The sequence below is a fragment of the Pecten maximus genome, chromosome 13, assembly GCF_902652985.1.
Source record: "Pecten maximus chromosome 13, xPecMax1.1, whole genome shotgun sequence".
Lineage (NCBI taxonomy): Eukaryota > Metazoa > Mollusca > Bivalvia > Pectinida > Pectinidae > Pecten > Pecten maximus.
Window position 1 is genome coordinate 32,025,222 of NC_047027.1, and position 72,089 is coordinate 32,097,310.

General features: G+C 37.0%; 2 protein-coding genes and 1 long non-coding RNA gene across 3 annotated transcripts; all 3 read left to right on the forward strand.

Moving 5' to 3' along the window:
- The first annotated feature begins 8,110 nt into the window (after positions 1-8,110).
- On the forward strand, positions 8,111-25,399 carry LOC117340246. Its single transcript, XM_033902008.1, has 16 exons — positions 8,111-8,203; positions 12,345-12,435; positions 12,931-13,049; positions 14,336-14,503; positions 17,158-17,290; positions 17,972-18,090; positions 18,678-18,830; positions 19,247-19,573; positions 20,145-20,224; positions 20,571-20,787; positions 20,922-21,353; positions 21,680-21,946; positions 22,046-22,372; positions 23,275-23,646; positions 23,840-24,163; positions 24,552-25,399. The coding sequence occupies exons 1-16, from the start codon at positions 8,125-8,127 to the stop codon at positions 24,560-24,562; spliced, it is 3,219 nt and encodes a 1,072-aa protein (XP_033757899.1). The 5' UTR covers positions 8,111-8,124; the 3' UTR covers positions 24,563-25,399.
- Positions 25,400-28,076: 2,677 nt separating this feature from the next.
- Positions 28,077-39,945, forward strand: LOC117340667 (cell adhesion molecule 3-like). Its single transcript, XM_033902431.1, has 9 exons — positions 28,077-28,169; positions 29,215-29,634; positions 32,273-32,620; positions 35,392-35,739; positions 37,662-37,700; positions 38,109-38,195; positions 38,443-38,464; positions 39,591-39,643; positions 39,893-39,945. Exons 1-9 carry the CDS (start codon positions 28,121-28,123, stop codon positions 39,943-39,945), a joined length of 1,419 nt encoding a protein of 472 aa, XP_033758322.1. The 5' UTR covers positions 28,077-28,120.
- An 876-nt stretch (positions 39,946-40,821) lies between these two features.
- Positions 40,822-43,732, forward strand: LOC117340247. The gene is made up of 3 exons (XR_004535413.1): positions 40,822-40,852; positions 42,800-42,867; positions 43,305-43,732. It is a non-coding gene; the product is annotated as an uncharacterized LOC117340247 (long non-coding RNA).
- Positions 43,733-72,089: the final 28,357 nt, after the last annotated feature.

The following is a 72,089-nucleotide window of genomic DNA, read 5'->3' on the forward strand; positions in this document are numbered from 1 at the left end:
TACACTTGATTTCATATCGTAGTATACTTGATTTCATATCGTAGTACACTGGATTTTATATCGTATTACACTGGATTTTATATCGTAGTACACTGGATTTCATATCGTAGTACACTGGATTTTATATCGTAGTACACTGGATTTTATATCGAAGTACACTGGATTTTATATCGTAGTACACTTGATTTTATATCGAAGTACACTGGATTTTATATCGTAGTACACTAGATTTCATATCGTAGTATACTGGATTTTATATCGAAGTACACTGGATTGTATATCGTATTACACTGGATTTTATATCGTAGTATACTTGATTTCATATCGTAGTACACTGGATTTTATATCGTAGTACACTGGATTTTATATCGTAGTACACTGGATTTTATATCGTAGTACACTTGATTTTATATCGAAGTACACTTGATTTTATATCGAAGTACACTTGATTTTATATCGAAGAATACTTGATTTCATATCGTAGTACACTCGATTTTATATCGTAGTACACTTGATTTTATATCGAAGTACACTTGATTTTATATCGAAGTACACTTGATTTTATATCGTAGTACACTTGATTTTATATCGTAGTACACTAGATTTTATATCGTAGTTCACTTGATTTTATATCGTAGTACACTTGATTTTATATCGTAGTATACTTGATTTCATATCGTAGTGCACTGGATTTCATATCGTAGTACACTTGATTACATATCGTAGTACAATGGATTTTATATCGAAGAACACTTGATTGTATATCGTAGTACACTGGATTTTATATCGTAGTACACTTGATTTTATATCGAAGTACACTTGATTTCATATCGTAGTTCACTGGATTTTATATCGAAGAACACTTGATTGTATATCGTAGTACACTTGATTTCATATCGTAGTACACTGGATTTTATATCGAAGAACACTTGATTGTATATCGTAGTACACTGGATTTTATATCGTAGTACACTTGATTTCATATCGTAGTACACTTTATTTTATATCGTAGTACACTTGATTTCATATCGTAGTACACTTGATTACATATCGTAATACACTTGATTTCATATCGTAGTACACTTGATTTCATATCGTAGTACACTGGATTTCATATCGTAGTACACTTGGTTTCATATCGTAGTACACTTGGTTTCATATCGTAGTACACTTGGTTTCATATCGTAGTACACTGGATTTCATATCGTAGTACACTTGATTTTATATCGAAGTACACTTGATTTTATATCGAAGTACACTTGATTTCATATCGAAGAACACTTGATTTCACATCGTAGTACACTTGATTTTATATCGAAGTACACTTGATTTCATATCGTAGTACACTTGATTTCATATCGTAGTATACTTGATTTTATATCGAAGTTCACTTGATTTTATATCGAAGTACACTTGATTTCATATCGTAGTACACTTGATTTCACATCGTAGTACACTTGATTGTATATCGTAGTACACTGGATTTCACATCGTAGTACACTTGATTTCACATCGTAGTACACTTGATTTTATATCGTAGTACACTTGATTTCATATCGTAGTACACTTGATTGTATATCGTAGTACACTGGATTTCACATCGTAGTACACTGGATTTCACATCGTAGTACACTGGATTTCACATCGTAGTACACTGGATTTCACATCGTAGTACACTGGATTTCACATCGTAGTACACTGGATTTCACATCGTAGTACACTTGATTTCATATCGTAGTACACTTGATTTTATATCGTAGTACACTTGATTTTATATCGTAGTACACTTGATTGTATATCGTAGTACACTTGATTTTATATCGAAGTACACTTGATTTCATATCGTAGTACACTTGATTTCATATCGTAGTACACTTGATTTCATATCGTAGTACACTTGATTTCATATCGAAGTACACTTGATTTTATATCGAAGAATACTTGATTTTATATCGTAGTACACTTGATTTCATATCGAAGTACACTTGATTTTATATCGTAGTACACTGGATTTCACATCGTAGTACACTTGATTTTATATCGTAGTACACTTGATTTCATATCGTAGTACACTTGATTGTATATCGTAGTACACTGGATTTCACATCGTAGTACACTGGATTTCACATCGTAGTACACTGGATTTCACATCGTAGTACACTGGATTTCACATCGTAGTACACTGGATTTCACATCGTAGTACACTTGATTTTATATCGTAGTACACTTGATTTTATATCGAAGAATACTTGATTTTATATCGTAGTACACTGGAGTCCATACCGTAGTACACTGGAGTTTACATCGTAGTACACTGGAGTCCATACCGTAGTACACTGGAGTCCATACCGTAGTACACTGGAGTTTACATCGTAGTACACTGGAGTTTACACTGTAGTGTACTGGAGTAACATAGTATAACGCGCAGCACGTGTACGTAAGGGGCGCCACGTGTTTCGGTCTGCTGTGTTTACCAAGGGTTCCACTGCCGCTTTCGCTTACATATTCCAAATACAAATGATTTATGAAGCAATTTAATAAACTGGGGTGAATGAAAAAAGACTCACCATAAAAAGTTAACAATTTATCAACATGTGTTAAAACAACAAAGTACCAACACCCACGGGTATTAATGTATATTAATGAACGACTTCGTCTGTTATTCCCCTATTTAAATATAGGAATTAGCGGGAGATTGAAGATCTCTGTTACTTTAATAGATACAGTAGATCTAGTTTTTGCCCGAAATAAAGTCCACTGATTCACAGCAGGGACACCACTTATATGGCCTCTCAGGAAAACGACGTGGATACCAGCAAGACAATCGCACCCCCATTCCCTGACCTGCAGCGTTGATCTTTACATGTGATATTTTAAAATGACATTCGTATTAGTTCCGTTATACTTGCTCCTTGACACGAACACTGTAATATGAAGTACCGTGCAACAACTGGAGTATCATAATCTCTAACATAACATGTCTGTATATACAGAAATATATGTATAAATCTAATTCAACGTAAAACACGGGAAGACACTAAAGAGGATTTAGAGTTCAAAAAGCTTATGACATCAGATCGTACCATGTGAAATATATTTTCGGTGACAAACAGTGTTGGCCTAGATTACAGTTTTCAGAAAGTCAGCCCAGGTTCTATCTATAGATTGTCTGTTTTGTGTAAGGCCCGAGAAAGGGGATAAAGTTAATTGTAATAATTGAGTGGCGTGACAAGATTGTTTAAGATATATATAAAATTGATCTAAGAGAAGATGTCATCAACAGAATTTAGTTTTTTCACAAATCATAAATATGTACTTCGGACGTAATGACAAGTACTTATTGTTTTAAACATGCTACTGTTCGAGATTCTTCTTCCAATATGATTGGTTTTACCTTATTTTTGCATTGAAGTTGCAGCCAGAGATGAAAAGATTATCACGAAAAACAGTTTTCGATTCACTATGGAAACTCAGTCACGTGCAATATGCTATTTGCGACTACTACGTTCTTCCACGTCTTAAACTCTTTAAAAAGCATGTTCTAGAAAATATCTTTCCGCTAAGTTTTTGACAATTATTGATCAGAAAATAAACATAATATACAATCTAAAACCGAACATGAAAGTGTAACATTACTTTAATTCCTGAAAAAAACTTTTGTTCATCATTACTACAAATTAATGTTAAGCATTGATGTCTTTTTTTAAGTTTCAATGGGTTAAGACATTGGCAAACAGTATAAATCCGCGCAGCGGATGTTACAAAAATTGCAAACAAAACTTTTTTCAAAACCCTATGTCACTAAAAAAATAATTGACATCAACGCTTATAACTATTTTTTTATTTGATTTTCAAAATACGCAACGTCATTATCGTGATGTCACATTTTTTCGCACATTTTTTGGATTTTTATTATAGATGAACGAAAAATAAATTTCAGCTAATCAGAAAGCCGCATTCTGCATAAAAACAATAGAAAGTTAATTACTGCTGAATGAAGAGATATATATCTTGTATGAAGTAATGAAATGTATCCTGTCCGCACTGGACCTCTCGCTATCTTATTCCATTTATATCCCTCTACTTGGCGGACGGGTTGGTTGATTTAGCCTGAGCTAAATCCCGCTCTCATAGACTGCTGACCATTTCATCCTGTCACTTCCTGGAGACAGTCGGAGGACAGTTGCCTTACTGAAACCTTAATGGTTAAAAAAGAGGACTGTTGCCCCACTGAAACCTCAATGGTTAAAAAAGAGGACTGTTACCCTACTGAAACCTCAATGGTTAAAAAAGAGGACTGTTGCCCCACTGAAACCTCAATGGTTAAAAAAGAGGACTGTTGCCCTACTGAAACCTTAATGATTAAAAAAGAGGACTGTTGCCCTACTGAAACCTCAATGGTTAAAAAAGAGGACTGTTGCCCTACTGAAACCTCAATGGTTAAAAAAGAGGACTGTTGCCCTTCTGAAACGTCAATGGTTAAAAAAGAGGACTGTTGCCCTACTGAAACCTCAATGGTTAAAAAAGAGGACTGTTGCCCTACTGAAACCTTAATGATTAAAAAAGAGGACTGTTGCCCTACTGAAACCTCAATGGTTAAAAAAGAGGACTGTTGCCCTACTGAAACCTCAATGGTTAAAAAAGAGGACTGTTACCCTACTGAAACCTCAATGGTTAAAAAAGAGGACTGTTGCCCCACTGAAACCTCAATGGTTAAAAAAGAGGACTGTTGCCCTACTGAAACCTTAATGATTAAAAAAGAGGAATGTTGCCCTACTGAAACCTCAATGGTTAAAAAAGAGGACTGTTGCCCTACTGAAACCTTAATGATTAAAAAAGAGGACTGTTGCCCTACTGAAACCTCAATGGTTAAAAAAGAGGACTGTTGCCCCACTGAAACCTCAATGGTTAAAAAAGAGGACTGTTGCCCCACTGAAACCTTAATGATTAAAAAAGAGGACTGTTGCCCTACTGAAACCTCAATGGTTAAAAAAGAGGAATGTTGCCCTACTGAAACCTCAATGGTTAAAAAAGAGGACTGTTGCCCTACTGAAACCTTAATGATTAAAAAAGAGGACTGTTGCCCTACTGAAACCTTAATGGTTAAAAAAGAGGACTGTTGCCCTACTGAAACCTCAATGGTTAAAAGAGAGGACTGTTGCCCCACTGAAACCTTAATGATTAAAAAAGAGGACTGTTGCCCTACTGAAACCTCAATGGTTAAAAAAGATGACTGTTGCCCCACTGAAACCTCAATGGTTAAAAAAGAGGACATGTATATCCCTCTACTTGGCGGACGGGTTGGTTGATTTAGCCTGAGCTAAATCCCGCTCTCATAGACTGCTGACCATTTCATCCTGTCACTTCCTGGAGACAGTCGGATTGTTTAAACTCCAACAATGAGGTCGGGGTTTCCTTTCTGGGGCCTCACTGGATAAAAGGGAGGACCGTTGCCCAACTGGTACCTCAATGGTTAAAAGGGAGGACTGTTGCCCTACTGAAACGTCAATGGTTAAAAGAGAGGACTGTTGCCCTACTGAAACCTCAATGGTTAAAAGAGAGGACTGTTGCCTTACTGAAACCTCAATGGTTAAAAAAGAGGACTGTTGTCCCACTGAAACCTTAATGGTAAAAAAAGAGGACCGTTGCCCTACTGAAACCTCAATGGTTAAAAGAGAGGACTGTTGTCCTACTGAAACCTCAATGGTTAAAAGAGAGAACTGTTGCCCCACTGAAACCTCAATGGTTAAAAAAGAGGACTGTTGCCCTACTGAAACCTTAATGGTTAAAAAAGAGGACTGTTGTCCTACTGAAACCTCAATGGTTAAAAGAGAGGACTGTTACCCTACTGAAACCTCAATGGTTAAAAGAGAGAACTGTTGCCCCACTGAAACCTCAATGGTTAAAAAAGAGGACTGTTGCCCCACTGAAACGTCAATGGTTAAAAAAGAGGACTGTTGCCCTACTGAAACTTCAATGGTTAAAAGAGAGAACTGTTGCCCTACTGAAACCTCAATGGTTAAAAGAGAGGACTGTTGCCCCACTGAAACGTCAATGATTAAAAAAGAGGACTGTTGCCCTACTGAAACTTCAATGGTTAAAAGAGAGAACTGTTGCCCTACTGAAACCTCAATGGTTAAAACAGAGGAATGTTGCCCTACTGAAACCTCAATGGTTAAAAGAGAGGTCTGTTGCCCCACTGAAACCTCAATGGTTAAAAGAGAGGACTGTTGCCCTACTGAAACCTCAATGGTTAAAAAAGAGGACTGTTGCCCTACTGAAACCTCAATGGTTAAAAGAGAGGACTGTTGCCCTACTGAAACCTCAATGGTTAAAAGAGAGGACTGTTGCCCTACTGAAACCTCAATGTTTATAAAAGAGGGTTGTTGCCCTACTGAAACGTCAATGATTAAAAGAGAGGACTGTTGCCCCACTGAAACCTCAATGGTAAAAGAAAGGACTGTTGCCCTACTGAAACCTCAATGGTTAAAAAAAGAGGACTGTTGCCCCACTGAAACCTCAATGGTTAAAGAGAGGAATGTTGCCCTACTGAAACCTCAATGGTTAAAAGAGAGGACTGTTGCCCTACTGAAACCTCAATGGTTAAAAAAGAGGACTGTTGCCCCACTGAAACCTCAATGGTTAAAAGAGAGGACTGTTGCCCTACTGAAACCTCAATGGTTAAAAAAGAGGACTGTTGCCCTACTGAAACCTCAATGGTTAAAAAAGAGGACTGTTGCCCCACTGAAACCTCAATGATTAAAAGAGAGGACTGTTGCCCCACTGGTACTTCAATGGTTAAAAGAGAGGACTGTTACCCTACTGAAACCTCAATGGTTAAAAAAGAGGACTGTTACCCTTCTGAAACGTCAATGGTTAAAAAAGAGGACTGTTACCCTACTGAAACCTGAATGGTTAAAAAAGAGGACTGTTGTCCCACTGAAACCTCAATGATTAAAAGAGAGGACTGTTGCCCCACTGGTACTTCAATGGTTAAAAAAGAGGACTGTTGCCCTACTGAAACCTCAATGGTTAAAAAGGAGAGAACTGTTGCCCCACTGAAATCTCAATGGTTAAAAGAGAGGACTGTTGCCCCACTGAAACCTCAATGATTAAAAGAAAGGACTGTTGCCCTACTGAAACCTTAATGGTTAAAAAAGAGGACTGTTACCCTACTGAAACCTCAATGGTTAAAAAGGAGAGAACTGTTGCCCCACTGAAATCTCAATGGTTAAAAGAGAGGACTGTTGCCCCACTGGTACTTCAATGGTTAAAAGAGAGGACTGTTACCCTACTGAAACCTCAATGGTTAAAAAAGAGGACTGTTACCCTTCTGAAACGTCAATGGTTAAAAAAGAGGACTGTTACCCTACTGAAACCTCAATGGTTAAAAAAGAGGACTGTTGCCCCACTGAAACCTCAATGGTTAAAAGAGAAGAATGTTGCCCTACTGAAACCTCAATGGTTAAAAGAGAGAACTGTTGCCCCACTGAAACCTCAATGATTAAAAGAGAGGAATGTTGCCCCACTGAAACCTCAATGGTTAAAAGAGAGGACTGTTGCCCTACTGAAACCTCAATGGTTAAAAAAGAGGACTGTTGCCCCACTGAAACCTCAATGATTAAAAGAGATAACTGTTGCCCTACTGAAACCTCAATGGTTAAAAGAGAGGAATGTTGCCCTACTGAAACCTCAATGGTTAAAAAAGATGACTGTTGCCCCACTGAAACCTCAATGGTTAAAAAAGAGGACTGTTGCCCTACTGAAACCTCAATGGTTAAAAGAGAGGAATGTTGCCCTACTGAAACCTCAATGGTTAAAAAAGATGACTGTTGCCCCACTGAAACCTCAATGGTTAAAAAAGAGGACTGTTGCCCCACTGAAACCTCAATGGTTAAAAAAGATGACTTTTGCCCCACTGGTACCTCAATGGTTAAAAAAGAGGACTGTTGCCCTACTGAAACTTCAATGGCTAAAAGAGAGGACTGTTACCCTACTGAAACCTCAATTGTTTATAGAGGGGATTGTTCCCCTGTTGGCGCCTCATGCGATCATTTAGTGATTTTATATATAACATGTAGCTCCAACACGTATGTGTCACACCAGGGAATCATCGCTTTGGTCATGTTTCCTCCACACGGGATAATGTCCACGCTTTTCTTCGTTATTACCATGACCTCGGTGATGTTTGGGTCATCTGAGGGTAAGTGACGTTTTGGTAAATTGAAGATATAATTATTGAATTTTGAGATTTATTGTTCTCCATATTTTCTATTTCACTTACTTTGGGGTTTCCCTCTCAAAAATTGTTTGTAGACGTTACAAGTTCTGTAATAATGCTATTCCTGCGCTTAAATTCGGATTACATTTTTTTCGCGAAATGTGTAATTAGCTACTATCGTGATGGGAATAAAATCATGAAAATATAAATATAAATTGGAAATGAAATTAACAGAGAAAGATAACGTCAGTTACAAACCTTTCGCAAAAATACCAACAGATAAAAAAAAAATAGAATATGGCATTGACAAACTGCAATATTTGACAGGTGGATGTTCCTTTGTGATGTTTATATAGTAGTATTACCTCTGTATTAGGACATCTGTACAATCTGGTTGCTTGTGACGTCATAATTACATTACACCATTTGATAGAAATAGACCATAATATATGTAGATTTTGTCGAAGAAAATAGTTTGTAAGTCCAGTAGAATATCTGATTATTCACTGTCGGGACATCCCTGTTCGCCACCTGAAAATAAAGAACGGGGTAAACCAGCAATAAAAAAGTAAATGAAGCTGTTGGAGATTATATTTTCCTGAAAGTGTCGCACAGATAAATGTTATACATTTATGTTTTATATCGTGTAGCTATAACTTTAGTTATATCGTATTTATTCAATGTAATAAACAAAATATAATAAGGCACAAGTTACTCAGAACTCTGCCAAAATTGAGTTGTAGATTTTATCATATCTACAATAGTATACACTGTCATGGAGTGAAGTCTTCGTTGGGTATATATCTATAGTGACTAACTGCTTTAGTCGTTTGGAAAATGGTTTCAAGGGTATTATTTTTTTTTAAATCCATCTTAATATAAGACTGCGCGTTATCTAAAACCGAACATGAAGGTAAAACATGATTTTTGTTACTGAAAAATATACTTTCGGGACATCCGAATTGCAAATTTGGGTTAAGCATTGATGTCAATTGTCAAAACATTTTTTGCAAATAATATGAATCCTCGTAGCAGTCCGTGAGGGTCTGAGGCCGTGTTTTTTTTTGTTTTTGGTTGTTGTTTTTTTTTGTGGTTGTGTGTTTTTATTTTTAATTATTAATAGTTTTCGGAAGGTCCTACAAGAATGGATATACATTGTAAATTATGTGTCCCCTCCCGCGGGACTGAGAGAAATAGGTCTATTGACTGTTTGAAACAATATATAAATAGTGCCCTTGTCTGAGGGGAATATGGAGGATTGTTTCCCGGAGGGAACATTATCTTCCCGAGCCGATAGGCGAGGGAAGATAATGTTCTCGAGGGGAAATTCGAAATCGAGGGGCAATTCTCCATATTCCCCTCAGACAAGGGCACTATTTATTTTATTATACCGAATAGATATCAATTTATCGATATCCTCCTCAAATATTGAGGCAAACCTCTTGGACGTCTGCTCCATGTTTACAAGTTGTCTGTGTCACTGTTGCGTTTGTAAGAATTGTCTCCCTTCTCAATGTTCGGGATTTTCCGTAAGAAACAATCGTGCGTTTTCGGGCGGAGCGGGGAACATTGCAATATCCCACGGCAATGTTGACCGCTGTTTCTGACACTGCATATTGTTTCAGGTATGTGATTAGGAATTGACCAATTATAAGGCGAGAATCTTACATAAGGTATAATAATACAATATGAAGACCTGCATAGGGAAAAAAATCAGATACTTTTCACAAAAAAATAACAAATTCATTCACGATCTGTATGTTGTTCCGTTTGGGCCAAATTTTCAATATCGCTCCTTCGCTCCTTCCACCTAAACGCGGGGGAGCGAAAGAGCGAATACACGATGGCGAAGGAATGAAGGGGCGATATTGGAAAATTTGCCAAAACCGAACACCATACGATGTGGGATATTCACACCGTACATCTGTAGATGTAATATGACCAGTCACGATGTGAGATATTCATACCGTACATCTGTAGATGTAATATGACGAGTCACGATGTGAGATATTCACACCGTACATCTGTAGATGTAATATGACGAGTGACGATGTGGGATATTCACACCCTACATCTGTAGATGTAATATGATGAGCCACGATGTGAGATATTCACACCGTACATTTGTAGATGTAATATGACCAGTCACGATGTGAGATATTCATACCGTACATCTGTAGATGTAATATGACCAGTCACGATGTGAGATATTCATACCGTACATCTGTAGATGTAATATGACGAGTCACGATGTGAGATATTCACACCGTACATCTGTAGATGTAATATGATGAGTCACGATGTGAGATATTCATACCGTACATCTGTAGATGTAATATGACGAGTCACGATGTGAGATATTCACACCGTACATCTGTAGATGTAATATGACGAGTCACGATGTGAGATATTCATACCGTACATCTGTAGATGTAATATGACGAGTCACGATGTGAGATATTCATACCGTACATCTGTAGATGTAATATGACGAGTCACGATGTGAGATATTCATACCGTACATCTGTAGATGTAATATGACGAGTGACGATGTGGGATATTCACACCCTACATCTGTAGATGTAATATGATGAGCCACGATGTAAGATATTCACACCGTACATCTGTAGATGTAATATGACGAGTGACGATGTGGGATATTCATACCGTACATCTGTAGATGTAATATGATGAGCCACGATGTGAGATATTCACACCGTACATCTGTAGATGTAATATGACGAGTGACGATGTGAGATATTCACACCGTACATCTGTAGATGTAATATGACGAGTCACGATGTGAGATATTCACACCGTACATCTGTAGATGTAATATGACGAGTCACGATGTGAGATATTCACACGGTACATTTGTAGATGTAATATGACGAGTCACGATGTGAGATATTCATACCGTACATCTGTAGATGTAATATGACCAGTCACGATGTGAGATATTCACACCGTACATCTGTAGATGTAATATGACCAGTCACGATGTGAGATATTCACACCGTACATCTGTAGATGTAATATGACGAGTCACGATGTGGGATAGTCATACCGTACATCTGTAGATGTAATATGACCAGTCACGATGTGAGATATTCACACCGTACATCTGTAGATGTAATATGACCAGTCACGATGTGAGATATTCACACCGTACATCTGTAGATGTAATATGACCAGTCACGATGTGGGATATTCACACCGTACATCTGTAGATGTAATATGACCAGTCACGATGTGAGATATTCACACCGTACATCTGTAGATGTAATATGACGAGTCACGATGTGAGATATTCATACCGTACATTTGTAGATGTAATATGACCAGTCACGATGTGGGATATTCACACCGTACATCTGTAGATGTAATATGACCAGTCACGATGTGAGATATTCCCACCGTACATCTGTAGATGTAATATGACCAGTCACGATGTGAGATATTCACACCGTACATCTGTAGATGTAATATGACCAGTCACGATGTGGGATATTCACACCGTACATCTGTAGATGTAATATGACCAGTCACGATGTGAGATATTCACACCGTACATCTGTAGATGTAATATGACGAGTCACGATGTGAGATATTCACACCGTACATCTGTAGATGTAATATGACGAGTCACGATGTGAGATATTCACACCGTACATTTGTAGATGTAATATGATGAGTCACGATGTGGGATATTCACACCGTACATCTGTAGATGTAATATGACGAGCCACGTTGTGAGATATTCCCACCGTACATCTGTAGATGTAATATGACCAGTCACGATGTGAGATATTCACACCGTACATCTGTAGATGTAATATGACCAGTCACGATGTGGGATATTCACACCGTACATCTGTAGATTTAATATGACGAGCCACGATGTGAGATATTCATACCGTACATCTGTAGATGTAATATGACGAGTCACGATGTGAGATATTCATACCGTACATCTGTAGATGTAATATGACGAGTGACGATGTGGGAAATTCAAAACTCAGACTATGTTCATTCAGAGTATATTTGCATTTTCTATGATATGTTCCATTGAGTATTGCGATGAATCGCTGTATCATTTTCTGAACTATAATTTTAATTTCAGGAATCGTTTCCTCGGATATTTGCCCAGGAAGGCCGAATTTTGTGAAATCATCACCATTCTACACAAATGTTGAAATCTACCGATCGATCGGGTAAATATATAGCTAGAACACACATATATCATAGTTTTGGAAGATAATAAAGAAATGAAAATTCTATGTATATGTGATGTATATTTCCTCTAACATATCATAGTATAGTATTGATTATAAAATGATTTTTCTCTAACTTCCAGATTAGTTGAAAAAGTGTCACGTGATTCACGATAAAAGGCATATTGAAAACAAAGTTGGTAAAAGACGCTGGGTTACATGAGTGTTTCTAAAAATAGAAAAAAATGACTTACTTACCTTTGTTATTTTCCAACAAGATCAAATATATAGCATTCAATTCAACACCATGTATACCGAAGCAAAAGATTATTAGTTATGATAGATATGAAAATGTTTGATTAAGGTCGGTATACCGCTGTTTGTTGTTTTTTTTTGTATTTGTTTTTGTTAAATATTCCTATAAAGAGGAGATTTAGTCAACGAGGTTCTCTGTAATGTAAGGGACGACCCTGTCTTCTAATCCACTGTTTACAGTCCAGGCCAAAATTGCACCTGGGTGATCGAACGTGATGGCTGTGACAGCGGTGGTATCGAAGTGGAGATACGAAGATGGGATAGCATGCGGGACGGCGATGTAGTTTATGTTTACGATGGTAATGTATGTTATGTATTAAGGGGATTATATTTCGAATAACGATAATTATTTCCATAGATTTTGTAATCATTTCTGTTCTAGAACGAAAGCCTCGATTTGCTTGACAATCAAAGACAGACGAAATGTTTTCCCGCTACAACGGTAGCTTTACATTTAGATAGGGAAGGTATTGCATACTAAGGTGAAGCTGGGTCAATGTTGTTTCTAGTATCTGTACTTTGTCCTCCTGGCAAGCCCTCGGGAAATATGAGAGCTGAGGGTAAAAAACCTTCATATTACCATGCATTCAGGGCCATAAATTGTTATAATACCGAAAAAGAAATGAAATAATATTTTTATCACAAACCCCTGTGATCCCGGTCGCTCAATTGATACGATTCCAAGTGAAGGTGTTATTGATAGTTTCTTTTGGAAACAATTGGAATCAGTTGGCATGTACATTTGCTGATATTTTCGTGTTCTGGGCAATCTTGTTTTGCAGAATTTTATCTTTTCTGCTTCTTCGACTGCAAGAAAACGCTTGCGTTTCTGTTTGTCTGCCATTTGTAAATAACTGGAAGGGAGACAACTCCTCGCAACAGAATGTGTCTGTTTCATATTTAATTGCATTTTTGTATCTTATTGCACTGATGTACTGTAAAAAAAAATTTTTGGGGGGGGGGGGCGGGGGGGGGAGGGGGGGCACCTCCGTGTCAAGATTACCCTGGGGGGGAGGGGGGGGGGGGGGGGGGGGGGGTACCTCCGTGTCAAGATGACCCTAAGCCGTCGTCGCCCGCCGTGCGTAAATTTTTACTTTCAAAACTCTAAAACTGTTTTCAACCAGATTTGGGAGAGCAATCAGCTGATTGTACAGTTCGGAATGGCATTGTGATTATTTTTTTAATTAAAAACTTACGACTAATAATTATATTGTAACTTGCCAATTACATTTTAACCTGATCGCCTTAGAGAACTTCAGTGAAAACAATATTCACACGAATCCATGTAAAACGCGTATGATCTTATATATACCCTCACAAAAACATATTCTATTCTTTATTCATATAACTACATTACGGGTAATGGAAAAAATGTATCTTTCTTTCACCTTGAATTATTGATAACTGGAACGCAATTGTTCTCGGTACGGCAATAACGACAATAATGGCGGAATACAGTCGTCAATATTTCCATAATTACAGTTAGGACATTGTATATATGAAAACCGTACATATTTTATTCACGTCATGATTGTAGTTAATTACGATTTTTAAAAATATTTATACTTCCTTCATAATGCTTCAGGGCCATCATCAATGTACCCTCCTATTTTGGAATACGGCCAGCGATACAACCAGGCCCGTTTTGAACCCAAGAGGTCGTCTGGAAGATTTCTAACAATAGTCTTCCTTTTCAAGTATGATCACTACAACAGGAGACATTTCAAACTACGTTACCGTAATACACCCAAAGGTAAGCTGTCCCGTATGTCTATATTACCGTAATACACCCAAAGGTAATCTGTCCCGTATGTCTACGTTAACGTAATACACCCAAAGGTAAGCTGTCCTGTATGTCTACATTACCATAATACACCCAAAGGTAAGCTGTCCCGTATGTCTATGTTACCGTAATACACCAAAAGGTAAGCTGTCCCGTATGTCTATATTACCGTAATACACCCAAAGGTAAGCTGTCCCGTATGTCTATGTTACCGTAATACACCAAAAGGTAAGCTGTCCCGTAATCTGTACAATACCGTAATACACCCAAATGTAAGCTCTCCCGTATGTTAACGTTACCGTAATACACCAAAAGGTAATCTGGCCCGTATGTCTATGTTACCGTAATACACCCAAAGGTAAGCTGTCCCGTAATCTGTACAATACCGTAATATACCCAAAAGAAAGCTGTCCCGTAATCTGTACATTACCGTAATACACCCAAAGGTAAGCTGTCCCGTATGTCTATATTACCGTAATACACCCAAAGGTAATCTGTCCCGTATGTCTACGTTAACGTAATACACCCAAAGGTAAGCTGTCCTGTATGTCTACATTACCGTAATACACCCAAAGGTAAGCTGTCCCGTATGTCTATGTTACCGTAATACACCCAAAGGTAAGCTGTCCCGTATGTCTACGTTACCGTAATACACCCAAAGGTAAGCTGTCCCGTATGTCTATGTTACCGTAATACACCAAAAGGTAAGCTGTCCCGTATGTCTATATTACCGTAATACACCCAAAGGTAAGCTGTCCCGTATGTCTATGTTACCGTAATACACCAAAAGGTAAGCTGTCCCGTATGTCTATATTACCGTAATACACCCAAAGGTAAGCTGTCCCGTATGTCTATGTTACCGTAATACACCAAAAGGTAAGCTGTCCCGTAATCTGTACAATACCGTAATACACCCAAATGTAAGCTCTCCCGTATGTTAACGTTACCGTAATACACCAAAAGGTAATCTGGCCCGTATGTCTATGTTACCGTAATACACCCAAAGGTAAGCTGTCCCGTAATCTGTACAATACCGTAATATACCCAAAAGAAAGCTGTCCCGTAATCTGTACATTACCGTAATACACCCAAAGGTAAGCTGTCCCGTATGTCTATATTACCGTAATACACCCAAAGGTAATCTGTCCCGTATGTCTACGTTACCGTAATACACCAAAAGGTAAGCTGTCCCGTATGTCTATATTACCGTAATACACCCAAAGGTAAGCTGTCCGTATGTCTATGTTACCGTAATACACCAAAAGGTAAGCTGTCCCGTAATCTGTACAATACCGTAATACACCCAAATGTAAGCTCTCCCGTATGTTAACGTTACCGTAATACACCAAAAGGTAATCTGGCCCGTATGTCTATGTTACCGTAATACACCCAAAGGTAAGCTGTCCCGTAATCTGTACAATACCGTAATATACCCAAAAGAAAGCTGTCCCGTAATCTGTACATTACCGTAATACACCCAAAGGTAAGCTGTCCCGTAATCTGTACATTACCGTAATACACCCAAAGGTAAGCTGTCCCGTATGTCTATGTTACCGTAATATACCCAAAAGAAAGCTGTCCCGTAATCTGTACATTACCGTAATACACCCAAAAGAAAGCTGTCCCGTATGTCTATGTTACCGTATTACACCCAAAGGTAAGCTGTCCCGTTATCCGTACATTACCGTAATACACCCAAAGGTAAGCTGTCCCGTATGTCTACATTACCGTAATACACCCAAAGGTAAGCTGTCCCGTATGTCTATGTTACCGTAATACACCAAAAGGTAAGCTGTCCCGTATGTCTATATTACCGTAATACACCCAAAGGTAAGCTGTCCCGTATGTCTATGTTACCGTAATACACCAAAAGGTAAGCTGTCCCGTAATCTGTACAATACCGTAATACACCCAAATGTAAGCTGTCCCGTATGTTAACCTTACCGTAATACACCAAAAGGTAATCTGGCCCGTATGTCTATGTTACCGTAATACACCCAAAGGTAAGCTGTCCCGTAATCTGTACAATACCGTAATATACCCAAAAGAAAGCTGTCCCGTAATCTGTACATTACCGTAATACACCCAAAGGTAAGCTGTCCCGTATGTCTATGTTACCGTAATACACCAAAGGTAAGCTGTCCCGTATGTTAACGTTACCGTAATACTCCCAAAGGTAAGCTGTCCTGTATGTCTATATTACCGTAATACACCCAAAGGTAAGCTGTCCTGTATATCTACGTAACCGTAATACACCCAAGAGTAAGCTGTCCCGTATGTCTACGTTACCCTAATACACCCAAAGGTAAGCTGTCCCGTATGTCTACGTTACCGTAATACACCCAAAGGTAAGCTGTCCCGTATGTCTTTATTACCGTAATACACCCAAAGGTAAGCTGTCCCGTATGTCTATATTACCGTAATACACCCAAAGGTAAGCTGTCCCGTATGTCTACGTCACCGTAATACACATAGAGTTAAGCTGACTGTCCCGTACGACCTTAATTATTTGCATTATTGGTGATTGTGTGATGCACAATATCAAAAGAAAAGAAAAACACATCTGCAGATTAATAATTTGCTAAATAATGTCTATTGTTTATCTGTTGTTGTTTCTCATGTAGATTTGTCACCGTCCCTGTCGGGATATAAGGGACCAGAGAACACAGTATCGGATACGTGCGGGGAGGAGATATTGTTGGCCCACCAAAAACCGAACGCCATTACATCGCCCGGATACCCACGGGAGTACGGCAAGTAAGCGCCGAAGTGAATTCAAGATGTCATAACGTAATAAAATTTTATAATTTAGACACAGTAACATAGCCTTCTTTAGGTGGTTCATCGATAATTATCCGTGGTAATTGAGACCTTAAGCAACCGACCAATGACATTCCCAGTCAATGACTTTTCCAGCCGGAGCTGCCATTTCGGCGCTAATAACTTACACACGACAATTCTAGCGTTGCCCTACCAGTACTCATTTACAGCTGAGTCGACTGGAACAAGAATACAACACAGCCTCTTACACACTATACAATGCTCCGCCTTTTTATTTTGTTTATTAATCAGATTAGGAAACATTATTTATTAAATTTTATATGTTGGTGTTATTCAGACACATTTCCATACCATGGATGACATTGTGTGTGTTTAACAAGCAGTGTACTCAATGTCGGCGTTGAAGCATCTTAACATATTTTTGTTTGCTGCTTTGTTTAGTTCACTGTCGGCGTTGAAGCATACTTGGTTATTTTTGTTCACTTCTTTGTTTAGTTCACTGTCGGCGTTGAAGCATAATTGATTTTGTTTGTTCACTTCTTTGTTTAGTTCACTGTCGGCGTTGAAGCATACTTGGTTATTTTTGTTCACTTCTTTGTTTAGTTCACTGTCGGCGTTGAAGCATACTTGATTTTGTTTGTTCACTTCTTTGTTTAGTTCACTGGACTGTAAGTGGACCGTGACGTCCGATAAACCCTGTAACGATGACGTCATACAAGTTACTATTCACACGCTGTCACTAGAAGAGACGTACGATCACCTTGTCATCTACGATGGTAACTTTTACTTCCTTATTATTTTACCTATTAACACATTTTTCTATAATTTCCACCTGTCAAAGATAAAAATAGTTCAAAATATCTTACAGTGAGATCAATAGGTTTTTTTTTAGACTGGCCACATTTTTTGACAATTTTTCCAGTTCTGTCAATTAAAGATCTTATTTACCTTGTTAAGTGGTGAAAATACCTATATTATTATAATACGTCTTGATAGAAATTCATCTTAGACATGAACTTTGACAGCCGGAGCAGTACCTAGCACACTCCCCTACCATCTTTTCTTACATATGGTTTTATGCATGGCGATTACAAGCATTGCCATTTTAGATCGTCTGTCATTACAGATACATAGTAAGAATTAAAAAAACAGACCAATAATTTACATTTAGATCTCACGACACCTTGATAACATAAAGCTTACGCCCGTATTCATTATCAGAATATGGCGGTGTTCAGCTTGCATCCGGGTATTTTTGACGAATATAATAAACCATCATCTAATGCTAACAATGAAATGTCAGAATTTTAAAATAAGTTCTAACTTAACTCCTTATCACGTGATCAACTGTATTACTCCACAGGTGACACAGAACGGCACCCTGTGTTGAACAAATTGTCAGGGACTGCAGAACCACAAGTCATCGTGGCGTCCGGAACCTCTATTGTTATTGAGTTTAAGACGGACGACACAGCATCCGGGCGAGGCTTTTATCTGTCTTACATCCGGGGAAAAGGTATTAATTAAATAAATCAACTTATACAAATAAACCGTAGAAAAAGAGTCATGGTCGCCTTTCTTAATAATACTTCAACTCGAGCATTATTTACGTTGTGAATTCATAGCATAAAATGCGGAATAGATTCTGATTAAAAAAAATAATCAGTTCAAGTGAACCGTCGTTGATATGTTTGACTTGATACTTCCTCTTAAAATCTTCTCCACGTCTGTTTTCTGCCAATCAAAGGAGACGTTACAAGCAGCCACGTAACTTTTTATGATAATTTAATTTTAGTTGATATAGATACAACGTAATTGATCAAAGTAGTTCATATTGTTTCTTATACAATACGTGGAAAACATTTAATTGCTACTCTAAACAGATCTCATAGGACGATATTTTATTTTAGAGTTTCATGTTTGTGTTTTAAGCGACACCATTACTCTCAGAATCAGTCGTCGTTAAAAGGACGGAACACACTGTCGAGATGTCTGTGGATTTCATATCGAGTACCCCACATCGCGCGGTGTATTGGAGCAAAAATGATGTCATCATTCAACAGGACGATAAACACACATTCACCGTGACCCCGGCAAAGGTCAGTGTTGAGTCGGAACCTGGGGTCAAAGTGGATGGGTTCACAGCCTCGCTCCTGATTGATGGAACAGAATCACGTGACGCTGGCATGTACAAAATGGCCGTGGCTAACGAGCACGGCATTAGTGAGCGTACACTTTACGTCAAGAGAGGACATTCGGGTAAGATAAATGATGTAATACTGTCAGATACAATTCCCTTGGACTGGCCGAATAGTTTACCCAGATTTCATTTTGTTGATATCATTTTCATTGTAACGAGGTGGTCCTGTGTTGAAAAATGTAAACCCCTTCACAATAATGAATAGGCCCCGGATGTTAGATACTGTAGAACCATACAAGGATGAACGACATAAACATTTGTCTGTGTCCGTGGGATGAATGACCTTGGTTTTTTATCTTCGTTGGATATTATTCCGAAAACTCCATACCGTTCAGCGTATGGAAGTTAAATGACCTCATCATACACGTTCAATAATCATCCAGACACAATCACTGTCATTCAGGTCAAGGTCAGCGTTGTGTTGGCACTGTAATAAAAGACAGAAGAGAACAGAAAAAAATAGAAAATGCTGAATTAGATAAAAGAACCCGAATTAACCAGAGACTCTTTCCATTAAAAAGGCCATGAATTGATCGATTTCGTTGAAGAATAAAGTAAGCGGAGCTCAGTTTGACTAAACACCTCGATTACTAATGATTATTAATTAATATTGTCAATGATATTTTTCAGTAACGATGTTACCACATTATGAAGCGTTTCCCAGGAATGCTACAATCACGGTGACCTTTTCTTCGGATCCAGATTTTAAGGTAAAGTACGGGGTCTTATTTATCCTATAATTGGTTATGGTTTTATCCCCTCGGAACTTGTCGGATATCATAGATGTATGAGTATGTAAAGAACACTTGGTGTCGTTAACTAATCGTTTTAATTACTTTCCAAAGAAAAAAACATTTCAAACATTGATATAACCGAGATGTTCAGTCAGATTTAGCTCCGCTTATTTTGTGACTACTAACCGAGGTGTTCATTCAAACTGAGCTTCGCTTAATTATTGAATATTTGTTTGATACAACGGATTATTAAATATTCAATTGAATTGGTATTTGTGAAGTTATCAATTTGTTTAAAAATAAATCTGTTTCACTGTGGTAGATTGAATGGTACAAGAAACAACGATTCCTTACCCCCGGCAGTGATGTTCGTGTCACGACAGAACTGGTAGGAGAGGGAGAGGACGGCAATGCTATTTATAGGTCCGTGCTGTATCCCGAGTCCCCGAAACAAATCCACTACGGGGACTACAAGTTTATCATCAGGAAAGACATTGGAACAGTGGAGACACACATTCTCATGGATTTTCCCGAGACAGGTAAATAAAAGATATGTTTTCCCTTATTATCCAAAAGGTTAATAGTACTACTCGAATGAGTAGCTAAAGCCTGAAATAAAAAGCATTTTCTGGTCAAAGAGACGGTAAGTCATTAACTTTATCTTACATTGTAGAACTACCCAAGTTGTTAGTTACACCATCCCCAGTAGAGATGAGGAATCGAAGCCTGATTCTTACGGTGAACTTTGACTCCAATATCGCGTATCCAACGGTAAGTTGGTACCACGGTGATGTTCCGCTGAGGACTTCAGACAGATACCACCTCGAATTGAGATGGAAGGGGATTTCCTCGGACTTGGTCGCACATGGATATCCATCTGTCCTACCGTCAACGCCGTTCAAACTTGTTACAAGTAGTAATTCAAGTTACAGCTATATGTACCCGTCCATCGGCGGGGATAGATCGTCGACCCAGCCTAACGCTAACTATACAGCTGTGTTGACTATATCAGATGTAAAACCAGCGGACTTTGGAATCTACCGTGTTATATTGGAGAATGACGCCGGAGCCACACACCACGTGATCGAAGTGACAGCCCCGGAAGGTATGAGATGTAGCACATGTAACAGGGTGATAGGCGTATCCCCTTCTGATGTGGTATACAATGAGTTGTTACTCGTTCAATTTCAATTTATATCTCGGAAAATTCAAAGAAAACTGTTCTTAAAATAAAGTACTATCCTTATAGCCTATATTAAATCTCACTAAATTTTTAGATCCCCTAATTTGTTCGCAATTGCACTTGAGATCTGAGATTTCTTCGCAGATTACAAAAAAAGGGATCTGTAATCATGTGACGGGATTATGTGAGTAGATAATTTTATGTTATACACTTTGTATGTTATCAGACAATACTTTCTACTCTTGTAGTTTTTCCTTACGTCACATGTGATCAGGCGGACACCATCCAACTTGCGTGCAACGTCACTTCCTGTTCTGGAGTTACTCTATCCTGGATCCATTCTGTTGACGATGACGTCGTCAGAAATCTGTCAGGTCACCAAGATGGGTCAATCAACACACTCACTATCCCTGTGTGCATGCACTCGGACGCAGGCATATACACGTGCGTTGCTGAAGAAGGAACCGGAAGTGATGTAACAATTCAACATAACATGGCCATAGTCACGGTTAAAGGTATGACTCGCTATGCCATTGACAAAATAAATATAGACGATTAAATCATCAGCGAGTATACGTGATCTTATCTGATGTCATGTTTCGTTTATTTTCTAGCTGTACCAGTGATTCTTGAAACAACTGTGAACATCACAAGCGACCGTTTGCATATTGAACTACCGTTCTACTCATACCCCCCTCATCACCGAGTCACGTGGCACAGAAACGGTGGCCAGATCAGTCCATCTCATAGAATCACCATAGGGACCGAACAACATGACGTGAACCTACCAATGCATGGAAAGACATGTAGACAGGTTGGTCATGTGACTTCAGTAGAAGTGCCCGCGCCAGTAGACGAAGATTTTGGGACATATAAGATAACGATCTCAAATAAAATGGGAACCTCCGAGCACATCATCGAAGTTCAAAATCCAAAATACAGTATGTATTCCTTCTATACCCACATTGAATCATTACCTTATATGTTGATAAACATATCCGCAATGTTATTAGTTCACAAAAATAAGATAGTTATTGTTATCTCAATTAGGATATCGTCCTGGATTTAACTGATGTTGTAATGAAACAGTTAAAACTGACACAGCCCTCAATTTGTCTCTCAACACTTCTAGATAAATTCATTAAAATTAAGTACAATTGATTTGAAAGTTGAAAAATATCATTTCATTTTGATAACGTGTTATTCTATTGATTGTATAGACTTCCGGTAGTGTATGTGAAATAGTGAAAGATCTTTTTAAAATGGCATTTTGCAAAACTATATTTTTTTTCGTAAGTTATAACTTTTGGTAGACTGTTCATACCAGCAGTGTGTTTTGCATTTCTGTGTTTTGAAATACGTCACCCACTAACCTTCTCCATAACATTGATGAGGTGTGGTAATGTTTTGTAAATATTTTGAATCGCCTCTTTCTTCAATATGATGTATTTCGGTTTGTATACTTTATACATGTTAACCAGGTAGAATAAGGTGTCAATACATGTTTGGGAGAAGTATTTTTATAGAAGTCTGCACGTGACATTATCTGGATATGACCTCAATTTTTATGTTCTTTATTCCTCTGCTGTCCTTCATTTAAATTTGATTCAAAGTAATCTTCTGTTTCATTCGCAAGTCGGCATTCTCGTGTTGCTGAAATATTGCTTTCTATTCACACAGACATTTGACACCTGCAGCAGAGGTTCCGTAATATAGAAAAAAAATGTATTTGGTTGGTTTTATTCAGGAAGCATAATTTTGAAACACTTATGACCTTACAAATGCATGTGTTCTTGATTGATATGTAATCAGCCCGCTGACCAATCGCCTGTTACTATTTCAGTCAATCCTGTAGCGTCTAGTGACGTCAACGTTTCCTATGATGGCGGTTCTGCTGTACTCAGAGTGACGTTCACAACATACTACCCAGAATTCAATGTGAAGTGGTACTTCAAGGGCGAGGAGATTCGAGAAAACCACCGTGTCAACAAATACGAAATCCAGACTGATAACTCAACTCATTCCCTCAGTCCGATTCCAGCCGTCCCTAATTCCTTCGGGGTCCCTGTTACAGTGGTTCGGAGAAAACTCTGGAAATCCTCCGTCCTGACTGTCACGTGTGTATCAGAGAAGGATTATGGGAAGTATGACGTCCTGGTTTCAAACAAGGCGGGAAAAGCTGTGATTCCGGTGAAGTTGACAAAACACGGTCAAGGTATGATGAAAGATTATTCCATGAGTTCGGGGCAAGAATGGGGGTTAAGGTACTTGGTATAATGGGTGTAGTTCTAGTTATATCAGTGGTTATATATAGCGTATGAGAATGTTGTTCAGACAACCTTTGTTCAGACAGGCTTTTGTAAGTTTGTGTTATAAAAAAATCAAATCGATCCAAATATTTTCCACAGGTGTTCCTGCCATGGTCGGAGATATTGTAACCACCGTCATCAATTCCACGAGAGAGATATCTGCTAAATTTCATTCCGTGCCAAGATATCGGCTCATCAAATGGTTCAAGGATGATAGGGAGATTACCAATGATACATCGAAATATGTCATCGTAAACAAGGACGTCGACATTGAGATCTCGTCTAGTGAAGAGTCGATGAAGGAAACTGGAACCATAACGAGGCTGCGCGTGACATCACCTGAGGAGGACGACTACGGTCTCTACAGGGTACAGATATATAACGACGTAGGAATGATTGACGGATCAGCGACACTTGATGAAGGTGAATCTCATTTAAATCGTGGAACCTACTTTTGAATGTATACATATTCAATACGCCTCCGTTCAAAGTACCCACAGTCAATAAACCTACGTCCTAAAGTACTCACAGAAAATAAACCTCCGTCCCAATATATGTATAGTAGGTAAACATCTGTTCTAAATACTTATGAAAAATAAACTTCCGTCCCAAATTATAACTATGCGATCAACCTCCGTCTCAAAGTATTCATTGTCAATAAACATCCGTTCCCAAGTATGCATATTCACTTACATTGTAAACCCGTTCAAAAGTCATTACGATTGGCGATAACCCCTTTGAGGTCAAAACGATTGAAAATTGATTAAATTGATATACAATTGACTGATGGATTTTCTTATTTATTTTGCAGATTGCAAGTGAGGTGAAGACACATTGTGACATTGATCCTAATTTCACGGATTTGTCTACTGTAATGGAATCCTTGGCGTTCACTTTGAAATATGAACACTTAAAATAGCATAATATATCTCATACATTACCGATATAATGTTACAGATAAGCATTATTTTGAAATGTAACCAAATTCATTATTAGACATTGAGCTTTCCTGCTCACTATATTACACTGTCCGTAAGGCAGTGTAAAAATGTTAAAGGTGCTTCATTGTCGACAGACATAGACTGATTATCATTGGCGCCTATCAATTTATATCTGATATCAACACTAACAAATACAGACGTTATACCAGGGTCTAGTAATGGTCGCTTATCAAACCGGAAGTTGTACACTAAATATAGAGACGGAACACGATAGATTTGTTGAAATTATGGAGGACGTCAATAACTTGTAACATTTGTTATTGCATTGTTATTCACATATGTCACGTGACGTGCACGTTGATATGTCACCAACAGATATCTCGTGACTCGTGATATTTTACGATACTTTCCTGAATGAGACTAGCGTGTATTCTGTATACATGGTAAACAGAAAATGATTACTGATGGTTTGTGTATTTCTATCTAGAAGTATCTAGTAATCCCAATAGTCAATGTAAAGTCTCCTTTAGGAACTGCCTGTACGATACATGTTTAAATGTAAGTATTTTGTATAATAAATATTAAGTTTGTGTATTTCTATTTAGAAGTGTCAAGTAGTTCCAATATAAACATTGTTCAATGTTGCGACTCGTTTAGGATTTCCCCGCGCGATTCAGTTTTAAATGTGTATTTTTAAAATAAATATCAAGCATCATGACATGACTCTGCGTTATAATTATTTCGAGGGAACATGATATTTTCTGTCAGTACAGACACGAGTTATCCATCTTGATACGTACATCTTTTATAAAGTCATCATATATATATATATTGAGAGGATTTCATTGTTGAGTCTCAAAATGAAGACATACCCTTATCTTATGATTTTAAATACTAATTCTAAACAGTTAATATGTAGTATTTTATATTTCAAAAAATGTTACCGTATAGCAGTACAAAAAGTTCGCAAATTTCATTTAAAACAAAATATTCTAATTATAACGAATCAAAATTTCGCGATCTCGGCGAAGGGGATATGTAGTTTTCGCGAATATTCCTACCGATAATTAACCATTATATATATGAGATTCCTGGTCAAATGTTCTGTATCCAGTGTCCTATAATTCAACGGGTTAAATTTTCGCGACCGACTCGATGTCCATCTGATCGACACAAAATGAACGTTCACAACTAGGGAACAATCGGTCCTTTTTATCACATTTCAGTCCCATAAAATATGAGAAATGGCAATTAAAGCAAACTTAAGTTGTGAAAATCCAAGATTACTAGATGTCAGCCATTCGATCAGATTCACAATAAAATTACAAATCTACAAATAGAATTTGAGGAGGACCTCCATATGAAATCTGACAAATTATCAATAATGGACCTCAACGTCGCCTCGCAAGCAGGACATCTACATCCCTGGAGACGGATGGACATCATCGGCCTGTTTCTGTAAGTTAATGTGTTTAACTTTCTGGTCCTTTATCGCTCCCGCCGTATCAACCTCCCTGTCAGTTTCAGCTTTTCAATCAACTATGCAGTCAGCGCCCGATGAGGTTTTTTTCCGGAAAAGTACTACGTCCATCGACTGACCTGTTATTAGCTGGCCTTTTAGCAGTTATTCTCTCAGCCATTGCCTATGGTCGCTGGAATCATATCGGAGGAATTTGTACCTAGCCGAGTGAAAAGGTACTGCGTATCCGACTAGGACTGGTTAGTGATGTAATAGACCGAAAGTGAACAGAAACGAAACCTTAATTCTAACTAACTATTGACACAACGAGGGTGCAATAGAAAGAAAATGTAATGAAATAGTTTCTTCGGGCTGGTAAGTATATATGGGCATTTATATTGTATCTATATAGGAACATATTATATAGAATTAATATAGGGGCATTGATGTGATCTCTATAGGGATATTTAATAAGGAGCATTGATATGATCAATACATGGACATTTAAATAGAGGAATTTGTTTGACAGGATTGAACTGTATTAAAGACATAAACATTTATTTTAGTTTTACATCTAAATGCAAATGGCGGCTTTGGATAATAAAAATTCCATCGCGTGAGGCATTTCAATGAATAAAAATAGTCATATAGGATACTATCAAGGCACGTGGTCATAGTAAGACGGATGTTTTCAGGAGCATGTTCGTATTGGTTATTACTAAGCCATGATGTGTATTGACAATTGATCATCGACAAGTTGCAATATAGTAGTGTTTCAATTATAGGCGTGTACAATATATCACTAGATCTGCTATTTAGATGACCCGAAAGGCAAGAAACCCCACAAACAGATGACGTCATAATTATTTTTTCAATGCGTATACGCTAATTTGTTCGCAGTCAGAGTTTACTAAGCTGAAGAATATATATACAAAAAGACCTGAAAAAACACGAAAACTGGGCGGAACAATTGGGGATGAAATTTAATGCCAAAATGTGCTACATACTCTACATGAAGAACAAGATAAATTGTACACCCTACATGGACATATACTCCAACAAGTGCAAAATAATCCATACATTGGCCTACTAATCTCAGATACATATAACACATATAACTAGTGTCGTTAGGAAAGTAAACTCAACATTACATTTTGAAAGGCTTGAGAAAATTCAAAGACAGGCGGCCGGATTCATACCCAAAACCTCCAAAAAACAGTCCAGAAAAAGGTTGCATGACAAAATGCTCCAAAAATTGGATTTACCATCACCCCAATCCAGACGAACATCAAAGCGCCTCATTTTTATGTTCAAAACTGTTATGGGTTAGTCCCAGCTATACAACCATCTGTTTTCCTCCAAAAATCAAGACAGAAGAGAATTATCAAAACAACAAGGAACTTGAATTTTTTTTATCTCAGAATATAGTAGACACAAACGTCAACAACAACAGCAGACCCTACCAAGTTCACAGCTCTAAAACTACTCAACACAAGAACTCGGTCTTTACAAGGACAGTAGCTGACTGGAACCATCGTTGCGACAATATTGTGAGCGCCGAAACAGTGGAGGGATTCTAACTTTCCCTCTCAAAGCAGCACCAATTAAGAGATGTTCCCCCTCTCTCTCCGTCACGAAAAAGAACAGGTTTGGTACATGCGACGTACCCACACAGATACATATAGTGATGAAGCTCAATCGGTATCCTTTCATTTGTTTTTACTCGACCTGTAATCCCCTCGAGCTAACTCCAAAGTCTGCTTACTAAACAAAACACAGAATACTGGTTACAAGTGATATATTCAGATGACACGCTTTGACTTCCGGAAATATCTCATCATAATTGGACATGTTTTCAACCGGATTTGACGTTTGCGTCTATGATACTCATGCATCTACACAGATTGATTTCAACAGACGGCTTAGTGTGTATGATAAATGTAGACATCTAAATCATCTTCTTGGTTTCAAATATTCAGTATGACGACTGTTTGGGTGGTGTCAGTGATACTTGTGATCCTGTACTCGGGTAAGTCAATCTACTTTAATGAGTACCTATAATACGATAGGTCTTACAACCTTTTTAACGTTATATGATATCAATGTTTATGATAATAATTACTTCATACTTCTGTGATAACTCCCATCTATTGTGGTAGAAAATGTTTAGATAGGCGATTGATCTAATTTCAATTTTCCAGGAAATAAATCTATTAAGACTACTACACAAATAAGACACAGTTGACGTGGTCGTTGTGTAGTCATTTAAGGGAACTCATTCATTTAAGATCGATTTATTAAATTTGGAACCTGACTTTCCGTGTTCTTTGAATATGCTAAAATATCCGGCATGACCGTGTGTGTTACTTCCAATTCACAATTCGAGGTTGACACGTGCTTTTAATTACACCACAAAAACAAAGGTATCTGGTATGAATACATTGTTATAAAGATATGTAACACCCTTCACCCAGAAATAGATCGCTATAAACATATGTTTTATCCCATACTTCACAAGGTTATCCGGCGGTTTCTAGGGAAAAGATAAACCGATCTTACACGGGTTAAGTAAAGACAGCTGCCACGCGCTATATGACGCTGTAACAATAACGTAACGTCATCATTTTACATTGAGTAACCAAGTCGTAAATGATGACGTCATCAATTTTGACGCACATTCCAAGGAGCATTGAAGATGGTGCGATGAAATACTTTCATATAAACTTACGTTTGGTTCGCAAGTATGTGAGAAAAATAACCAATCATGGGTCTGTTCCAGGAACAAGGATATCTCTACCCTCGTGTAAGAGTTTGGCTGGCCAGCACTCAGCATTTAGCCTCGTGCTGACTGGCTAAACTCTTACACTCGGGTTGAGATATCCCTGTCCACGGAACAGACCCATGATAGATTCTATTAATCTCCCATGCGCCAAGAAAGGAGATCGTTATCAAAATATACAATCCATCCATCGCCCATTGGGCATTTTCCTCAAAAAGGTAGTAGGAAATCTGGAGGCCTGTTCTAAATTTCAAAGTTCTTTTTATTTTAAAATACAACGTGTTACCTATTACAGCTGAAGTACACGGTGATATATCTGTCACATCGACAGTTAACCCAGTAGGACTTATAGGGAACAATGACGTGGAACTTGTGTGTACATACAGTCTGTCGTCGTTCTATGATAGAGTGACTACAATGGTGTGGTGCAGGGAGACATCTAAAGACTCCGGAAGATACGAAGAATTAGCAACGTTTTATCCACCGGGAAAAAGTCAAGACCGCGCGACATTAAAAAACTTATCAAATCCTTCTGTGTTTGAGCGAATAGTTCTAACCAATCCTACGGAATCCTCCCTCACAGCAAAAATGAAGTTTACAAGTGTGGTGTGCGGTGACGAACGTAAATATCAATGTGCTGTACTTGCAAAAAAAGCATATACAAATTCCAGCATGTGGGCGAAACCAACCATTGACACCATTCTTAGAGTCACAGGTAAGGATGTGTCGACGTATGTCATCATTTTATGTAATACTTTGTCGACGTATGTCGTCATTTTATATTATGCTGTCGAAATATGTCATCAATGTATATGATACTATGTCGACGTATGTCATTATTTTATATAATACTGTGTCGACGTATGTCCTTATTTTATATAATACTGTGTCGGCGTATGTCATCATTTTATGTGATACTTTGTTAACGCAAGTCCTCTTATACCACACCATTTTATACATATGAATGTGTTATAATTGGAATGAGGCCCGAATCAACCAGCGAGACCATTCTTACAGTCAATTTGTAATAATGTGTCGACGTATGTCATCATTTTATGTGATTCTATGTCGACGTATGTCATGATTTTATGTGATTCTATGTCGACGTGTGTCATCATCTTTTATCCATTTGCTGCTGAATACATTGTGTCTAGATTTAAATATCCAAATAGTGTCTTAAGTAATTATCTGTGTGTTTCGTTATCGGGTTCGTACCAGGTGCACAAAATAGATACGGTATCAAATAACGAAACGCAATCGAATCTCAACGAATACCCAAGATGGCGCCATCATTCGTTTAAAACAACTTATCTTATTTATAAAACATCATCGCAAATAAACAAAAGTCCTTCTCGCGATTTTAACAAAAATATCAAAAATAAGGAATCCGTGTTCTGCCATCTCTGACCACGTCTGTTAAAACTACGGTACAATCTGTTGTTTCTCAAACAGTGTTTCATCTACGTCTTAAAATCACAGAAATTTAATTTTCAAAACTATATTGTTTTCCTTTGTTTTTTTGGTTTTCGCACTCCCATTTATGATTTATTGGTGATGTCTTAGTGTTTTCTCACTGATGTGTCCTAGAACGACGACACCGTAGTTTGTTTCAGTTTCGTATTCATTCCCCGGCGTATATTGTACCTATCGCTAAAGTCGTTTTTATAATGTTTTACCCTTTTGTATTTTTGTGTAATTCTTAATTATTACAACTTATACAATATTTAAGAAAACCCACAATTTGTCCAAGATGAATAGCATTACAATAAGTTTTCAAAGATCCAAGTGACAATCTGTTCCTCCGGAAGTCAAATATATATCTATGAAATATATATGAAAAGAAATAGCCTATGGCCTCGTAGCGCTCTGGACAACAGATGACTGGTTTCAAGTAGTACTCTATTGTGGCTACTTAGCTTTTTACATGACACAGATTAAAGATCCGTTTTTCACAACATGCGCGTGAAAAAAGTCACGACTGCCGAGTTAATCGGATATCGTATTACAATATACTGTGAATCATTCTAAAGAGTAGTGAGCAATTTAAAAGTAACATCATGGTGTGGTGAAATGACACGTCCTTTCCGCTTATGATTGCTGTTTTGTAATAAGCGATGTATAGCATAGTTTTCCAGTTAAAGAAATAAAAGTCTAACTACAATAAATATCAGTGACTCAATGTATTTAATAAAGGATTAATTTTCGTTCCTTATTAAATATATAATCATTAATTAAGATATAACATAAGCGCCCGTAATATAAAATGATCAAACGGCATAGCAGCAACTTAGTACATGGAAACATCGCTGTATATATGAACTACAGCAGACATTTGTTAGTGAGCCTATCAAATTATCAGTAAAGAAATCCCAGTGATTCAGCGTTATGACAACACTAATCCTAAAACTTGATCTCGAATCTGAAAATTTCAATGTTTCTTCTGCTCAAAGCAGCCATCGATTGCTATAGCTCTCAATGACTCCGTCAAAGTATCCCGTAGAAATAGATACTTAAATAAATATGTTATTCCTCCATCGACTATTCGGTGTTTACCCATAATAGGAAAAGACGCGAGCAGATCACCAACAAAACGGTCCTCTTAATTTAACGATGTGAGACTTGTAAAAGTTTGATAGGTTTTAAATCAAGACCAGATTTAAAAACTAACTTGTAATCAATATCAGCAGGAGTGCAAGTTATATTTTTTTCACAACGACAGTAAAACCAGAAGGATCGTAGGGAATTTTGAAATGGAACTTGTATGTACATAGTTTGTCGTCAGTTGTTACTGTGTTGGAGATAGTAGGCACAGGGGAAAATCTAAAGACTCCAGAAAATACGAAAAATAGGAACGTTTTATCCAACCTCCCGCGATATTAGAAAACTTAACAAACCCTTCTGTGTTTGGACGAGTAGTTCTAGCAAAGATAAAGTTTACACGTGCGATGTGCGGTGACGGACGTAGATAACTATGTTTTATACCTAGAATAGCTATTCAACTAGTGAGGGCATTCTAACAGTCACAAGTAAGGCTATGTCGACGTATGTCGTCATTTTATATAATACTGTGTCGACGTATTTCATCATCAATTTATATAATACTGTGTCAACGTATGCCATTATTTAATATAATACTGTGTTGACGTGTGCTATCTTTTAATAACAAAAAAAAAATGTATTTTTGATTGATTTTTTTTTTAAGATTTTTTTTCTTGATTCGACAGGTCCAAATTATATTTCTCTTGGTCAGGTAATTTATTTTGTTGTTTAACTCCCTTTCATGTATTTAACACACTTCAATTTAATTTTAACGTGATTTGTTACTTTCGAAATACGTTTATCATTTGATACAGCAACTCCCAATACCACTTCCTTTGGTGAAGTAGAAATGGTCCCAGCGTCGAATATAGAGGAGGGACAGACAGTCCAGTTCACGTGTACCAGTAACGTTGGTCGGCGGGCCGGGACGTTCCTGTGGACCAAGTACAGGAGTATATCTGATTCCATGGGTAGTACCGTAACCTCTACCACACAGACATTCCCCAGTACCGACTGTACCTACACCGGAAGTAGTGTTATCTCCATAGTGATGACCAAGGACGACGATGGCGTCATCATCAGGTGTACCATACAACAGGAAACTATCTCTGACCAATCAAACAAGGCCTACTATAGACAAACTAATCCCATCAGGGTTTGTGGTAAGTCTTTGCCAGGAATTTAAAATTGTGTCTTTAGATTTGTTGTGATGTTCCTGTTATCGTTAATGATAACGAATAACTCACTGGTGCTGTCGTCATACCGTCTAAGACTACTATTGACGTGATTAACGTTGATCCTTAAGTTTTTTTTATCTCTCCATAATTTTTACTTAAAAGAATGAAACCCAAAATATGCTACCAATTGGCCAAAATATAATAGGTGATTATAACCTATAATTACTTTGCATTGTCGGATTCCAAATGATCGTACATATCATATCCGTGATGACATGTGCACTGAATAATGGCATGAGTAGTCTACTGCCATATTTCATATGCTACTAAAAACGTCATTATATGTCGACGTATGTCATCATTTTATGTGATTCTATGTCGACGTATGTCATGATTTTATGTGATTCTATGTCGACGTGTGGCATCATCTTTTATCCATTTGCTGCTGAATACATTGTGTCTAGATTTAAATATCCAAATAGTGTTTTAAGTAATTATCTGTGTGTGTCTTTATCGGGTTCGTACCAGGTGCACAAAATAGATACGGTATCAAGTAACGAAACGCAATCGAATCTCAAGCGAATACTCAAGATGGCGCCATCATTCGTTTAAAACAACCTATCTTATTTATAAAACATCATCGCAAATAAACAAAAGTCCTTCTCGCGATTTTAACAAAAAGAACTTTTTATATCAAAAATAAGGAATCCGTGTTCTGCCATCTCTGACCATGTATGTTAAAACAAACGGTACACTCTGTTGTTTCTCAAACAGTGTTTCATCTATGTCTTAAAATCACAGAAATTTAATTTTCAAAACGATATCGTTTTCCTTTGTTTTGTCGATTTTCGCACTCCCATTTATGATTTATTGGTGATTTGTTAGTGTTTTCTCACTGATGTGTCCTAGAACGACGACACCGTTGTTTGTTTCAGTTTCGTATTCATTCCCCGGCGTATACTGTACCTATCACTAAAGCCGTATTTAAAATGTTTTACCCTTTTGTATTTTTGTGTAATTCTTAATTATTACAACTTATACAATATTCAAGAAAACCCACAATTTGTCCAAAATGAATAGCATTACAATAAGTTTTCAAAGATCCAAGTGACAATCTGTTCCTCCGGAAGTCAAATATATATCTATGAAATATATATGAAAAGAAATAGCCTATGGCCTCGTAGCGCTCTGGACAACAGATGACTGGTTTCAAGTAGTACTCTATTGTGGCTACTTAGCTTTTTACACGACACAGATTAAAGATCCGTTTTTCACAACATGTGCGTGAAAAAAAAGTCACGACTGCCGAGTTAATCGGATATCGTATTACCATATACTGTGAATCATTCTAAAGAGTAGTGAGAAATTTAAAAGTAACATCATGGTGTGGTGAAATGACACGCCCTTTCCGCTTATGATTGCTGTTTTGTAATAAGCGATGTATAGCATAGTTTTCCAGTTAAAGAAATAAAAGTCTAACTACAATAAATATCAGTGACACAATGTATTTAATAAAGTATTAATTTTCGTTCCTTATTAAATATATAATCATTAATTAAGATATAACATAAGCGCCCGTGATATAAAATGATCAAACGGCATATCAGCAACTTAGTACATGGAAACATCGCTGTATATATGAACTACAGCAGACATTTGTTAGTGGGCCCATCAAATTATCAGTAAAGATATCCCAGTTATTCAGTGTTATGACAACACGAATCCAAAACTTGATCTCTATTCTGAAAATTGGAACCACAAAATTTCAATGTTTCTTCTGCTCAAAGCAGCCACCGATTGCTTTAGCTCTCAATGACTCCGTCAAAGTATCCAGTAGAAATAGATACTTAAATAAATATGGTATTCCTCCATCGACTATTCGGTGTTTACCCATGATAGGAAAAGACGCGAGCAGATCACCAACAAAACGGTCCTCTTAATTTAACGATGTGAGACTTGTAAAAGTTTGATAGGTTTTAAATCAAGACCAGATTTAAAAACTAACTTGTAATCAATAGCAGCAGGAGTGCAAGTTATATTTTTTTCACAACGACAGTAAAACCAGAAGGATCGTAGGGAATTTTGAAATGGAACTTGTATGTACATAGTTTGTCGTCAGTTGTTACTGTGTTGGAGATAGTATGGCACAGGGGAAAATCTTAAGACTCCAGAAAATACGAAAAAATAGGAACGTTTTATCCAACCTCCCGCGATATTAGAAAACTTAACAAACCCTTCTGTGTTTGGACGAGTAGTTCTAGCAAAGATAAAGTTTACACGTGCGATGTGCGGTGACGGACGTAGATAACTATGTTTTATACCTAGAATAGCTATTCAACTAGTGAGGGCATTCTAACAGTCACAAGTAAGGCTATGTCGACGTATGTCGTCATTTCATATAATACTGTGTCGACGTATGTCGTCATTTTATATAATACTGTGTCGACGTATGTCGTCATTTTATATAATACTGTGTCGACGTATTTCATCATCAATTTATATAATACTTTGTCAACGTATGCCATCATTTAATATAATACTGTTGACGTGTGCTATCTTTTAATAACAAAAAAATATATATATTTGAATTTTTTTGTTTTTAAGTTATTTTTTTCTTGATTCGACAGGTCCAAATTATATTTCTCTTGGTCATTTAATTTATTTTGTTGTTTAACTCCCTTTCATGTATTTAACACACTTCAATTTAATTTCAACGTGATTTGTTACTTTCGAAATACGTTTATCATTTGATACAGCAACTCCCAATACCACTTCCTTTGGTGAAGTAGAAATGGTCCCAGCGTCGAATATAGAGGAGGGACAGACAGTCCAGTTCACGTGTACCAGTAACGTTGGTCGGCCGGCCGGGACGTTCCTGTGGACCAAGTACAGGGGTATATCTGATTCCGTGGGAACAACCGTAACCTCTACCACACAGACATTCCCCAGTACCGACTGTACCTACACCGGAAGTAGTGTTATCTCCATAGTGATGACCAAGGACGACGATGGCGTCATCATCAGGTGTACCATACAACAGGAAACTATATCTGACCAATCAAACAAGGCCTACTATAGACAAACTAATCCAATCAAAGTGGATTGTAAGTCTTTGCCAGGAATTTGAAATTGTGTCTTTAGATTTGTTGTGATGTTCCTATTATCGTTAATGATAACGAATAACTCACTGGTGCTGTCGTCATACCGTCTAAGACTACTATTGACGTGATTAACATTGATCCTTAAGTATTTTTATCTCTCCATAATGTTTGCATAATAGCAATAATATAGTTTAAAGCCACTACCCTTAATTTTGATCAAGTCTTTTTTCAGTCAGCATACTTCCATCCATGATTTTCTAGTTATCATCATATCATATCATATCCTCAAGGGTCTGTCGGCCCCCTTAAGTTCCGCCACCCTCTTTATAACTGTAGCACATTAAGGGAAATCTTCCCCTAGTGTTGCTACCATATCATTATGAATATCCTTAGGTATTAAACCTTTTTATGCAAATATTGGATGACTTCTCTTCTACCGATTTTGTCCATTTTGTGAAAGCCGCCTGTCTTGTTTACTTTATAATGCTACCTCGTCGATATAAACTAACCTAATGAGACCAGTCCTTGGGTACACGGCCCTATATAGTCAAATAATATTAGGACTTAAAAATAACATAATTGAGCACCACCTTCAATACGAGGCTCACAACATATCAAGCACCCCTCATAATAATGACATTGTCTCCTCGTGATTTTATGAAATGTCAACTAGACGGCGACATTTTTAAAGGAGGGACCAAACAATGTTCGCCTTTTCTCCTGTTACCCGATGACCTTGTACAAACAGCTAACGTCAAGTGAGTTTTTTATTTAAAACTAAACTGAATACTGCGGAAATGGGCGCGTATTTAACTTCTCCACGAGGTAGGCTAACAACCAATGGCTGAAGTGTACAGCTACTATAGAATATTCGACCACGTTACTACTAAATCTGTGTCAATACACGCTGTGTTTGACAACCATAGTTAATTCGAGACGGAAATTGTGGATTGCAAATATATCAATAAGTTCAAAAATGTAACAGACATCAAACAAATATGTTAAGTTGTTTATTTTACAATGTTAAAAATACTGTGTTTACGTAGATTCACTGAAACTGTAATATCTTAGAAAAACAGTTGTCATACTTTCTAAATCGGAACACAACCCGATTTTTATTTTCTTCGTACGGTATTTCAACAGTTTTCTCGATGTAAATATAAGAAGTGTACCTCATTTTGACTGGGTATACGTTAAAATGTCGCAGTTGGCAATGAATATATTCTATGTTCTAGCGCGCTAACCATATAAAAATGCCGTTGCCAACTGCGGGTATACTTCCGTATAAACAGTCAAAATGAGGTTCAATCCTTAAATAGGTTGTAGTTATGTGTCTAATACAATAGAAATTCTTTCGGTGGAAAATGGTCGGGTACCTGTTCTTCTCTACTATTGGTAAAGCTGTAAAATATAAATGTGTCTAAGCTGGGTACTAAACATTGGATATACAGAAATTGGCGATGTTTTTAATGAAATGACGTGAGGACGAAATTTAAATACGGATGTATTGTTCAACACACCAAATCACTACAGTCACTTATTTTTACTATAAACATTGAAAGTGTCAATGTAAAGAATCATGTAACATGCATAACATAACTGCAATGTCCAATGACTTCAGTGATTTTTAACTTTTTAAACACTAAACATGTATTTATAGATCCATAGAGCGATGTAACCAATTAACAATATAAGAAAAAAATAATAATGCTTTACTACAAATAGTGTGTCCTGGGAAAGGCGACTTTATTTGGGTTTTTTTTTTTTTTTTGTATATCTATATTCAATGTTAAAAATGTAAACGTTTATAGTGTCTCGTAAGTCTGATAAGGCTGGATATTTTATTGTCTTATATGTATGCGATTTGTGTATTTTGATGTATTTAAAATGTTTGGCACTATATCTTATCTTATCTAATATTACAGCTCCAGATCCATCCATGGGGGAAACGACATATGGAGGCGGTAAAGTTCTTTATAACTCACTTTAAAGACGCCATAAAGTTGGAAATATACAAACAGTTCACTTCTTTAATAATGGATGATTCAGTTGGGTTTTTTTTTCTTGTTTTTTTTTTTGTTGTAATTATGTATTTATCTATTTACTATTTAAATTTTGAAATGTTCGACAGATACGTCTTATGATGGTGGACATCAAAATCTCATTGACAAGTATAATAATGTCTTATGTTCTGTATCATTTAATGTGATTGATATTTGGTGATCTTACCTAGAATGAGAAGACGCTAGCCCTACAGTAACACCTGGGCGTACTCCTCTTGTACAGTGTAAGAATTTCCATTTTGATAATCCTGCGTTCTGTTACATATATATATATATATATCTTTATTACCACGTGTGTTTATTTTACAGAAGTAATTAGCACTGTGGGGATGATACTGTTGTCTATATCGGTGATCCTGTTGTCATTGACCGTCGGACTTGGGATATTTATCAGTCGTGAGTACAAATCATATTAAGTAGCGATAAATTGATGAATTCGAATATTGAATATTAAGGTGATATTTATATATCACCAGTTAAGCCTAGGGTTAGCTCTTATTTCATACCACTCCTTGCATCTAGTGATATTGTTAAATGTTTTGTATATTGATGCCAATATCTCATAGACCATAATTATACTCAAAAATGTTTTTGGTTCGAAATGAAAAACGGTAAAATTCATAACAGTCTGATTTCATTACAGACAACAAAAGACTTCCTTTTTCGTAAGTATTAAACACAATAAATTAGACATTTATAAACTTTAAGTCATTTCAACGAAATATTCGTAGAAAATCTTTATGGGCCATTAAAATTCGCGAAAATTAGTTACTGCGATATAGTTTCAATAAGTCGGGGGGCTTTAAAAAGCAAAATTAGGTCGCCGCGACAAATAAGTTCTATCTTGGTTCACAATAATCAACTTTGTATCTTTGTAATAACTTGTGCTAATTTGTGAATTGATTCCTGACTCAATGAATTATTAACTTGTTCCGTATTTTAAGGAATTTTCTACCACAATACACTGTGTTATTCAACTCTCAGACCATCAGTTAATCATTACAGCTGTTGATTAACAATCTGTTTATACCACACGTGGTATAAACTCTGTACGCATTTTGATTGGCTAACACGGTGGGACTTTGACCCAAGCTGCAATTGTTATTGACGTCATCAATAATCTAATGACGTCACATCACCGGGTCCCGGACGTCACCGGTACACTTTATTTGCATACGCGAAATTATACTTGGCCACGTTTCCCTTTGATTCAAGCCGATATTATTGTGGTAGAAACAGGTCACACGACTCGTGATTGTTGGATATGGAATTTATTTCACACTCGTAAGTTATTTTTTAAAAGTTGCAAAAAACACTCGCTAAAGCTCGTGTCTTTTGTAACTTTGAAAAAATAACTCACTCGTGTGAAATAAATTCCATATCCAACAACCACTCGTTGTGTAACCTCTATGTAAATAATCTAATTGTAATTATATAAATTCTAGTTGTTTACAGGTTACGTATACAGAAATATTTAACCACGCTATATATATTTAGTTACTTTTGTTAAGGAACTATCACAAAGGTTTTGTATATCAAATAAGTGGTTTATAAATTCCCTTTCCGTTTCTATAGATATTCTAATTTTACTTCAGTCGTTAGGTAAAGGACACAAAAGCAGGTTACGTTTACAGAAATATTAAGCCACGCTATCAGTATCTAGTTCCTTTTGTTAAGAAAAGACAACTTTGAACGATCAATAATACTTTGTATACCAAATAACAGGTCGGTAGAGTCCCCTTCCGTTTCAGTACAGACGTATTCACTTGATTGTGATAACTTCATTTCCAGCCAAACGCCAATTACGGAGATTTCGGCGAGGTTTCCTATGGCTCTTCCTTCAGGTAAAGTAAAGAAAATCGCCCATAAATATCTAAATATGATACTAACAATAAAGATGATTACCTTTTTTAACATCTGAGAGAATTGTTCCAAAGATACAGAAAAATAGTAGTTTTAAATGTTTATTTTATCTTATATAGTTATGACAGGATTTGTCTAAAAGACATTAATGTTTCATTTTATCATCACCTTAAAAACTAGTCAAGAGAAAATAAATTAAACTTCATCATACAAATGTTCCCTCCTTCCAGGATTCGTCAATCACCATAAATATCGTAACCCTCGGAGGCGACTAAAAGCTTGAAAACGGTAGAAAGAAAAAAAAGTTATCATTCAGTATATTCCATAATTTCCATTACTGCATGAACTGAACCAGGTCCCTCCAGTATGTGATATCTGACAGACTGATTTCGTGTCGTAGATCGGGATTATATATTTTTTGTAGTACGTGACTTACAACAGTATAATCAATTTACGTCTTCATTGAAACCAGAATTTCACATAGAGTTTTACATAGAGTTATATAGAGTTTTACATAGAGTTTTACATAGAGTTTTACATCGAGTTTTACATAGAGTTTTACATAGAGTTTTACATAGAGTTATATCGAGTTTTACATAGAGTTTTACATAGAGTTTTACATAGTTTTACATCGAGTTTTACATCGAGTTTTACATAGAGTTTTACATAGAGTTATATCGAGTATTACATAGAGTTATATCGAGTTTTACATAGTTATATCGAGTTTTACATCGAGTTTGACATAGAGTTTGACATCCAGTTTTACATCGAGTTTTACATCGAGTTATATCGAGTTTTACATCGAGTTTTACATCGAGTTTTACATAGAGTTTTACAGTTTTACATCGAGTTTTACATAGTTTTACATCGAGTTTTGCATCGAGTTTTACATCGAGTTTTGCATCGAGTTTTACATCGAGTTTTAAATCGAGTTATATCGAGTTTTACATAGAGTTTTACATAGAGTTTTACATAGAGTTATATCGAGTTTTACATCGAGTTTTACATCGAGTTTTGCATAGAGTTCTTTCGAGTTTTACATAGAGTTTTACATAGAGTTTTACATAGAGTTCTACATCGAGTTTTACATAGAGTTTTACATAGAGTTTTATACATCGAGTTTTACATCGAGTTTAACATCGAGTTTCTATCGTGTTTGCAGAAAATAGGGGCCAAACGGAAGACCAAAGGTAAAATGATTTTATTGTTTATAGTATCAATTTTTTATATTGTTTTATTGTTTATGATACTTATTTTGATATTTTTTTTGTTTTGTTTATGATATGTATTTTGATATCATTTTATTGTTTATACAGGTCATTTGATATTTTTTTCATTATTTATACAATTATACTAATTAGTTTGACATTATTTCATTGTCTGTACATATATAACAATTGTTTTGATATTGTTTTATTTCCTTTACTATTCATTGTCTATATTATTACACTAAACATTTTGATATTTGATTTTATACAATTTATTTTGATATCATTTTATTGTTTATACTTTTTATTTTGATGTCATTTTATTGCTTATTGCTATATGTTTAAGAAATAATTAACGATGACTCGTGCATTGTTGCAGGATATACAACGAGAACGAAGGATATTTTGCAATTAAATTAATAACGAAGGCCACAGGCCTAGTTACATTTTTGTATTAATTAAAATTGCAAAATATCCGAGTCCGAGTTGTATATCCTGCAACAATACACGAGTCAAAGTTGATTATTTCTATTCTACCATGTACTGTTTAGTTCTGATATCGACCTCTTTCTAATAGAAAAACAGCAAAGAAACCCCGGAAAACCTTGTAATTTAGTTCTTGAGTATTGCATTATTTGTTGATGAAATATACATTTCTTTACGGGCACTACAGTACTACGATCAAGAGCATCTATAATATGGCATTGATTATGAAAATTAAAACAAAAAGGATAAAGAAAAGAAAAAAAGGGGGGGGGGGGGGGGGGGGCTCCGTAGGATTCGAACTCGCGTCGTCATAAAAATTAATGAAAGACTAACCCATTAGCCCACTCGGCTATTGTAACCTTATAAGAATTATGTGAATATTAGATATAAAGTTGTAACAGCCGTGACTCACGCGCGTGTATTATTGGAAAATAATACATGGTTTTAAACCAATCAAAACTGGCGTTGCAAAGCAAACATGGTAGAATGTGATATTATTTTCCTCTGTGTGGTTGGTGATAGGACATACACCGGACGGTATAGAGAGGCAGGTGTTGACTGAATACCGTCCGTGTATCAGACGTTAGGACAGGCACCGGGCGGTATAGGGTGGTAGGTATTGACTGAATACGTCTGTGTATCAGACGTTAGGACAGACACTGGGCGGTATAGGGTGGTAGGTATTGACTGAATACGTCTGTGTATCAGACGTTAGGACAGACACCGGGTGGTATAGGGAGGTAGGTGTTGACTGAATGCCGTCTGTTTATCAGACGTTAGGACAGACACCTGACGGTATAGAGAGGTAGATGTTGACTGAATATCATCTGTGTATCACACGTTAGGACAGACACCGGACGGTATAGAGAGGTAGGTGTTGACTGAATATCGTCTGTGTATCAGACGTTAGGACAGACACCGGGTGGTATAGGGAGGTAGGTATTGACTGAATACCGTCTGTGTATCACACGTTAGGACAGACACCGGACGGTACAGAGAGTTAGGTATTGACTGAATACCGTCTGTGTATCACACGTTAGGACAGACGGAACGGTATAGAGAGGTAGGTGTTGACTGAATACCGTCTGTGTATCACACGTTAGGACAGACACCGGACGGTACAGAGAGTTAGGTATTGAATGAATACCGTCTGTGTATCAGACGTTAGGACAGACTGAACGGTATAGAGAGGTAGGTGTTGACTGAATATCGTCTGTGTATCACACGTTAGGACAGACACCGGACGGTATAGAGAGGTAGGTGTTGACTGAATATCGTCTGTGTATCACACGTTAGGACAGACACCGGGTGGTATAGAGGGGTAGGTGTTGAGTGTATACACGATCAGCTCCCTGACGAGACTTTCATTGGAATGCACCGATAAGTCATGAGTACGATAACACACAGGCACCATTATAATATGTGCGTCTTGGTTTCTTACAGAAACTATGATGTGTTAATTGGGAGACCCGCCCCCAATGTTTACGACGAGCTCTCTGGACCTGAGGCTGGTAAGAATTATCTCCCTTAGTATATGTGCTAGATGGTTTACTACATTGTAAAGTGATGAATGCACGTTTATATCCTCTACATTTTCTAATTAATCTGTGTCAGTCTTTATCATATTGCATCAAAGTGTGCCCTAACCCTAACCCACCAAAGTATCGGGACACAAACTTTGACGTTGTGGTCATCTATCAATTTAAAAGGATCCAAGCGCAAACTGGACATAGAATGCCATATTTGTCAACTTTCGCACAAATGTTCCGCGATGAAATATAGTTCCCGGTTTCCGTGGCTATACTGACGATTTGGTTGTTTATCTAAATGAACGTTTTAAAACTTTAAATTTAATATTGCTTTAATTAGAAATACTGGAGAATTAATTCACGTGCTTATATATGACAGGTTTATCCGAAAATAAATATACACTTTTCTTATGTTGTAGGCCATACCCGACAATACGTCAACGTCGTCTTTACCGGGGATAATCCATACCAGGATGACATAGAGGTCACTGAGAACAACAGATAATATCAACGTATTGTCATATTAAGTCGATGTACTCAATCTCAACAACCATGTCAAGATATTCTTCATGTTAATTTGTAATAAAGATAGCAGGATAAATTTAGTATTGTTATGTTACAACCGTGTATAAATATTCCTCATCTCAATTGATTGGTTTAACTAGAGAGTTATAAACCAGCCTCCTAGTTAAACAAGATAGTTACATGTATAAACTAGCGTCTTAGTTAAACTAAATAGTTATAAACAAGCGTTCTAGTTAAACTCGAGAGTTATAAACTAACGTCTTAGTTAAACTAGAGAGTTATAAGCTGGCGTTTTATTTGAGCTAGATAGTTATAAACTAGCGTCTTAGTTAAACTATATAGTTATAAACTAGCGTCTTAGTTTAACTAGAGAGTTATAAACCAGTGTCCTCGTTAAACTAGACAGTTATGAGCCAGCGTCCTAGTTAAACTAGATAGTTATTAAATAGTGTCCTAGTTAAAATAGAGTTATTAACTAGCCTCCTAGTTTAACTAGATAGTTATTAAATAGCGTCGTATTTAAAATAGAGAGTTATTAACTAGCCTCCTATTTGAACTAGATAGTTATTAAATAGCGTCCTAGTTTATATAAGAGAGTTATTAAATAGCGTCCTAGTTAATATATAGAGTTATTAAATAGCGTCCTAGTTAAACTAGAGAGTTATTAACAAACCTCCTAGCTAAACTAGAGAGTTACTAACTAGCCTCCTAGTTAAAATAGAGTTATTAACTAGCCTCCTAGTTTAACTAGATAGTTATTAAATAGCGTCGTATTTAAACTAGAGAGTTATTAACTAGCCTCCTAGCTAAACTAGAGAGTTATTAACTAGCATCCTAGTTAAACTAGAGAGTTATTAAATAGCGTCCTAGTTAAACTAGAGAGTTATTAACTAGCCTTCTAGTTAAACTAGAGAGTTATTAATTAGCCCAGTTTTTAAACCTCTGGACAATAATATTTTGTAAAATCATGTACCTTACCATATACATATTTTTTATATAATTATCTTTTTATTCAAGTTTTTCGTCGATGGAAAGTACATAAAATACAAAAACTCCTTTACATACTCACACATACATACACAAAACCCTATTTATAAATCGTGTTTGCTTTCTCATACATATATACAGAAACAGAACAGAAACAATACGTCTTTTGGTGAAAAGCCCTTATTAACACACGTATATTATCTACATACCACACACATCCTATGATGTACATTTCTTATTCCATAATCGCAGACATGTACACACGTCATGTATGAGATCTAAATATTATACTTGTATACTCACACAATCTTATATAGATATATATCTCATTTACATACTTACATTTACACACATCCTATGATATATAGATACTCATAAACATGTACACATATGCTGTATGATATATATACATATATATGTATATCTTATTTGTATACTCACATGCATATACATAAACAAACATATGTCAGATATAACATTCTAAAACAGTGCATACACCTGAAGGTTTTCATATTTTATATGCACACAGATACATAAAACATTTGGAAAATCTCTGCTAGGGCCATATTTATTTCCATGTATATACCATATATACATACCCCGTACTACAGCATGATAAAGAGGGGGCAAAACGAACATACATATCTCTACTATCTATAGATCATAATAGATGAGAATTAATGAGATATCAGTAAAGAATTAAGATAAGGAAATTATTAAATTATTTAAGTGGCAAAAAGATTTTTAGAGGATAAATGCAGATTTAAAAAGACAACATTAAGTACATTGCATTTATAAGAGAAAATGAATTGGAATAACTGCCCAGGAAAAACAACAAGAACAAGAGGAAAGAAAACATAAATAAATGGGAAGAAAAAGAAATAGGATAGGTTGGGGCGAGATTGAGATGGAGGAACAGTACTAAGCAAACACTCACACAAATAGATGTATGTGCATATTTCACATTATAGAACTATATTCCATAGATAGATAGAAGCATAAAAAAATAACTGTATGTACAATAACCAAAAATTAATAAATACATAGAAGCATAAAAAAGAATAGCTATATCAGATGAATTAAGCATTATAGCTTAATTAGTTTTTTCTATTTTCTCCATTCATTTTCAAATTTAAGGTTTGTTTTTTTCATCTTTGCCAGTGGCAATGTATTTTTTAATCATATAATTATCTTTTATTAGATTTAAAAGAGCATTAATATTTGATGGTTTATGCATACATCTCATTCTATAAATATACTGCGTTATGATAATTATGATTTCATTATCCACTCTATTACTTGGAAGGAAATTCTGAGGCCAAATAGAAAAGATGTTTTGTTTACTGAGAACAGAATTAAAAGAGCTACCCATAATGAGTCAAAACTTTCAAGTAAACTTTGCACTTCCTCACATCCCCATAATATATGAGTTATTGTTTCTGGCTCAGCGTTGCATAGTATACATAGAGGGGAGACAACTAGTCCAATTTTAAAAAAGAAGTGAGTTTGTTGTTAGGATATGGTGAATTACTCTGAACTGAAACCACTGTAATTTTGTATTTGTTGTAACACATCAAGACATTTTATATATTTTACCCCGACATCTGGTTGTCTATGTTATTGAAGATGGTATTCCATTTTCTTGTGCCAGATGGTAGTGTCTGATTCGGTTATTGGGTTGTAAAAAAAATGTTGACCCTTTCCTGTCTTTAAGAGAAAAACAAGTAAATTGAAAGGAATGTAAGGATAGGTTACTTCTTGTTTGTGTGAATTAGATGAAGTAATACATTCTTTAGTAGACGATACAAGACCTTGATACTGTAATTTTTTGTATTTACTTGGTATTTTTCAATAAATGCTTCATATGTATAAAACAAATATGTGTTAACCTCCTTTATTATATCATTTATAATAACAATACCTTTCTTGTATAATTTTGTATAAAACACAACTCTCCCACCTATCTTGATTTTACCGTTATACCAGATGGACGATTTCAGTATGTTTTCCTGAAGGATGCTATCATGGTTTTTTGAACTTAGTAAGTAGAATGCCTTAAGAACAGCAAGCCAGAACTTATTGGACACTTATTTTCACATATTTTAATATATATTCAGAACTACAATTTGAAAGAAGATCAGTGTTAATATAAGTCTTAAGTACAGCCTGCCGTTTTTTACTAATCTGATAAAGTCTTCTGATCCAAGTAAGTTTAAGAGAGTTAATAAATGCAGTAAGATGTACCATTTTCAATCCCCCATCTGCATATGTTTTAGTAATAATTTCTCTTTTAATTTTGTCTGGTTTCCTATTCCATAAATATTCAAATAATAATGAGTTGAGCTTGCCAACAAATTTACTTTCTGGATTAGGTAATGCTATAAACAGGTGGTTAAATTGTGAATTGAGCAATTATTTAATTATATAATTTTTTCCAATAGGTGTTATGATCTTCAGGTCCAAATTTTAATCAAAGATTTCAGTCTAATGAGTTTTTTGTCAAAGTTAAGTTTAGGTATTTCATGAAGATTCACACTAAATTCAATTCCTTACAACACACATTTTGTCTGGCCCCACTGCAAATTAAGTTCAGGTAAAAAAGAATCCTCACTATACTTCTTGCTGCCAATCCATATCACCTGAGTTTTATCAATATTCATTTTTAACCCAGAAATGTTTGCAAATTAATTTAATTCTTTATATACTTCCTTTAGTGATTTCTCTGACCCATCAAGTATAAGGGAGGTGTCATCGGCATACTGTGATAATAAGATAGGGATGTTTTCAACATTAATACCTGTTATATTTCTATTACATTTGTATTTCTCAATTTCACTGCCAAAATCTCTGCACAAAGTATAAACAGATATGGGGCGATCGGGTCCCCCTGTCGGCAGCCCCTCCTAATATCTATGAAAGAAGATATATTTCCGCCCTGATTTATAGCTGATTGATTATTATTATGTTAAGTTTTAAACCAACTTACATTACTATTACTAAAGCCAAAAAAAGCAGAACTTTTTCCATAAATAGCCAAGACTCAGAATCAAAAGCTTTTTCAAAATCAATCATTAAAAGCATGCCTGGAATATCATTCTCCTCAGTATAATGCATGATATCGTGTATTAATCTTGTATTTACTCCTATATATCGACCCGAAAGAAAACCAGTTTGATCATCATTTATCAGTTTATTAAGAACAGATTTTATCCTATTAGCAGTAGTACCGGATGTAATTTTGTACACAATGTTCTATAATGACATAGGTCTCCATTGTTTAATGAAATGTCTTGGTTTATCTGCTTTTGGAATACAAGTTATTATACCCTGTCTTTGAGTTATAGAAAGTTGCCCTTGTATGATAACCGAAAGTTTATTGATCTTACTATAAATTCCCCCAATTTTCCCCAAAAACCTTTTAAAAATTCTGTAGTAAACCATCTGATCCAGGACTTTTGTTTTTCATTAGTTTCAAAAATGTTCATGCCTCTGTATATGTAATTTCCCCTTCTAAAAGATCAGACTCCTCTCGAGATAATTTAGGCATTTCATTAGTATTAAGATAATATGGTAGGTCTACTTGCTGTAAATTGTCCCCTGTAATACTAGACTTCCCATAGAGACGTTTATATAAAGAACAGACTTCCTCCAATATATCCTCCTCATTAGTTATAATGCTGTTATTATCGGTTCGTTTTTTTAATTTTGGAATTATTTTTGAAGTATGATTTCTATTCTCCAGATTAAAAAAATAACTTTTAGGTTGTTCCCATTCTTCTGCCCATTTTGCCCGTGACCTAATAATACTACCTTTCATCTTATGTGCTCTGATCTTATTTAAATCATGTTTCTTACTATTTAATTCCTCTAAGTTAATATTTTCTTAAAGCTCAAGCCCTCGAATTTCTTTTTTGAGAATATCTTCCCTCAAGTTGAATTGCTTTTTCTTATATGAAGCATATGGTATTGTTTTACCTGGAATTTCCATAAGCAAAGTTTCCAAAAATAACTTATCATTAATAGTAAATTGAATCTCGGAATTAGGAATATTTTCAATATTATTCAAAAGCTATACTGGTATAGTATACATGTATTGCTTTTTCACATCTTTAATACAGGTATTAACTAAATTTAAATCATCTGGATCATGTAGTAGTGAATTATTCAGTTTCCATGTTCCTTTACCTCTTTTGAATTCATTGAATGTTGCAGTTATCTTGGGCGATGAGTGATCTGACCTATAACCCGGATCTATACCAGAGTGATCAATACTAGATAATAAACTTTCTGAAACAATAAAAAAAATCAAGACGTGCTTGTTTAACTTGGTTCTTTTTTCTCCAAGTATATCTCCTAACCTTTTCGTGTTGTTCTCGAAAGACATCTATAAGACCAAACTTATCAATTATATCTAATACCTTTTCTCTGGCTTTTGGGTTGCTTATGTTTCTATATGTGTTATCATAATCAAGTTTGGGGTTTAAAACAAGGTTAAAATCTCCACAAATAATGACATGGGTACAGCCAAAGTCTTGTCAATTGTGTCAGAAATTTTTGAATAAAAATCAGGACTATCCTGGTTGGGCCCGTATATATTTATAAGTGTAATGTGTGAGGATTCTATTTCTATATCTAATGCTACAAAATTCCCTGATATGTCTTTCTTTTCCTTATGAACTTTGCACTCAAAGTTATTATTCAAAAGAATAGTTACCCCACCACTGTTTCCACGAAAGGACGAAAAATATCAATCATACCCTCTAATAAGCAACTCATTTTCTTTGGTAAAATGTGTGTCTTGTAAACAGTAAATATTATTATAAGTATCTCTGAGATAGGAAAAGACATATTTACGTTTTTCTCTACTCGATAGCCCTTGCACATTAGCCGAAATATTCCTCACACCCTCCACTTTCCCACAATAGCACTATGTTCCATCATTTCCATACCAAGAGAAAAGAAAGATTTGCAAAAAGAAAAGAAAGTATAGACGAGAATAAAAAGTATACAAGAAGAAAATAAAATCATAGTATGAGGGTTTATCACCGACTACTACCTGGTATATCATAAATCATGTCTTACAGTCCGTATACGTACATGCAAACAATACACCATACATTTATCATCACGTCCCTTCATCATGTTCACACCTTTGGACCCGAACAACACTGTCGAGTCCCAGAAGGACGGAACAGCTTCGAGACTCAGTAACGCATTCATTATTAAGCATTTAAATGTACTATCGAGTAAAATCCCTAACTATTACCGATGAAGGGGGGTGCTACTTTACATATTTGTTAGTGCAGGTTACCTCCCTTTAACTTATAGAAGACGACCGATACAGCAATTCATGCTATAGTATTTGAATGCAACAGAGAAAATTGATACAAATTTTCCAATTAAAGTTATAGCAGTATCCGGAAACCTTCCACCATCAAGTTCTTTGTCAGATTAGATTTTGGCGGTGGCCTGCTGCAATTCATTCCACCATTCCTTGAGGCCAGATAAAAGATACAACACATTTACTCAGAGCGAATGTTTCCAAAAACGTGCAAAATTCATGTAAGTAAGACGGTCACGTGCGCACTGTTTGGGGTGGTAAATCTGTAAACAATGGTCCCTCGTCATCACTGTTTTGGGCGGTGAATCTGTAAACAATGGTCCCTCGTCATCACTGTTTTGGGCGGTGACTATGTAAACAATGGTCCCTCGTCATCACTGTTTTTGGCGGTGAATCTGTAAACAATGGTCCCTCGTCATCACTGTTTATTCGTTATTAAGTGATTACTCGTTATTGGCCTGATAGTCAACAATCATCTTTGACGAATAGAATGGTTATCGGGTCAGAAGCAAAAACTGGGTTACGATAACTCTCACAAATGTTCTCTCAAAAGTGTGTGTCATTGGTAAAGTTAAAGGTCAAAGATCGCAATTGGTCAATACAAGAACAACAAAGAATGCTGGCATAGTAAGGAAATCTGAACCCAATAAAAATAAATTAGAAACGATAAAAATAAAACTATATTTTTTTCATGAGGACGCCTGCAAAAGGAGAATATGACACGGAAATCGTGATAATCGGACAACCACTTAAATACCGATTCAACTGGAACATGTAGAAATAATATTTTGAGGATTCGCGGATGTTGCTATCTAGGAAAGGAACATTAACAATTGGGGAATTTCAATCATGCTTATCATACAGCTTTATTGTAAGCTGTCCCTGTTAGTTTCGTTGTAAATAAAGATCGAGGTAAGCGCTGATGTTGAAAAAGTCTTAATTTCAAGTTCTACAAGTTATATCCTATCGATATGGTTAAAAAAAGCTTTTGTTATTCAGAGATAACACATCTTAAATATACCTTTGGGTGATATTTAAGTACTTTGTAAGGTCAGTGTTACCTGTTCGTACCAGGACAATATAACCATTGAACGGAATGACAACAAACAAGTCGGCCAGTAGTCTGTTGGAAGACCAAGCACCAAATTCTCAGGTTTTATAGCAGAAATCTTTGTGAGTTATCAATGTTCAAAGTAGATTTATTGAAATCTTTTAGACTGGAACTCTTACTGTAGTACAAAATCGGTAAACGGAGAATCTCTGAGACTGGACATTTTTCTGAGGTACAAAATCTCCGGTAAGTGGTTGATCTCTTAGATTGAAAATCTTTCTATAGAATAAAATCTCCGGTAAACGGAGAATCTCTGAAACTGAACATCTTTCTGTAGTACAAAATCTCCGGTAAGCGGGGAATTTCTTTGACTGGACATATTTCTTAAGAATAAAATCTCCGGTAAGTAGTTGATCTCTTAGACTGAAAATCTTTCTATAGAATGAAATCTCCAGCATCTTTCTATCGTACAAATTTCAGGTGAGCGGGAAATCTCTTAGACTGGAACTCTTTCTGTAGCACAAAATCTCCGGTAAGTGGGGAATCTCCAAGACTGGACATCTTTCTGGAGAATAAGATCTCTAGTATTCCATTTACAATATTGTTGGACTATAAAGTACTGTATCTATCGGCTGTTTATAGACAGGTCCTCCGAGGCTGTATTTGGTGCAGTGAGTCTGGCTGACGTGGTATAGGCCACAGTAACAGAGATTCCTAATTCAGTGTGAAAAGTGTCAGCGGTACGGATTACACCGCTATAGTAGACTGTGTGAGGGCCGTGTGTGATACTTTTATTGAATTTCTCGGTAGATATGATACCGTTATAACGCTCGATTGATCTTTAAGGAGAATTATACCTGTGTTCACCTCAGCTGTTTTGTTGATGTTAATCGGAGTACACGTTTTACAGGAGACGATTCCCAACACTCTGATGAAGGTTTGTCGCTAAGTATCATTATTTTTGTCTGTTGTATCAATATTTGTTCTATCACACAACGACTGTGTTCCCTGTGCATGCCTGGATTCCAATCATCGATCGACATGCATCTTGTTTTAAATGACCCATTTAAAATAGATATGGTTTTGTTTGATGGCGTACATAAATGTATCGAGAGTTGACAACTTAGGTATGAATGGAAAAGCTGTATTTTGTTCTATGTGATAATGGAACACTTTTATCTATAGATGTGGTATATATTATAAGTCAAGATGCTCAGGTCGAGTAGTGTTTAAACATTGAGGCTTCTCACAAAATATACAACACCTAGTGTTGGAATGGTCGCCTCACACAAACATTAGAGACACATATCCAGCCGATATTTATACCCAGCCCCGAGTTAGGACCTGATACAGCGGCCAATACTATGATTCGATTTTAAATACAGCTGTTCAGTAATGCTGAAGGATAACATGGACAGCAGTAACATCCAGATATATAAAAAAAATGTTTACTGTATACATGGTATCTTATTTCAAGGAGATTACTGTAGAGCGTTAGGTATTGGGAGTGGATGACAGATATTTAACATACAATCGGTGAGAGATTTGAAGCAGCTTACGTAAACGTCTTATCATAAACTCACGTGTAAACGGTCACGTGATGTTTATTGGTGTTCTGCTTGTTGTGTTTCCTTTTTTCAATCTCTCATTCCGAGTACCATACACGTGTATCTTAGATAGATATCATAGTAAGTCCAGACCACTGTATTAAATCTAGCCAGGTGACTTAACTTACATGCTGAATGACAAATCTGCGTACTGCCGTCCGCGTAATAGGATGGTACACGCAGGCATTCATTCGGCCGGTGCACTAACGACTATGCCATACGGCCCCATTGGGTTTTGGTGCACTGTCTCTGTTCTACTAAAACAGGCATCCGTAGGTTATTTTCATGTTTTTTCCCCCTGTATTGATATGTTGGGCTATGAACTTATTTCCAGTGATGTTTTAGAAATGTATATGAACACAACACAACTGTTTATCATAGTCGGCAGTAACTTATAGTCTCTCAAAAACCGTCAGAAAAGTAATTTTTTGTACAATGTAAAATAATTTATTTCCGTGTGGTTATTTTTCGGTGATTGTCGGGCGCTCTTATATAATCAATGATTTGATGAAATTTTACAAAAGGGCATTAAAGGATTTCAGATTTAGGTATACATAGTGTGCTGTATTATTCTGATATCAAAACTTAACATAAATCATTAATAAAATAAAATAATTCAAGTACAAATTTCTAGAAGTATTTATCGTCAGAGAACAGAACATAATGTTTATTCTTAAAACAAAAATATACTTTGAAGGGATATAACGGTAAAGCAATTTTAATTTTGCATTTTTTTCATACGATTGCGTATATATTTAAAAAGATATAACCTTATGAATTATGACAATTCGAAATTATTTATTATATACCAAACGGAAACTGTTAGTTTTGTGTATTGTGTCCTTGGTTTTCCGATCGGTCTCTTTACTGACTTAACACTTTGTTGCCGTTTGTTGTGAACTGTTGTTTCTTGTGTCTGCAAATTAGAACAAAGAATTTAACAAAAGTTCATGTGTGCCCCCCGTACATAGTAATACAGGTATATGTACTGGGTACATCCGGGTTCTGGTGGTTAATTTGTTGGTCTTGTCCTCGTCCAGAATGAATTAGGTATTATCAACTCCTATTGTTAGAACGCCCGGAATAGTATCTTAATATTTTGGAAAACCACCAAAGAGCTACTTCAAAATATAATATTTTACAGTAAGCTGAAATGAAAGACCGGGACCTGGATACAGACATATTCCGTTTCCGGATCACTGATGTCCGGTTAATTGGGCCTGCACAGTATTAAACAAAATTGGAGGTGTCCCAATAGTACTTGGCACAAGCAACATGAACACGGACCGAATCTTGCTTGTAGCCATCATGCAAGATGGTTAAACTATGGTTATATTTTGCAGGAGATCTAATGTAATTTTGAACTTTGAGTTGGCAGTTTGTGAAATTTACTGAACGCCAGAAGGTCTGCCTTAGTTAATTAGGTAAACACAGACGACGGTTTGTGTCCGGGACATGTAACAGGTACGCCGGGATGTTAACACGGAGATAAAAATGGAGTATCGCAGATGAAAGGATGTTGTAAAAAGTTTTAAAATTTCAAAATGATTTGTGCTCAAAGGCAAAAGAAACTTAGATGAATTAATTCTCTGTTGGCGTACATACTCCATGCTATCCAGTGTGTGATTATTGTGATAGGTGGTATTACAAAACCTTCAGAATTCCGGTCATTGTGTGCGGTTTTTGTCTGAAGATTTTGGCTTGACTGTAGAAATACGTGATTTCACACAATCTGACTTTGAAGGTTTGTTATCTTACATGCATGTAAAACGTCGGAAGGACTCGGATCATTTCAAACATGCGAGCGATAGAACAAACATGTGAGGTCACAATATGACCGTTGCCCTGACAACGATGAGTTTGTAGGTAAAAAAAATCTCTCGGTGAAATAAACAATTATATATATATCGCGTACAGGGCAGATAGGGCGACAGGAAATGCATTCAATTTAGAATGTCGGAATACGTGTCATGAAATTGATTTAAATCCAAGTATAAAAAATGGTCCAAATCCCTGCAGGAGCGGGGATAGAATATGTCAGTTTGTATCTCACTGCATGCGGTAAGAGGCGACTAATAATGGATCCCTGTCCGGTCGGGGGTGGTTTCTCTCTTTACTTTTGTCCATGGGACATTTGGGAGCCGAAGAATAAGACTCGCTGCATCGCAATGCATGTTTATCATGGGAGGCAAATAAAAAAGACACCCCACCCCCACCCGAACATCCGGCATATTCTCCCTTGTCTTCTAAAAAGGGGACATCCAAGAGGCCCAAAAATAGATCTAATGTCACAGATTTGCAAAGGTCTTTTTTTCTCTTTCTCAATACTCTGTGTATTAGTTTTGTTTTCCTACTCTAGTGACGCCTTAATACCCGCCCTTATATGACCCTGACTGTTGGTGTGACCTTGACACCCGTCCTTATATGACCCTGACTGTTGGTGTGACCTTGACACCCGCCCTTATATGACCCTGACTGTTGGTGTGACCTTGACACCTGCCCTTATATGACCCTGACTGTTGGTGTGACCTTGACACCCGTCCTTATACGACCCTGACTGTTGGTGTGACCTTGACACCCGTCCTTATATGACCCTGACTGTTGGTGTTACCTTGACACCCGTCCTTATATGACCATGACTGTTGGTGTGACCTTGACACCCGTCCTTATATGACCCTGACTGTTGGTGTGACCTTGACACCCGTCCTTATATGACCCCGACTGTAACGAGGACATTAAACCCCTGAAAATTAAACAAATAAAAACGGTCCAGTATCAGCACTATATGTAAGCATGTGATCTTATATTGACCGACTTACATCAGAACTACTGCCATAGTTGAAAAAATGAGGGATGGGGGCAACCCGTACTTGGGTCGGTACTTCATCGCATGTTTTTAAACTGTTTAATGCTGCCGTGTGGATAGAAAATACACATATATTATATTGAAACATCGATTGTTTTTTGACATACCTGACTAAACAGGAAAATAAACAGGTCAATCCACTCATTTTATAACCCAACTCTAAGTTTCCAAATCTTTCGCGGCCATATTTGTATTGTAAATCACGTGATTAAGGTCACACTGATACTATTTTCAGTATGATGATCACCCTGCGTAAAGCGAGATCTCGTCAGTTCACATGAACGCGGTCATTATAAATACGACCGAGAAAGGTTTAGAAATTCGGAGTCGGATTATGCTATGTTGACATTTATGTCTGTATGGTCAGGTATGTCAAAAAATGATTGATGTTTCCCCTTTAATGTTGATTTTACTTTTTTCCATTTCTTGATAGTAACATCCCTGCTGACCGAAATCTACGATGTTAGCATGTTCTAGTCGATTCATATTTCAAGAGTTATTTTTCCAAAATCACGATTTGAAGTTAGACCTATTCAATGATCGTTGGTAATGTGGTTCATCAGTACCCCGGTTCTCATTTTTAGAACTTTGCATTACCGAAAGCTGATCTATATTACACGGAAAATGTTACAGCTGAAGCTCAAGACACTTACCCTTCCGAAAGATCTACATCTTGTAGCCTTTGGCTGTGTAGGCTTTTTACATAATCAGTGTACAAATATATCTTTTGGATTCGGAATTAAAATAACGAGATTCGTTTACATTCTACAAAATTACAGGAAATTAGACACGCAGCGCGTATCAGTACTCTACCAGACACAGATCGTGAGGTCACGTGGTTAGGTAATTGTTATCACGTGCTGTAGGGGGTAGGTGACACGTACAAGACACAGATTGTCACCACTTCATTAAGGAACCAGTATTAATTGATTACCGAAGAATTTGTCCTTCACACAGATTTTGGGAGAATGATAAAGGTCGGCCATGTTATAAAGGAAACAGATATCACCACAATAAACAGTAGAAAATTAGGACGACTCAGAACAGTTCCCCAATGTGTAGAAACTTGATGAAAAAGACATTCTTATCAAAAATGGCTGTGATTTTCTGTATGGTTATTATCCCCATCATCAAGCTATATCGGGCTCTAACAGCCACGTCGGTTGTTGGTCGTCTGTTATTTGCACTGAATTAGTTATAAACCGATAAATATAGTAATAATGTGGTCCTCATTACAGTACAGATTTAATCAATATCCATGTCGACAATTAACTGTACCCTAAAGCGGTCTGCGTCAATGTACTCTATGTTTAGACTCGTGTTAGAACGCATTATCAAAAAAAACATTCTTTAAAAAAAATGCATTGTCGGCGTAAATTTGAAAATCCTACCGCGGGGAAACGAGGCCCGTTTTACCATTCAAATTGAAAATAACTTGTAATATTCCCCTTAGGTGTTGGTATACTGATTTTGGACGCGTTAGATATTACCGTTTTGTAGTAGAAAAATGGCCGGGTTTACCTGAGATTTACTGAATCCTTAACATATACGGCGACAGATATAGAGTAAAATGTCCATGTTGGTCTCTCTGACAAGCTGTGGTTAGTATCTCGAAGGATCCGACTTTGTAACATCCATATATTTTTTGTCATTTCTGTTGTCGGTTTCGCGTGTCACTTTTCCGATCACAGGCCCGGGTTCTCCCGACTGACTAGTAGCTCCTGTAATGATTGTTGGTGTTGACTACAGGTTCTCGGTAATGATATAACTGTCCCATAATTACCACTGTAAAATAACACTCCGCTAATCACAGGACCGACAGGGGTATTTTACACGGACACACAGCATTCATCTCTTTTAAGCAAACCTTGACACGGAAATTGAATTTACTCTATAAATATTCTTCGCTTTATTTTGTACCGAAAAACATCATGATATAAAAACTACTTATGATGAAAAATGTGAGGAAAAAAACCCAGAATTATTAGCACAAAAACTAGATCACAGCCAAATAGCAGAGAGACTGGATCAGACAATAAGTGGAGAGACTAGATCAGTCAATAAGTGGAGAAATTTGATCAGACAATTAGATCAGAGACTTGACCAGTCAATAAGCGGGATTACTTCATCAAATTATTAGCAGAATGACTTGATAAGTAAATTAGCAGAGTTACTTGATTATCCATTTAGTGGGGAGAAGTGATCGGGCAATAAGCGGATATACTTGGTCACCAATTAGAGAAGAGACTCGGTCGGTCAATAAGCGGAGTAACTTAATGAACCAATTAGCGGAGCGACTTGCTCGTTCAATAAGCGACGTTACATGATAAACCAATTAGCGAATAAACTTGATCGTTCAATAAGCCAGGTTACATGATAAACCAATTAGCGAAGAAATTTAATCGTTCAATAAGCGAAGTTACATAATGAACCAATTAGCGAAGAAACTTGATAGTTCAATAAGCCAGGTTACATGATAAACCAATTAGCGAAGAAACGTGATCGTTCAATAAGCGAAGTTACATAATGAACCAATTACGAAGAGACTTGATCGTTCAATAAGCGAAGTTACATGATAAACCAATTAGCGAAGAAACTTGATCGTTCAATAAGCCAGGTTACATGATAAACCAATTAGCGAAGAAATGTGATCGTTCAATAAGCGAAGTTACATGATAAACCAATAAGCGAAGAAACTTGATCGTTCAATAAGCGAAGTTACATGATAAACCAATTAGCGAAGAAACTTGATCGTTAAATAAGCCAGGTTACATGATAAACCAATTAGCGAAGAAACGTGATTGTTCAATAAGCGAAGTTACATGATAAACCAATTAGCGAAGAAACTTGATCGTTTAATAAGCGAGGTTACATGATAAACCAATAAGCGAAGAAACGTGATTGTTCAATAAGCGAAGTTACATGATGAACCAATTTGCGAAGAAACTTGATCGTTAAATAAGCCAGGTTACATGATAAACCAATTAGCGAAGAGACTTGATCGGTCAATAAAGGGAGTAACTTGATTAACCACTTAGCGGAGAGACACGATCGGTTAATAAGCGGAATATACTTAATCAGTCAATAAGCGGTCAAACATACCCCTCACTCAGATATGTTGATATGTATGGCACAGCTAAAGGATAAGAGTTAGACAACAACAACAACAACAACAACAACAACAACAACAACAACAACAACAACAACAACAACAACGACCACGACGACAACAACAACAACAACGACCACGACGACAACAACAACAACAACAACATGAAACTGGACAACAACAACAACGACCACGACGACGACGATAACAACAACAATGACGACGACAACAACAACAACATTAAACTGGACAACAACAACAACAACAACAACAACAACAACATTAAACTGGACAACAACAACAACAACGACGACGACGACGACGACGACAACAACAACAACAACAACAACAACAACATTAAACTGGACAACAACAACAACAACGACGACGACGACGACGACGACAACAACAACAACATTAAACTGGACAACAACAACAACAACAACGACCACGACCACGACGACAAGGACGACGACGACAACAACGACGACGACGACAACAACGACGACAACGACGACGACAACGACGACAACGACGACGACAACAACGACAAGGACGACGACGACAACAACAACGACGACGACGACGACAACAACAACAACAACATTAAACTGGACAACAACAACAACAACAACGACAACAACAACAACGACGACGACGACGACAACAACAACAACAACAACATTAAACTGGACAACAACAACAACAACAACGACAACAACAACGACGACGACGACGACGACGACAACAACAACAACATTAAACTGGACAACAACAACAACAACGACGGCAACAACAACAACGACAACGACGACGACGACAACAACAACAACAACAACGACGACGACGACGACAACAACAACAACATTAAACTGGACAACAACAACGACGACGACGACGACGACAACAACAACAACATTAAACTGGACAACAACAACAACAACGACGACGACAACAACAACGACGACGACGACGACAACAACAACAACAACATTAAACTGGCCTTTGTCTTTAGAACATTAAAATAACCAATGAAATTAAGCTTTTCAATTTTGTATTTTTGCATTTTTTGTTTTCTGATTCCAATTTCAAAACTTTATGTGGGGTATAAGCTAAACATTTAAACTAATGGTCTGGTATCAGGTCTAGACATTAGAATATATTCATGTGGCGTTGATGAAGTCGTCCTTACAGACGTGTAGTACCCCTAATTAAGCACACTTCCGCTGGACAGACCTAACTCACTATCACTGACTGTAATAGGTAAACTCGTTCCTTTATAGATTTTCCTTTTGTCGTGTGGAGACGTCTTTTGTAGTTGATTGGACGTAGGTTGTGGTGTTATATTTCTAAAGAAAACGTTAACTTTGCGTGGGGGTCCAAAGTAGAATCCGAAACTGTGGCTGGGCTCTTTGGGTACTTTAACAAATATGACCAACATGCTTTGTAATCAGTTATATCAAACGCATCAAAGGTCAAGGTCATATCAGCCTCTTACTGAATTAGAAATGAAATTTATCAAGGTTACTTTGAAGATGAAATATATCTTATATCACAGAATCTGATCTGATGTTTCCCTCTTTATCAAGTAATGTCACGGAGTCTGAAGAAAGTAAATTAGACGATCTTTCAGAAGCAGCTATCGAGATGATCGTCATAGTCAAGAAGATGCTTGAGTTTTTCCAGTAATATACTACACCCCTATACCAATGTCTGTACAGTAATATACTACACCCTCTATACCAACGTCTGTACAGTAATATACTACACCCCTATACCAATGTATGTACAGTAATATACTACACCCCTATACCAATGTCTGTACAGTAATATACTACACCCATATACCATCTGTACAGTAATATACTACACCCCTATACCAATGTCTGTACAGTAATATACTACACCCCTATACCATCTGTACAGTAATATACTACACCCCTATACCATATGTACAGTAATATACTACACCCCTATACCATATGCACAGTAATATACTACACCCTCTATACCAATGTGTGTACAGTAATATACTACACCCCTATACCAATGTCTGTACAGTAATATACTGCACCCCTATACCAATGTCTGTACAGTAATATACTACACCCCTATACCATCTGTACAGTAATATACTACACCCCTATACCAATGTCTGTACAGTAATATACTACACCCCTATACCAATGTCTGTACAGTAATATACTACACCCCTATACCAATGTCTGTACAGTAATATACTACACCCCTATACCAATGTCTGTACAGTAATATACTACACCCCTATACCAATGTCTGTACAGTAATATACTACACCCCCTATACCAATGTCTGTACAGTAATATACTACACCCCTATAACAATGTCTGTACAGTAATATACTACACCCCTATACGAATGTCTGTACAGTAATATACTACACCCCCTATACCATCTGTACAGTAATATACTACACCACTATATATACCAATGTCTGTACAGTAATATACTACACCCCTATATATACCAATGTCTGTACAGTAATATACTACACCACTATATATACCAATGTCTGTACAGTAATATACTACACCCCCTATACCATCTGTACAGTAATATACTACACCACTATATATACCAATGTCTACAGTAATATACTACACCCCCTATACCAATGTCTGTACAGTATTATACTACACCCCTATACCAATGTCTGTACAGTAATATACTACACCCCTATACGAATGCCTGTACATTAATATACTACACCCCCTATACCAATGTCTGTACAGTAATATACTACACCCCCTATACCATCTGTACAGTAATATACTACACCCCTATACCATCTGTACAGTAATATACTACACCCCTATACCATCTGTACAGTAATATACTACACCCCTATACCAATGTCTGTACAGTAATATACTACACCCCTATACCAATGTCTGTACAGTAATATACTACACCCCCTATACCAATGTCTGTACAGTAATATACTACACCCCCTATACCATCTGTACAGTAATATATTACACCCCCTATACCATCTGTACAGTAATATACTACACCCCCTATACCATCTGTACAGTAATATATTACACCCCCTATACCATCTGTACAGTAATATACTACACCCCTATACCAATGTCTGTACAGTAATATACTACACCCCTATACCAATGTCTGTACAGTAATATACTACACCCCTATACCAATGTCTGTACAGTAATATACTACACCCCCTATACCAATGTCTGTACAGTAATATACTACACCCCCTATACCATCTGTACAGTAATATATTACACCCCCTATACCATCTGTACAGTAATATACTACACCCCCTATACCAATGTCTACAGTAATATACTACACCCCTATACCAATGTCTGTACAGTAATATACTACACCCCTATACCATCTGTACAGTAATATGCTACACCCCTATACCAATGTCTGTACAGTAATATACTACACCCCTACACCAATGTCTGTACAGTAATATACTACACCCCTATACCAATGTCTGTACAGTAATATACTACACCCCATATACCAATGTCTGTACAGTAATATACTACACCCCTATACCAATGTCTGTACAGTAATATACTACACCCCTATACCATATGTACAGTAATATACTTCAACCCTATACCAATGTCTGTACAGTAATATACTACACCACTATACCAATGTTTGTACAGTAATATACTACACCCCCTATACCACCTGTACAGTAATATACTACACCCCTATACCAATGTCTGTACAGTAATATACTACACCCCTATACCAATGTCTGTACAGTAATATACTACACCCCCTATACCAATGTCTGTACAGTAATATACTACACCCCTATACCAATGTCTGTACAGTAATATACTACACCCCCTATACCATCTGTACAGTAATATACTACACCCCTATACCATCTGTACAGTAATATAATACACCCCCATACCAATGTCTGTACATTAATATACTACACCCCCTATACCATCTGTACAGTAATATACTACACCCCTATACCAATGTCTGTACAGTAATATACTACACCGCCTATACCAATGTCTGTACAGTAATATACTACACCCCTATACCAATGTCTGTACAGTATTATACTACACCCCTATACCAATGTCTGTTCAGTAATATACTACACCCCCTATACCAATGTCTGTACAGTAATATACTACACCCCTATACCAATGTCTGTACAGTAATATACTACACCCTCTATACCATCTGTACAGTAATATACTACACCCCTATACCAATGTCTGTACAGTAATATACTACACCCCCTATACCATCTGTACAGTAATATACTACACCCCTATACGAATGTCTACAGTAATATACTACACCCCTATACCAATGTCTACAGTAATATACTACACCCCTATACCAATGTCTGTACAGTAATATACTACACCCCTATACCAATGTCTGTACAGTAATATACTACACCCCCTATACCAATGTCTGTACAGTAATATACTACACCCCTATACCAATGTCTGTACAGTAATATACTACACCCCTATACCAATGTCTGTACAGTAATATACTACACCCCTATACCAATGTCTACAGTAATATACTACACCCCTATACCATCTGTACAGTAATATACTACACCCCTATACCAATGTCTGTACAGTAATATACTACACCCCTATACCATATGTACAGTAATATACTTCAACCCTATACCAATGTCTGTACAGTAATATACTACACCCCCTATACCAATGTGTGTACAGTAATATACAACACCCCTATACCAATGTCTGTACAGTAATATACTACACCCCTATACCATCTGTACAGTAATATACTTCACCCCTATACCAATGTCTGTACAGTAATATACTACACCCCCTATACCAATGTCTGTACAGTAATATACTACACCACTATACCAATGTCTACAGTAATATACTACACCTCTATACCAATGTCTGTACAGTAATATACTACACCCCTATACCAATGTCTGTACAGTAATATACTACACCCCCTATACTAATGTCTGTACAGTAATATACTACACCCCTATACCATCTGTACAGTAATATACTACACCCCTATACCATCTGTACAGTAATATACTACACCCCCTATACCATCTGTACAGTAATATACTACACCCCTATACCATCTGTACAGTAATATACTACACCCCTATACCAATGTCTGTACAGTAATATACTACACCCCCTATACCAATGTCTGTATAGTAATATACTACACCCCTATACCAATGTCTGTACAGTTATATACTACACCCCCTATACTAATGTCTGTACAGTAATATACTACACCCCTATACCAATGTCTGTACAGTAATATACTACACCCCTATACCAATGTCTGTACAGTAATATACTACACCCCCTATACTAATGTCTGTACAGTAATATACTACACCCCTATACCAATGTCTGTACAGTAATATACTACACCCCTATACCAATGTCTGTACAGTAATATACTACACCCCCTATACTAATGTCTGTACAGTAATATACTACACCCCTATACCAATGTCTGTACAGTAATATACTACACCCCTATACCAATGTCTGTACAGTTATATACTACACCCCCCTATACTAATGTCTGTACAGTAATATACTACACCCCTATACCAATGTCTGTACAGTAATATACTACACCCCTATACCAATGTCTGTACAGTAATATACTACACCTCTATACCAATGTCTGTACAGTAATATACTACACCCCTATACTAATGTCTGTACAGTAATATACTACACCCCTATACCAATGTCTGTACAGTAATATACTACACCCCCTATACTAATGTCTGTACAGTAATATACTACACCCCCTATACCAATGTCTGTACAGTAATATACTACACCCCTATACCAATGTCTGTACAGTAATATACTACACCCCCTATACCAATGTCTGTACAGTAATGTACTACACCCCTATACCAATGTCTGTACAGTAATATACTACACCCCTATACCATCTGTACAGTAATATACTACACCCCTATACCAATGTCTGTACAGTAATATACTACACCCCTATACCAATGTCTGTACAGTAATATACTACACCCCCTATACCAATGTCTGTATAGTAATATACTACACCCCTATACCAATGTGTGTACAGTAATATACTACACCACTATACCAATGTCTGTACAGTAATATACTACACCTCTATACCAATGTCTGTACAGTAATATACTACACCCCTATACCAATGTCTGTACAGTAATATACTACACCCCCTATACCAATGTGTGTACAGTAATATACTACACCTCTATACCAATGTGTGTACAGTAATATACTACACCCCCCATACCAATGTCTGTACAGTAATATACTACACCCCTATACCATCTGTACAGTAATATACTACACCCCTATACCAATGTCTGTACAGTAATATACTACACCCCCTATACCAATGTCTGTACAGTAATATACTACACCCCTATACCATCTGTACAGTAATATACTACACCCCTATACCAATGTCTGTACAGTAATATACTACACCCCTATACCAATGTCTGTACAGTAATATACTACACCCCTATACCAATGTCTGTACAGTAATATACTACACCCCCTATACCAATGTCTGTACAGTAATATACTACACCCCTATACCAATGTCTGTATAGTAATATACTACACCCCTATACCAATGTATGTACAGTAATATACTACACCCCTATACCAATGTCTGTACAGTAATATAATACACCCCCTATACCATCTGTACAGTTATATGCCTGCTGTACCATTTGTAGACCATTACTCTTCTGTGAGGGCCAATTTTTCAATCAATAATAGATTCGCTAAATTAGCCGCGATAATCCCGGGGCTCTCCCGTTCCTGATGGTCCACGTAGTGATGTCTCTAATCTACAGAGTACGATAAAGACATCTCGCTAGTCAGCTATTGTGTAATTTCGAACTTTGATCTGGTTTCTCAGAACGGAGTGTAAATATTCCTTCAATGATGGTTGCTCAGGGACGTGACGTGAATTCCCAACCTATGTTACATATTTGGCCTTGGGCTTGTAATACATGTATGTGGCATGTCCCTGTGAATTGCTGGATTATACAACACGTCTGCTGTTAAATATGACGTCAAGTTATAAAAACAGTTTACTCCGTATGCTGAATAATGATTATTGACTTTAAAGGTCAATGATGCCAGGAACGAAAAATGTACAAACCTAGTAGGTTAGTGATGCAAAGGGCAAAGGTCAGTGATGCAAAGGGCAAAGGTCAGTGATGAAAAATATACAAACCCAGTAGGTTAGTGATGCAAAGGGCAAAGGTCAGTGATGGAAAAATGTACAAACCATCATGGGTGTTAACAGATATAGCTTTTGACTACCTTTTCATATCTTTTTTATGTTAATTGAGTAGACATTACGAAAGGAAACAGAAAACCATTATATCTGGCAAGATAACATGTTAATATAATAAACCGCTGATTTAATCATTGTGGTTACAACACGATACACATTCTAATGTAGGATTCAAACTTGTCTAATTCAATCAAATTGTTAAAACTAACTTCACACTTATCCCATCGTTTTCTCCTTAACATCGTCCATTCCTCCAAGTAAGTGGTGATTTGTCTACAGACCGCTATCTATGTGCCAAGGAAATTTAAACGTTGATTATAAAGTATACACCAGCCACATGCCTTATCAAAGGCAAGGCTAGAATTAGATAAGATAAATTAATTTCAAACTGTATGTACCAAACTAAGTCTATCGTTGATTCTTTGTCTGTTCTGCAAGCTCTGCAATTAAATATAGCAACTTAGATAGATAGCCAAGTAAATCTATCCCATAATACACAGAGCAACCCGCTCGGAACTTATTCCAAATCCCTATTCCCTCGGAACTTATTCCAAATCCCTATACCCTCGGAACTTATTCCAAATCCCTATACCCTCGGAACTTATTCCAAATCCCTATACCCTCGGAACTTATTCCAAATCCCTATACCCTCGGAACTTATTCCAAATCCCTATTCCCTCGGAACTTATTCCAAATCCCTATACCCTCGGAACTTATTCCAAATCCCTATTCCCTCGGAACTTATTCCAAATCCCTATACCCTCGGAACTTATTCCAAATCCCTATTCCCTCGGAACTTATTCCAAATCCCTATACCCTCGGAACTAATTCCAAATCCTTACGCACTCGAGACTTATTCCCAATTCCTACCCGGTGATAAAAGGGGGGGTGGGGGGATGTTGAGGTGGGGGTGAGGAGGACACAGCTCAGACGACAAAACATCAAGTTTGGGTGAAAAACTGAAGTCCGTGATTCGGCTCCTACTCGTGGCAATTTGTAAGCTGGGATCATGGACCTTGTGTCATCGACGTAGTGTCCTTGGGCGCGACACTTATCTAACTCTGCTCATGATGCGATTGGCACTACCTACCTTTGTTTTTCAGTACAATGGTCACCAGCTACTACGCTAAGACTCAAATAAATTTGCATATCCCAATGCATTCCCATTCTCTGTTCGCCAATGCGATGGCCATGTTTCATTCTGGTAAAGGTGATCGAATGTATTATGCCAATGCAGAATTCTGAAAGTTCGATAAATCGACATGCTAAGGTAAAAATATCAAGTCCCTATGCAGAATGGTAAAACAATGGTGGTCAGTGTTGACGTGAGTGAGACTGACGTGCGGTATGGTCATAGCTCCCTAACACGAGGTACGGAAATAGTACAGACGTGTTTCGTCCCAGTACTAATAGACAATACAATACACACGAGCTCCATCATCGCGTGACCTTGTCAAGGTCACCAATGACGCTGTTGTGTTGGCTACACATATTGACCTGTAAAGATGTCCGTGGCTGGAGATCAGGTATTAACCGTGATGAGGTGAGTACGGTAATTCTGTCTAAGTTTGTTGTTGTAAATACTGACATCTGGAGGGAGATAGTTTAATTGTTATGTCAATACGTCTGGGTCTGTCCATCCCAGAAATGGCCTTCAGTCTCCCGATCAATCTCCTCTTTACGATGCTGGATTTGAGTCGCTGCTGCCATTTAAGTGGTCAAGCCTTACCTCAAAGTCGCCAGTATCTGTTTTAGATAAAATAGTCTTATAGGCAAAATACCATAATCCGCAAAAATGGACAGGAAAAATCCACAGTAGCATTTGAATTTTGTTTCTCATATTTTATGAGCAGTTCAATATACACCGATCATATTTGGTTTGGGTTTGTATTGTTTAACGTCCTATCAACCGTTATGATATTATAGGGCGACCCGTATTATTAAAAGGCTTCGAAACTCTCGGTAGTTTGTGCCACTAACCATATCATCATATGCATAATATCATATAAAAAGTCTGTTTACATTAACATATGCCACGGTAGGTATTGATTGGGTGCATACTGGAGAGGTTTAATTAGAAATTCTTTTATCAGAAATGTTTACAGTAGTCGAGGGTCTGTAAATATGACGTAGTTCTATAAATATGTTATATTTCTGTCGCTTTACAACACTTGAGTAGCCCAGGTTATTCCCGTGCAGTCCGACCACAGTCTTTACAAACTTCATCGCTTCTTATTCGGGTTGAAAAAATCTATTACACCAGAAAATCAAACAAATAATTCTCAGAGAACCTCCAGAGTGTGGAAATGAAGGGTACTTCGATAACAGGAGAGTTTCAAATGAAGTTCGCGGACGGCTTTATATAAAGTACTGCTGGAAGAAACGAAAAACACCGGGAAACGATGACAGCAAATCACAATAAAGCGTCACCTAAACCTTGATTGACAGTGAAAAACGGTAAACCAAACACTCATTTGACATGGACTCATACGTCATAGGTCAATACTATGCGTGCCAGCTTGTTCGCTTCCTCTGGTGAAGTACTTGCACCAGCCAGGGTCATATGATTATGGGTGTCAAGGAGACACCAACAGTCAGGGTCATAGGAGGACGGGTGTCATTGTGACACCAACAATCAGGGTCATATGAGGACTGGTGTCATGGAGACGCCAACAATCAGGATCACTATGTCATGAAGAGTTCAGTGACATTCATGACTTCCATGACATTACAAATAAACATATGTCACGGCCTCCATGACCTTCGTGATCTCCATGACCTTCCCGACATCATGACTTCAATGACCCCTATGACCTCAGTGATACCTGTGACTAAAAAGCCATGTGACGTACACATCCGTTGTGATGATGCGGTTGATAGACTGATGGAGATATACCACACATCACATAAGTTTGGATGGGAAACTTCACCACGTGAAATATATTAAGGAAATCCGATATACAGTATATTAACGGTAAGATCGGGAGATGTTAAAACCGTTATAAATGATGAGCTTCAGATCTAGAGGCGCGGTCTACAGCAATCGGAACCAGAAGTTGTGTTAAACAAATCAGTGACCGCAGACATTGGAGTTATTCTCCGATATATCTCCATGTTTAGCACCTAAATTAATCACAGGTGTTTAAGTTGATGAGATTTTCGAACTAAACAATTTTCAGGTGTGATAACAAGGATATTTCATCCAAGTGAACGGTTTATGATTCATTTTAGTTCACCTAATTAATGGCAGGGTGTGAGGAGGACAAGGTGGAGGATACCAGACTATAGAAAACCTAGACTGAGGGCCGGGGGAGGGGGCAGGGAACATTGGCAGGGTGGGGATACTAGTCACAGACTGGGGAGGGACATAGAAATGTGGATGTGGGCAGGGGATAGGAAAATAGACTGGGGGAGGGGACATATAATTTAGGGGTGGGGTGGGGTAGGGTGGGGTGGGGTGGGGGGGGGGGGGGGGGGGGTAATATGAAACCGAGGCCCAGAAGTCCACGTCTACATAGGTCCTGTACATGGTATAAGTTTATCAGAAGACTGGCAATAGAAGTGAACCATTATAAAAACTTACAGCGGCGTTTGGTGCTAAAAAATCTGTATTCAATTGATGTTGCATAAATCTGGGTCATTTTAAAGAAAATTCAACAGCATCAATATATGAAACCATTAAATCGAGCCAGACGCTTTCTGAAGGGCGTTACCATGACAACACAGAAGAGACCTTACATGTTGTTACTGAAACATTTCCTTTGATCCTATCAATTGTTTTCAGTCTTCTTTGTTTGGATATCAGTTTCCTATCTGAAGAAAGCTACAAGACAATGTGAAATGAGTGGCCTTTGATCTATCTGTCTGTTATCTGTGGACAGAGCTGTGTGGGAAAACATGGACTGGCTCGGTAAAGTGTGTAGAGGGGAAAGACATTGTACACGCCACATAAATACATGGACAGATAGACACATGGACACATAATCACACGGACGCTTGGAAGGATTGACACATGGATACATAATCACACAGACGCTTGTAAGGATTGACACATGGATACATAATCACACAGACGCTTGGAAGGATTGACACATGGATACATAATCACACAGACGCTTGGAAGGATTGTTACATGGATACATAATCACATAGACGCTTGGAAGGATGTACACATAATCACACAGACGCTTGTAAGGATTGACACATGGATACATAATCATACAGACGCTTGGAAGGATTGACACATGGATACATAATCACACAGACGCTTGGAAGGATTGTGACATGGATACATAATCACATAGACGCTTGGAAGGATGTACACATAATCACACAGACGCTTGTAAGGATTGACACATGGATACATCATCATACAGACGCTTGGAAGGATTGACACATGGATACATAATCACACAGACGCTTGGAAGGATTGTTACATGGATACATAATCACATAGACGCTTGGAAGGATGTACACATAATCACACAGACGCTTGGAAGGATTGACACATGGATACATAATCACACAGACGCTAGGAAGGATTGACACATGGATATATAATCACACAGACGCTTGGAAGGATTGACACATGGACACATAATCACATAGACGCTTGGAAGGATGTACACATAATCACACAGACGCTTGGAAGGATTGACACATGGACACATAATCACACAGACGGTTGGAAGGATTGTTACATGGATACATAATCACATAGACGCTTGGAAGGATGTACACATAATCACACAGACGCTTGGAAGGATTGACACATGGATACATAATCACACAGACGCTAGGAAGGATTGACACATGGATATATAATCACACAGACGCTTGGAAGGATTGACACATGGACACATAATCACACAGATGCTTGGAAGGATTGACACATGGATGCATAATCACACAGACGCTTGGAAGGATTGTTACATGGATATATAATCACACAGACGCTTGGAAGGATTGACACATGGAAACATAATCACACAGACGCTTGGAAGGATTGACACATAGACGCATATTCGCTTTACACTTTTGGACGTGATTGGAAAATCAATCTGCAAACGTATGTTCCTCAAATTTTAAACATAATTGATATCTATTCATTTTTTACCTTGTGAATGTATCACTGTAAAAATTCAAAGTTGTATCGGGGAACATTTGATTGTGTCCATTTCGGGGCTCGCCTTTCACGCCGGGTACCACCAACTATTCCGGTTTCCTTCCCACACCTTCATCCGGGCGAGAGAGACTGATTTGTATAATTTGATAAAACTAAAATCACTTCTGTCGTGAAATAAATAAAGACCATAGGAACCGATCCATGAAAATTGAGCTTCCTCTATAGAAATATACGTCTGACAACTTTTTTATCATTAGACCATATTATAAAACTATATAAGTCATTGCTATCTTGGGGTACGTATTGAAATAGACAGATTCTCACGGTGTTGACTGCGGGGACATACCAGCAACCATCTTATAACCGAATTATAATACTCTTCTCATCTTCGGCTCATATTTCCAGTTTTATCATTCAGATTTTAAATTGTGTCAAATTTCAATTTGCATAATTTTGATATCTTTTTTTTTACAACAAATACAGATTGTTGGACTGGACAATGTAGAAGATCTGATAGATATACATGTATATATATATGTATGTTCCGAATTATAGCCTACATACTGTAGCTGTCCGCGTCCTCGTGACCCACATCCATGTATAGTGATATAAACGATACATACTTATTAACATTTTACAATAACAACAACTAAATTTTACAGTTCCCACAGCATCGACCAAGGTGAAGGTGACCTTGGAGTTTTTTAAGTGCTGACCCAGACAGAGGGACCATCATTGAACAATCATACATTCAAAAGTGAACTCAACATATAATTTCTATAAAAAAAAATAAAAAAAGAATGGAAAAGCCAGAAATGACATGTCCCGGGAGTTGACTAACCAGTGAAATGAGACATTTTAGCAAATTAAAATACAATGTTTGGTGATTTTATGAGATTTATCGCGCGTCTGTGATTTAGTGTGTTTGTAACATTCTGACATTCAGGGGATGTTCTACGTTCTCTGGTTAGACATTAATATGAGGTAACAAATTGAGAGGAATGAGTAACAAGTTAAAAGGTTAGTGAGACACTATTACTCAACTATTCTGTGTAATATGAGAGGGTGAATTATAGATAAATTACTTCATTACTGTACATAGAAGCTGGGCGCGGGCCTTACACATCGTCAACGGGTTCCATGCACTTTTCTGGGGGGAGGGGAGTATATACGTTATCTGAGGAATATATTATATGATGGAAATCTACACTACCCGAGGGAA

Coding starts and splice junctions, on each gene's coding strand:
- LOC117340246 (XM_033902008.1), top strand. CDS start 8,125: ATGTTTCCTCCACACGGGATAATGTCCACGCTTTTCTTCGTTATTACC. Junction 20,225..20,570: donor CTTCGGATCCAGATTTTAAG/GTAAAGTACGGG, acceptor TCACTGTGGTAG/ATTGAATGGTACAAGAAACA. Junction 20,788..20,921: donor CATGGATTTTCCCGAGACAG/GTAAATAAAAGA, acceptor CTTACATTGTAG/AACTACCCAAGTTGTTAGTT.
- LOC117340667 (XM_033902431.1), top strand. CDS start 28,121: ATGACGACTGTTTGGGTGGTGTCAGTGATACTTGTGATCCTGTACTCG. Junction 29,635..32,272: donor CACCATTCTTAGAGTCACAG/GTAAGGATGTGT, acceptor CATTTGATACAG/CAACTCCCAATACCACTTCC. Junction 39,644..39,892: donor TCCTATGGCTCTTCCTTCAG/GTAAAGTAAAGA, acceptor CCCTCCTTCCAG/GATTCGTCAATCACCATAAA.